This window comes from Peromyscus californicus, unplaced genomic scaffold, assembly GCF_007827085.1.
Source record: "Peromyscus californicus insignis strain IS unplaced genomic scaffold, ASM782708v3 Scaffold_5__1_contigs__length_169319896, whole genome shotgun sequence".
NCBI classification, from domain to species: Eukaryota; Metazoa; Chordata; class Mammalia; order Rodentia; family Cricetidae; genus Peromyscus; species Peromyscus californicus.
The window spans coordinates 100,311,636-100,368,042 of record NW_026294573.1 but is presented as its reverse complement, the minus strand read 5'-3'; the positions used below and the strand labels follow the sequence as shown (position 1 = coordinate 100,368,042).

At 48.4% G+C, this 56,407-nt stretch overlaps 1 protein-coding gene across 1 annotated transcript; it reads left to right on the top strand.

Annotated features, from left to right (window-relative positions):
• The first annotated feature begins 16,919 nt into the window (after positions 1-16,919).
• On the top strand, positions 16,920-46,115 carry Galnt12 (polypeptide N-acetylgalactosaminyltransferase 12). Its single transcript, XM_052717830.1, has 10 exons — positions 16,920-17,407; positions 25,377-25,546; positions 29,051-29,240; positions 32,563-32,748; positions 33,483-33,600; positions 34,793-34,969; positions 38,010-38,141; positions 39,677-39,790; positions 42,610-42,756; positions 44,747-46,115. The coding sequence occupies exons 1-10, from the start codon at positions 17,031-17,033 to the stop codon at positions 44,885-44,887; spliced, it is 1,752 nt and encodes a 583-aa protein (XP_052573790.1). The 5' UTR covers positions 16,920-17,030; the 3' UTR covers positions 44,888-46,115.
• The last annotated feature ends 10,292 nt before the right edge of the window (positions 46,116-56,407 follow it).

Here is a 56,407-nt window from a genome sequence, read left to right as displayed (position 1 = left end):
CTATAAACTGTGAGTGTTCATCTTTGATGAGTACTCATCCCTGTAACATTTTGGAGGCCCCCAACAAGATCCCCAGAGACTGGGCCCTGACAGGGGTCTCAGGACTGCCCAAGATAGGGGAAGAGTGTGCTGGCTGGAGATGGCTTCTAGGAGATGCACAACCTGAGATGTTCCAGGATTTAGGGAAAATCCTCTGTGATGAATCGCTGCCAAGTACTCTGGAGGCACCCTGACAAGCTACCCAAAAGAAAAAAAGGTAAATTGAAAGTCATCTGGTCTGAACACCTCCAGAGGCAAGTTTGATCCTGTAGGAGGCACCCTCTGGTTAGGGCACAAGAGGTGGGGTCAGACTGACTGTAGATCCTGTGTCAGGGATCTGTGAGACATCACTCTACTCTCCTGGTCTGTTCAGGTATATAAATGTGCGGTGGCCACCCCTGATTCTTTAATATGTGTCTCTGTGTGTGACTGTGTCTCCCTGTGCATCTCTCTGTGCATTTCTGTCAGATCTGCTGCTTGCAGAAACAGATCTAAAACGGAGGAGGAATGAGCCATTCCCAGACCACAGCTGCCTGCCCATACCCACCTGCCAGCTGCTGATGTTGAAATGGTGATACTGGGGGCTCCTGAGTGGTGGTAGTGGGCACTGGAGCCACCAGTCTCCCTGTAATAACCAATGGCTTTCTCTGGTGTGAGATTCACCCCTTTGCTTAAGACCTGTGGCCTCATTTTTTGGGGACCCAGATCCTTTTGACCTAACCAGGGCACCCAGAGAAACTCGAAACCTCTGCCTGTTCTCCCTGCTCTACAGCAGAGAGGAGGAAATGGTTATGCGTGTGTGCTCACACTCTCTCTCTCTGTTCCCTCCCCTGCCTCTCTAAGCAGCTAGTTAGGCCTGGAGAAGGGGAAAGTAGTTCCCTCAGTGTCACAGGACTGGATGGTGCTGATGAAAATTCAACTCCTTCCTTGTTCACGGTTTATTAGTTCACAAGTCTTCTCTACCCGTGACTTGTGTTATTGGAAGATCCCAAACCTCCCTTTTTTTTTTTTTTAATTTAAGAGAAGCCACCACCCCTTATCAGCCTGTTGGAAACTGTTTTAAGGTAAGAGGGCATTGGACGCTTTTCCCCAAAACCTTAATAGGATTAAAAGCAGTAGTCAGAAAACCTACCAACTCATCGCAGGCAGGTCAGGGTACTCAGGACCTGATGAATTTCCCACTGGGCTTCTGAAATAGCTCTGTGAGACATATCAGGTATTTACTTCACAGACCCAGATTTCTGCCCTCCCCACCCCCGTCACACAGTCAGCCCCAGACACACAGAGAAGGTTCCAGAAATTAGAGGGATTTGAAGGCACGAGTCGGCCTCAACTTTTGCTAATTGCTCAGAAAGTTTACAACACAGCCCAGATTCAGCTGAAGACAGACAGGGAAGGAAATTCTTCCAGGTAGTAATCGCTGCCCTTGGGGAAACAAACGGGAGGAAATGGGGGACAGAGACCAGGAGAAGGGCTTCAGGGACCCCCCAGCATCATTTGATGGGGACCTGGGTGCAGACCTTGTGGAGTTTAGACAAAAATATCCACAAAGCACCTTGTGTAGATGACCTCCTCATAGCTTTGACTACTGAAGAGTAATGTGAGCAGGCAACAGAAGGCCTTTTGGAGGCCCTCCAAGCCCCGAGGTACAGAGTATCATCCACAAAGGCTCAGCTATGTGTCCCTCAGGTCACATACCTAGGCTACAACTTAGAGAAAGGAAAAAAAGACGCTTTCTCATGACCATGTTTCGGCCAACCTGCAAATCCCCATTTCCAAAAGTGTAGGAACCCCCGGGGATGATTGGATATTGCCAGCTATGGTTAATGGGATTTACCAAGATAGCCAAGGACCTCTATGCCAGCAGCAGGGGTATGAAGCCTTTGGAATGGACTGAGACTGAGCAGAGAGCTTTCAAAGCCTTGAAAAGGGCCCTAGTGTCTTCCCCAGCCCCAGCCTTCCCATACATTATTAAGCCATCCCACTTGTACTTGGATGAGACCAGAGACATTGCCGCAGGGGTCCTCATGCAAACCCTGGGACCCTGGAAAAGACCAGTGGAATATCTGTCCAAAAGACTTGAGCTGGTTGCGGCCCGATGGCTAGCACATATAAGGGCTATAGCTGTCACTACTCTGCTGGTAAAAGAAGCTGACAAATGAACTTCAAGTCACACACTGTTCCTGACAGCCCCACACTTTGTTGAGGTCCCCTTGAGGGGGCACCTGAGAAATGGATGTTTCTTGTCTGGATGACCCAATACACTGTTTCTGGATCAACCTCACATTCAGTTCCTCAAGACGTCAGCCAGCAACCCTGCCAGTCCTCTGCATGACTGTCTTGAGGTGGCTGACAGGATCCAGTCCACCAGGGATGATCTGACTGACATCTCATTTATTGCAGCCCAGGAGACCCACTCCAATGAGCCTAGCAAAACTTAGGACTTTTACCTGAGGGGATTTTTTAGGAAAGGAATGAATTCACACGCATTCTGATGGTTACTTTGTTTATTCTCTCACGTTGAATCTCTTTCTTTGTTCTACATAGCTATATATACCCAACAGAAATTCTTCAGGCAATATAGATGTTACATTTAAAGACCACATTCCAGTAAATGATAAGAAACAGAACCATCCTGACAATTGACATGTAATAAATCTTAGCCTCCTAATTAGCGGGGCTGTAATTTGTAGCTGCAGCTACAAAGAAAGAACCAGTCATTTTATTATCTGAATTAAAGAGATAATCTTATAAAGGATTAAAAGAGATATAAGGCTAAACTATTGAGAAGTCTAAGAAAAATAGGGAATTCATGCATATATCCTATATTTCTAAGTGTAGTAACATACTAATGTTTTGTGGACTGGGAGTGTTTACACACAGAGAGCTGTGTCATAAAAAAAAAAAAAAAACGAAAAGAAAAGGGGAAGTGCTGTGGGATGGTCTGTATGTCAAATGTGTTGCTGATTGGTCAATAAATAAATCACTGATTGGCCAGTGGCCAGGCAGGAAGTATAGGTGGGACAAGGAGGAGAATAAAGCTGGGAAGTGGAAGGCTGAGTCAGAGGCACACTGCCAGCCGCCACGATGACAAACAGCATGAGAAGATGCCTGTAAGCCACGAGCCATGTGGCAAGGTATAGATTTATGGAAATGGATTAATTTAAGCTGTAAGAACAGTTAGCAAGAAGCCTGCCACAGCCATACAGTTTGTAACCAATATAAGTCTCTGTGTTTACTTGGTCGGGTCTGAGCTGCTGTGGGACTGGCAGGTGAGAGAGATTTGTCCTGACTGTGGGCCAGGCAGGAAAACTCTAGCTACATAAATGCTTTGGTTGGAGCTCAAGTTTACCTTAATTTTCTTGATATGAGCTCACTTCAGCATTCTCCAAGGCACAGTGACATTAAAAGCGTTTTAAATCCTAAAATATATTTTTCTGTCCTGTGTATAACTTCTAATTATCTAAAAACACCTGTAGCCTTCTTTAAGGACTCAGAGTTGAGTTATTTTGTGTACGCTAGACTAGTCAGAATATTTTCACAGATTGAGGTCATGATGGGTGCAAGGACTTAATCTTATTTGTCACCTAGCAATAATTGGACTCTTTGTATTTATGACCTAGCCAGATAGCTCAGTATGCCCTTGTGAACTAAGATAAGGAGTGTTTATCTAAAAAACCATTAGCAAGGCACCTGGCCTAATCTTAAAGTTACTTTGAAGCTTTAAATCAGCTAATGGTATACAGCTGTCTTAGAACTAGGTCAATACAACTATTTTCCTATGTCATCCCGAACTATGATATAAAACAGGTCCTAAGTATCTTATAATCCTCGTGGAACAGAAGGCCTAGTTGTGAAACATTATTCTTATTCATCAAAATTATACAGCTTAAGGAGAAATCATCTTCCTGACAATCCACAGATATAAATGCCCAATAGACAAAATGTATTTATGAGATAAACACACTATAATACAGGCAGTGGGGGGTTTCCCATAGATATATACATCATATCGGATATCAAAAGTACAGCAGAAGCAAAAGATATTCCAGAGTCTGTAATCTTGTGGCCTTGCCTAAAATGAGATTGATCTATCAGAGATTTTCCTTTTGGTGGACTGACACCTGAACTTCAGTTGTCACCTGCTGCACCTCTGATATGGCCACCAGCATCCATTGGTGGCACCAGGCAAGGAATTATTCACAGATGGGAGCAGTTTTATCTGAGATGGGATCAGGTATGTAGGGGAAGTGATAGTGACCCAAGATAAGAGTACCTGGGAACAATCTTTGAGCAGGAGAAGCTCAACTCAATGAGCTGAGCTTTTAGCTTTGACTCAAGCATTCTGCTGGGGGAAAGAGAAGGCCACCACCATATACGCTGATAGCCAATATGTTTTCCCTATATCCCATGCCCCTGGGGCTCTATACAGGGAAAGAGGATTGCTAACTTCAGCAGGAAAATAAATCAAAAATAGAGAAGAAATCTTAGCTCTATTGGAAGATGTCTGGTTATGCAAGAGAGCGGCCATTGTCCATTGCAAAGGACACCAAAAAGGTGATTTACCAGAAGCCAGAGGCAACAGAGCAGCTGACTTGGTCACCTAGGAAGTGGTCTTAGAACCAGTAGGGCCTCTGCAAGTCTTGGTAGCCCTGCCAGAGCCCAGCTTACCAGGCTGCCTGGAACACACCCCTGGTGAGGCTGACTGGGCAAAACAAGAACTGGCCACACAGCATAAACAAGCAATAGCCAGGGCAACTGTCATAGGCGCCTCAGCCTTGATTGTTGGGAACTGAAACTTTGGGGAACTCAGTTCCCAGTCAGACTTAGACCCAGGCCATTTGGGAGGACTTTGCATGGCCTTAGGAGAAACTTGCTGTTTCTACCCCAACCAACCAGTGGTCATTAGAGAAAACCCTGCCATGGTCATGGTAAACCTCAAAGACAGGAAGGAAAAGAGACAGATGAGATAATTAGTGTCAGTTTCTGTTTACCTGGTCTCCATGGCTGCCCACCTTACTGTTAGCACTAGCAAGCCACTGGTTCTTATTCTGATTGGGCTAACAGTGGGATTTTGCATCCTCAACTGCATGGTCAACTAAGCTACTGGTCCTTAGGACCAACCGTGCCTCCCTAGAACAGGATGAGTCAATGGTTTGATTCATACCCATAGAACCAGTGGTGAATGTGTCTGGGTGGCCATCCCTGCTCGGCACCCCATTACAAAAGTAATAAAAAATATTTAGAACTGGGCATGGTAGTACAAATATGTAACCCCAGCCCTGGGGGTTGTGGGGCTTATGGGCCAAACCAGCCTAGCTGATTGGTGATCTTCAGGTTCTGTGAGAGATTCTGACTCTACAACTAAGGTAGAAAGGAACTAAGAAAGAAACACAATCTCTCTCCTCTCTCTCTCTCTCTCTCTCTCTCTCTCTCATTCATCAAGGGCTTTGGGTGTGAGCCCCCATCCTTCCTTGCATCGGCTTCACTGAAATGGGTTCCTTTCCTGTTTCTCCACCACTCTTCCTTCCTTAGGATCTCTTGATGTGAGGGTCTGGACCTGGTCTGTGGGAACTCCCTTGAGATAGACCTCTGGCCCAGGAGTCTGGTGACTGAGACCTGAGAGCTGGAGTGACTGCAGAGCTAAGGGAAGGGAGGAGCCATGTCTGCAACAGCTGATTCACACGCTTGCCTGGTGCCTGCATGCCTGGGGCCTGTGTGCCTGGTGCCTGCATGCCTGGGGCCTGTGTGCCTGGGGCCTGTGTGCCTGGTGCCTGCATGCCTGGGGCCGCTGGCTGGGGTGTGGAGGCTCAGTCTTTCCAGAATGGCAGTAGCTGTGCAGTTGGATGGCTTGCCTGGTCACAAAGTAGACGCTTCCTTGCCTCTTATGACTAGCCTTGGACCGGCAGAGCTTAGCCTCTACCATGTTCTATTGACTGAAGTAGTGAGGAGTCTGCTGGCTCAAAAGGAAGTCATCGAGAATCTGAAGCTTTTGTGCTAAGACATCTGTTGGCGACAGATTTGGGGAAGGGTTGTCCATTACAGCTGTTTCAGTGACAACTTGATCTATCTGCTTGGGACAGACAACAGAGATAGACAGTGACTCAGTGGAGCTGGACATTCATTCACTGCTCCGCCACTTAACTGAGGCCTGGAGAAGACAGTCGGGACTGGCTCACCATGCTCACAGATGATTTACCTCATGATTCAAAGTAGCTGTTGGAGCTCCAGTCCTCGCAGCATCTTCCCACAGGAAGAAAGAAGCCTAAGAACACTGCAGGCCATCTCTATGAACAGCCTTGAGGAAGTATAAGTATGACTAGCTTGCCTTACCAAGAAGTTCCTCAAAGTGTGTGGGTGGCTATGTGGATCTCCCCGCCAACCCCTTCTAATGCTACCAACGGTGTGTTCAGAAAGCAATAAAGAGATTCCTGTTGAAGGGCAGGATCTTCATCATGGGCCTTCACACAGAGAAGCCTGAGAGTCACCTTTGCTGTGGATTATGCTCATTGTCAATAATAAAGCTGATTGGCTGACAGCTGGGCAGGAAGAGATTTGAGCATGAGAACTAGACTAGGAGAATTCTGGGAAGGGGAAGGGCAGAGTCAGAGAGTTGCGGCAAATGCAGAGGAGCAAGATGAGAATGTCATACTGAGAAAAGGTACCAAGCCATGTGGCCAAACATAGAAAAGAAATATGGTTAATTCAAGTGTAAGAGTTAGCTAGTAACAAGTCTGAGCTATTGGCCGAGCATTTATAATTCATATTCAGCCTCTGAGTTGGTTATTTGGGACAGGGTGATCAGGACAGGAAATATCCATTTATGTACCTCGAAGATGGATTCCTGACATCAGGAAAGCTCATCGGCTAAGGTATGAAGATAGATAGCTCAGGGTTTGATGAGCTTAGGTGGGAGAGTCTGTTTCCATTGTTGGCATTCTCATCTCCATGTGATAGAGAGGAGCCACCAGTGCTCCTTTAAGAGGCTTTCTCCCTTGCTCCACACCCCAAAGAAACCCAATGTGCAAAACCTAAACAATTTATTGGGGTTAAGGTTATGACACTTGATCTAGAATCAGCCTTGACTATATCTTGCCTATAAATGATGATAATTATATCATTATTTATAATCATATATGTAATATATTATGGTCAGAATGGCATGGGCTGCCTGGCCTCTTGGAATTTGCTATGTAGACCAGGCTGTCCTAAAACTCACAGGATTCCACCTGCCATCTGCCTCCCAAATTCTGGGGATGAAGGCATGCACCACCATGCAGGGCAAAGTTGAGATTTTTTTAAAAATGCAAAGAAAGACACTCAAGGAAAGAATAAAAGTATTCTTGGGAGCATGAGGATGGATTTATCAAAGAAAATTTGGAGTTTATTATTAATGAGAACGCATCTTCACAGTATCAGAAAGATTATTCCACAGCAGCACTCCTTTAACATCAGCACTTCGGAGGTGAGACAGAGGCAGGCAAATCTCTGAATTCAAGGCCAGCTGGGTCTACAAAGTGAGTTCCAGAACAGCCAGAGCTACACAGAGAAATCCTGTCTCAAAAAATAAACAAACAAAAAACAAACAAACAAATAAACAAAAAAAGGAAGGAAGGAAGCAAGTAAGCTAGCAAGCAAGCATTTAATTGGGGTTAGGCTTGCTTACAGTTCCAGAGAGTGAGTCTATGACCGTCATGGTAACAGCATGGCAGCAGGCAGGCATGGCACTGAAGCAGTAGCTGAGAGCCTATATCTTATCTGCAAGTTGGGGGCAGAAACAAAGAAAGTCTCAGATGGGCTTTTGAAACCTCAAAGCCCATCACTGGTGACACACCTCCTACAACAAGCTATACCTCTTAATTCTTCTCAAAACAGTTCCATCAACTAGGGACCAATAATTAAAATATATGAGCCCATGGGGCATTCTCAGTCGAAGCACCATATTCTACTCCCTGGCCCTCATAGGTTTATAGCCATATCAAAATACAAACTTCATTTAGTCCAATTTCAAAAGTTCCCATAGTCTTTTACAGACTCAAGACTGTTTAAAAGTCTGAAGTCTCTTCTGAGGCTCAAGGCAATCTCTTAACTGTAACCCCCTGTAAAATCAAAAGCAAAAAGCAAACTACATACTTACAGAACGTAATGGCACAAAATATACATTACCATTCCAAAAGGGGGACTAGGGGCCCAAGTGAGGAAATACTGTACCAAAGTAAGACCAAAACCCAGCAAGGCAAACTCCAAGTCCTCTAACTCTGTCTGGTGTCAAAGGGCATAGATGGCTCTTTGGATCTCCCATCCCTTCCAGCTTTGTTGACTGCAACATACTTCTTTCTCTTGGACTGGTTCTACTCCCTGTATTTACCTTTTCCCAGCAAACATTCCATGCCTCTGACGTCTCTAACATCTTGGGGTCTCCAGCACAATCCAGACTTCACAAAATGGCCTCTCTGAGTCTCCAGGCAGGGACTCCCCTGCGGTGCACCTCACCAGAGGGAGGCTTTTCTTAACCACAGAGGAAGATCTGACAACCCTTTTACTCCTGTATCCCTTTCATCTCTTAAACCAGAACCACAGAGTAGCCAAGCTCTGCTAGCTTGGGCTGGAACCTGGACCTCTCCTTGAATCACATTTTCATAAGCTTTGGCTTGATGCTGTCCTCTGTTAAGTAAGTTTTCCTTTACTTGAGGAGAAAAGTCCTTAGGCATTTCCTTTTCACAAGTTGAAAGATTAGCTGGGTGGGTGGGGTCTTGCTCTGAGGGTACCATTCCCTTTATTTCATTTCTAATCTCTTTGTGGTAGTTTGAATGTAACTGGTCCCCATCATCTCATAGGGAGTGACACTATTAGGAGGTGTGGCTTTGTTGAAGTTGGTATGGCCTTGTTGGAGGAAGTGTGTCACTGTGGGGGTGGGCTTTGAGGATTCCTATGCTCAGGATACTGCCCAGTGTCTCAGTCAACTTCCTGTTGCCTGCAAGATGTAGGATTCTTAGCTACTTCTCCAGCATCACGCCTGCCTGCATGCGCCATATCCCACCATGATGATAATGGACACCTCGACTAAATGTTTTTATTTATAGGAGTTGCCATGGTCATGGTGTCTCTTCACAGCAATAGAAACCCTAACAAGACAAAATAGATACCAGGGACTGGGATATTGCTGTAATAGGCCTGACCATGTTTTTACTTAGAGTAATATGGACTTTGGGAGTTTGGGTTAGGAAATCAATCAGTGGAATGCTTTAAGCACTGCTTAATGGGCCATACTAGTAGGAGCATGGAAGACAGTGGTGCTGACTGTGATTTGATTAACTGTGGGAATCAAGAGGTTTCAGAGAGAAGAATTTAGTACGTGACCTAGAGACCAGTCTTGTGATATTTTGGGGGAGAACGTGGCTGCCTTTTGCCCTTGTCTGAAGAGTCTGCCTGAGGCTACAGTAAAGAGTTTTAGATTAATTCCATTGGCAGAGAAAATCTCAAGACAGCCTAGTATAGACTCTGTTGTGTGGTTATTAGCGGTAACTCTAATGAAGATTTACAATAAAAAGGAGCAAACTGAGCTGGGTAAATTACAAAATGTAAATTTTGAGGAGAAAAAGAGCTCCAAGAAGTGGAATGGAGCTAAGTCCTGTGTTCAAGGAGATGAACAAGAAGCTGAGTAAAGGGAGTGGTGACCACAGGGCAAGATCCCACCTAGCTATGTTTACAACTTGTGCAAAGGAATTAAAGAAAAGCTTAGAGCCAGGTGCACACCTTTAATCCCAGCACTTGGAAGGCAGAGGCTGGTGTATCTCTGAGTTTGAGGCCAGCCTGGTCTATAGAGCAAGTTCTAGGACAGTAGGTAAGCTTATGCAGTAAAGGTAACAATCAAAAACAGAAAGTTGGTGAAGATGTAATTGAATGAGGTGGGGCATGTTCCAGCTCCAGCAAGCAGCAGAACTTGGCAGCTTTGGCCACCTGATTCTGACTGTAGAGTTAAAGATAAAAGAAACAGGTTATGGAATTTGCCTCCTTGCGTAAAGAAAGCCACTGAGGGCCAGCATGTGTCAGCGGAGTCCCAGAGAGGCCATTGCATGAAGTTGTGAAGTTGAAGCCTGGATTGTCAAGATGTTGGAGATGCCAGAGCTGTGGAATACCTGCTGAGGAAAGCTACTAACAGGAAGTGGAAGCAGCCCAAGAGAAACAAGTGTGTTGCAGTCAACAAAGCTGAACAGAGTTTGGAGATCTGAAGAGCGTTTTGACATCAAACATGGAAATGCAGAGTTTGGAGTTTGCCCAGCTGGTTTTTGGTCTTGCTTTGGTCCAGTATTTCCTCATTATGCTCCATTCTCTACACTTTGGAATGGTAATGTACATCCTGTACCATTATATGTTGGAAGTATGTGATCTGCTTTTTAATTTTGATCTTTACAGGTGATTACCGTTAAGAGATTGTATGAATCTTAGAAGAGACTTTGAACTTTGGACTTTTAAACATTGTTGAGACTGTGATAGACTATGGGGACTTTTGAAGATGGACTAAATGCATTTTGCATTATGATATTGTTATAAGCTTATGTGGGCCAGGAGTGCAATATGGTCATTTGAAAGTAATTGTTCTCCATAATCTCATAAGGAGTAACACTCTTGGGAGATGTAGCTTTGTTAAAGTTGGTATGGCCTTGTTGGAGGAAGTGTGTCACTGTGGGGGTGGACTATGCTCAGGATACCACCCAATGTCACAGTCAACTTCCTGTTGCCTGCAAGATGTAGGACTCTCTCTCAGCTACTTCTCCAGCACCATGTCTGCTTGCATGCCACCATGCTCCCCACCATGATGATAATGGACTAAACCTCTGAACTGTAAGTCAATATCTCAATTAAATGTTTTTATTTATAAGAGTTGCCGTGGTCATGGTGTCTCTTCACAGCAATAGAAACCCTAACTAAGATACTCTTTGAGCTCAAGACTTGACTCCAACATTACTTTCCTTGGTGCTACTTTCCTCCTCAAACTGTATATTTTGTGTTTTATTTTTCCGTGCTTGTTCTTTATCATTGTAGATCTGCATAAGAGTGATTACTAATGGCCACATGATACAGTCAATACTAGGTTGCCTTGACATCTCCTCTGCCAATGTTATTAATCCTAAACTCTTCAATTTAGCCTTGGGCAGATTTTTAGGGCAAGAGCAGAAAGCAGAGACATAAAATATTACAAGAATGGTCTCTAGCCTAGCTGCTAATATTGTTCCCTCTGACACCTGTTGAACCGGGCCTGCATCATCCACATTGCTCTCAGCACTACTGCCTTCCAAGCCCCTACTTGGATGGCTGGTTAAGCCTGCTTGCAAGAGTCCACCAACATCTTCCACATTTCTCCAACAAAGAGCATGGTCAGGCTTGCACAGCAATGCCCTAGTCCCTGATACCAACTTCTGTCTTAGTGACTGTTAAGTTGCTATGAAGAGACACCATAACAAGGCCACTTAGAAAGGAAAGCATTTAATTTGGGGCTTGCTTACATTTCCACAGGGATGGTCCATGATCATGATGGAGGGGAGCACAGCAGCAGGCAGGCAGGCATGGCACTGGAGCAGTAGCTGAGAGTTTACATCAAATCTGCAAGCTGGAGGCAGAAAGAGAGTGTGTGAGAGACTGGGCCTGGCACGGACTTTTGAAACCTCAAATCCCATCCCTAGTGATACACATCCTCCAAGGCCACACCACCCAGTCCTTCCAAAACAGTTCCACCAACTGGGGACTCAGCATTCAAATATACGAGCCTGTGGGGGCCATTCTCATTCAAATCACCACAGGGTTCCTTTACCTTTTTCATGTCCTTCTAAGTTTCCCTGTCTTTCTTTGCTGCCTTTGTTCCTCTTAGGGAGACTATGCTCTGAAAAAGGATTCAGGCAGAAGGGTTTTAATCAATGCTTTTATCTTTATATAGTAACTGACAGTCTTGATTGCTGGTGGCTAGGTCCAAAAAAAGAAAGACAGCCTTAAGGGGGAGTTGCTGGATTAACAAGTAAAAGCTTCAAGGGATTGAGAGACGCCACTTTGGAGATGCTGGAAGATAGTGAAGCTACTCACGGAAGACTCACTCACATTTAGAAGGTGAAAGATTCTCTGTGGTCAGCTTTCAACTCAAGTCAAGTAATAAGTCAATCTACATACAAAGTTCTGTGTCTGGTTAAACGAGCGAAAGGTGCTTGCTGACTTTATCTGCATTGCCCTACATTGTCTGTAATCACGAAAATGGACTCAATCCTAGCGTTTAAAAATGTTTAAAGAGAGCATTGCTGTTCCACCATTATTAGCAGGATACACCTAGCCATTTCAGTAGATTCTGGAAGCCTTGGATAGCAAGTATTTTAGTTACTGGTCTCATAGTTGTGACCCTGCAAGAGAAGCTGGAAAACCGACTCTCTAGTCTTTCCAGAGAAACAAACAATCAAACAAATTAGCAATTAAAGGTTCTGCAGGACATGAGGTCACATACCAGTAATCCTAACTGTGGAGGCTGAGGCAGGAAGGCCTCAGGACTGAGGCCAGCTTAGGTCAAAGAGTGAAACTACATCTTTTTTTTTAAGGCTCTATTGCTAAGGAAGAAGAAGAAGAGAACGGCTCTGGCCACCTATCTCACCTCACTTCATCCTCCCTCCTGCTGTACCACACGTTGGGCCTGGTGCCCTGTTGTATCACCAGTTCTCAAGGAGGGCACTGAGGTTTAACCAGGAAGCGCCAAGTATCACTGAGTAAATACCGATGTTCTGGTTTCAGAAAGCTACCCAGGTGACCTCTTTGTCATCTTCCTGCTTGGTCTTCTTGATATATATGTGTGTGTGTGTGTGTGTGTGTGTGTGTGTGTGTGTGTGTGTGTGTGTGTGTGTATGTATGTGTATATATGCACATATATAGGTATATGTGTGTATATATATGTATATGTATATATATATATGTATATTGTTTTTCCTGAGACAAGAGCTCATATGTAGCCCAGGCTTGTCTCTCAAACTCACCACACAGCTAAGAATGACCTGATTCTCTTGACTCAGCTTCCCGATTGCTGGGATTCTAGGCATGCTTCACCACCCCTGGCTGCTTGTCATGTTTTGGAAGCAGAGTCTCCCTGCACTTGCCCAGGCCTCATCCTCCTTCAGACCCCTCCCCCTGAATTAAAATCATTACCTAAGCCAAGTATGCCCTTCGGAGTCGGCCAGTAGCTAAGCACTGGTTATCTCCATCCCAGGTTCTAGCTTTTGTTGTTGTTGTTGTTGTTTGCTTTGCTTTGCTTTGACGCAGGGTCTCATGATGTACCTATGCTCCCAGGCTGGCCTGGAACTTGTGATCCTCCTGCTTCAGCCTCCTGAGTGCTGGAATCACAAGTAAGCACTAGAGTCAACCTGGAGCTCTAGAACACTCAGGGGCCCCACCCCAGTTCTTTCTGTTGTAAGGGCAGGTATGAATAAGACATAGCACCGTGTGTCAGGTGCCATAGCAAGGTGATGGTGGTAATTGCCAGATTCTCTCTCTCTCTCTCTCTCTCTCTCTCTCTCTCTCTCTCTCTCTCTCTCTCTCCATATATATATCACCTGGGTGAGCCTAAGCCAGTCTGGGATTGCCCTGGAGAAGAAGAAATTCTGCTTCTCTACCACAGATGTCTGATGCCCAGCAGTCAAGTCCATCCTTCCTGATGGCCCACCTCATGGATTTCAGATTCACCAACCAGCCTCTTCCACAGTCTGTCATTCCTTGTAGTGAAGGACTTAGTCTCTCTCTTCCTGGTTCTGTTTCTCCAGAAGAACCCTGACACAAAGGGATGATGCTGTCATGACATAACTAAATGTGGGGATCAAGAAAAAGCTTTTGAACACGCCAAGACCAAAAATCGATTCAAAATCAAATGTAAGGAATCTCAAGTGTTTCTGGCAGCCCCCGGTATATCAAGTGGCTTCACTGCTGCCTCCTTTCTGAACACACATCATGCGTGCTCTGCACTGTGAGCCGTCAGAACGGGCAATGCTGAGGACTGCTGCCTGGACCACCTCAACTCAGATTTGAGACTATTGGATGACGGGAACTGCAGTGCTGTGTTTTGTTTTTCTTTCTTTCTTTTTTAAACTGAACATACAGTTTTCACTCTCACAGAAACAAACAGAGTTTGATTATGGAAAACAGAGTATTTTACTGTCATTCCTCAGCATTGAAACGTTAAGTGGATTGGGTTGTCCTAGGGTGTTCGATTTGAAAAATAGCTGTTTGAGTTGTTGATTTAAAAAATAGCTGTTTGAGTTGTCACCTAGAAAAAAAAAATTAAACAGAGCTTGGCTTGGGGGACTGGAGAGATGGTTCAGTAGTTAACAGCACTTGCTGCTCTTGTAGAGGACTAGAGTTGGGCTCCCAACACCTACACTGTTCACAACAACCTGCACTGCAACTCCAGCTCCAGGGGATCCCATGCTCTTTTCTGGCTTCTGCTGACACTCTTGCATATATGGTATACATTCACACACACACACACACACACACACACACACACACACACACTCAAAATAAACATAGACTTAAAAAAATTGGGAGATTTTATTTTTCTATATGAGTGTGTTTTTTGTATATATATTTTATGTATATGAGTGTGTGTGTGTGTGTGTGTGTATGTTTGTGTGTGTGTGTGTGTGTGTGTGTGTGTGCATACAATGCATGAGGAGGCCAGAAGATGGTGTCAGATCCCCAGGAACTGGAGTTACAGATGGTAGCAAGCTGCGGTGTAGGTGCTGGGAATTGAACTTAGGTCCTCTGGAAGAACAGCTAGTGCTCTCCATCCCCAACATAAATCTTTAAAAACAATATTGGGGGCTGGAGAGATGGCTCAGAGGTTAAGAGCACCAACTGCTCTTCCAGAGGTCCTGAGTTCAATTCCCAGCAGCCACATGGTGGCTCACAACTGTCTGTAATGAGATCTGGCACCTTCTTTTGTATACATAATAAATAAATAAATCTTTAAAAAATATTGGTTTGGGATTGAGACAGAATTTAAAAAGTTGCTGTGGGATGGTCTGTATGTCAAATTGCTCTGATTGGTCAATAAATAAAACACTGATTGGCCAGTGGCTAGGCAGGAGGTATAGGTGGGACTAACAGAGAGGAGAAAAGAAAGAACAGGAAGGCGGAAGGAGTCACTGTCAGCTGCCACCATGACAAGCAGGATGTGAAGATGCCGGTAAGCCACGAGCCACATGGCAACGTATAGATTTATAGAAATGGGTTAATTTAAGATATAAGAACAGTTAGCAAGAAGCCTGCCACGGCCATACAGTTTGTAAGCAATGTAAGTCTCTGTGTTTACTTGGTTGGGTCTGAGCGGCTGTGGGACTGGTGGGTGACAAAGATTTGTCCTGACTGTGGGCAAGGCAGGAAAACTCTAGTTACAAAAAGTAGTCCAAAATATAGTTCTGCTATTTAGCACCACATATTTATGATGCAAAATGGCATTCTTAGCATTGGTGATTATAAAATGAAAATATCAATCAACTCTGAAAAATTATGAAGCTGATCTGTGTTCTGTAGTATCAAATGTTTAGCCACAACTTAAGCCTTTCTGTAAAAATAAGAAGCCCATCTATCTAAGCATGTAAACTGCTTTCTTCTTTAATAAATAGTGAAATTATATGTATTCAAAAATGTTTTAAAATGAGTTTCTTTATGACTCACCATGGGAAAATGTTTGATTTGTATACTGGCTTTATATACCTGTACCCCCAGGGTTACACAAAACCTTCTCCGGTGAAAAGCGGTCATTAGTGGCAAAAAGACTTAAGAAGTCCTCTGGAAAATGCCGCAGTTGCTGAAGGCTTCAGAAAGAGGGTGGAACAGGGCGTCTTGAGCACAGGGAACACCATTTGCAAAGGCAGCAGGCAGTGGCCAAGCCTGGACTCCCTCATGCCCCACAGCTAAAGGTAAAAGTTGCAGTTCATATAAATGACTGAGGACATTTTATCCCTAAAAGTTAGAAGCCAGCCTGGGATACACAGCAAGTTCAGAGTCAACCAGGACTATGGAGTGAAACCATATTTCAGAAAAATTCCGGGGTAGTGGTGGTGGCGGTTGTACTATTTAGCTAGGCTTGGTTCCAACACTCAGGAGTGGAGGCAGGAGGAAGAGGAGTTGGAGGCCAGCCTGGGTTACTTGAGAATCTGACTCCAATACATCTACAAAATATTTCTAACACCCTAACGGTGCGCTCTCTCTCTCTCTCTCTCTCTCTCTCTCTCTCTCTCTCTCTCTCTCTCTCTCTCTCTCTCTCTCTCTCTTTTCTGTCCCATTTAAAAAATTTTTTTTTTACATTTATGTATGTATGTATGGAGGGGCATGCACAGGTGCCATGTATCACCTGTGGAAGTCAGAACTTGAGGAAGTCCTCCTTCTACCGTGTGTGTTGTGGGGATGGATGAACTCTATCCTTCAAGCTTGGAAGCAGGGTCCCTGAGGCTTTATCTCCTAAAAAGAAAACCGTATTCAAGACCCAGGATACATCACAGGAAAGGATGGAATGGGGTTTGAGCCTACGCACTGTAGGTGTCTCTGAAGCGAAGACTAAAAAACAGTTGGACAAAACATGGGACGCAAACGAAAGTGTTATTCGAGGCTTCACTGAGTTCCAGACAGTTCAGCCGCAGCCTTCTCCCGCCTGGGCGAGCACATCCTGAACATGGAGTGGCTAAGGTTAGAGACCCTCCATCTGTGACCGTGCTAGGGTCACGTGAGTTCAAGGAACTGGCCCCGCAGCGCTCTAAGCGGTGCGCTCTGGATACACTCACACCCGTGGGGTCGCCACGCTTAGTGCTTGCCCACGTGGGTACCGGCAGGTGGGCGCGGGAGGCGGCAGCCAGGAAGGGGGCGGAGCGCAGGTGGGGCGGGCCAGGGGCGGGGCGAGTGCGGTTCCGGGATCCGGGTCCAGCTTCGGCCCGAGGCCGTGGGGCTCAGCGGGCGCCGCTAGCGAGTGCATGTTGGGGCGTGCGTTCCGGAGGCGCTGCCCACGGGGGCTGCGGCGCGGCCGGGAGGCGCTGCTGGCGCTGCTGGCGCTGGCTGGGCTGGGCGCGGTGCTGCGGGCTCGAATTGGATCTGGGACGGTGGAGACCCGGGCCGGGCCGGTGGACTCGGTGCCCCCGCGCTCTCTTCGCCTTGGGCGTCGGGACCCGGTGCTGCCCAGGCCACCCCTGGCCGCCGATGCGCTGGGCGCGCAGGGGGAGGCGGTGCGGCTGCAGCTGCAGGGCGAGGAGCTGCGGCTGCAAGAGGAGAGCGTGCAGCTGCACCAGATCAACATCTACCTGAGCGACCGCATCTCGCTGCACCGACGCCTGCCTGAACGCTGGAACCCTCTGTGAGTGGTTACGGAGCACGGACGCGTGGGATGATGCATCCTCCTCGGGAGGAGGCGGTACCGGAGGGTATATCCTGAGGGCGGGGAGGCGGGAAAGTTTAAAAAAAAAATCAAAACGAACCCAAGAAAGTCTCAGAAATTGAAGAGCTGATAACTGGGTAGTCTCTTGAATCTGACTCCTCAAAGTTGTCATTCTGCCCCGAGAGGGTAAGATTCGAGTTAAGTAGACTGGCGAAGAGACCCCAAGTCCGTGCCTGTGGTGCCGTTAGGACTGTGCGGGGGTGGCTGTGACTCCCGGGAGCTGACGGCGCCTAGTACAGGGCTGGCTCCATTCATCGGTGTGGGTGTGCCGCTGCCCAGGGACAGAGCAGAATCATCGAGATACCCAATGGTTGTGTCCGAGGCCCGGAACCGCCTTCCTCTCTCTGGCTGTTTAATTTCTGGCTTTGGGTGGAGGGCGGTGAGAAGGAGAGGTTGGTGGAAAGGGCGCCTTTGGCTGCAGTCCAGCCCAGCTCACTCTTGTAGGTGGTGCAGGGCCGATCCTGTTGAGTCTGAGCCTAGTTCCTGTTGGAGCTGCTGGCTTTTCAGCAGGTGAGGTACAAGGAAGCAAACAAACCTTTGACCCTGGGCCTCCCATACTCCTCAGCCCTTTAAGTTGGTTAGAGAATTTCTAGTCCCCACTTGAGCTCTGAGTACCGACTTCCCGGAAAACAGGACTCAGAAAGGGGTCCCGGTCAGAGCCAGAGGGCAGGCCTGCTGTTAGCATCAGGCATCTGCCACCTCCTCTTCCCCAGGCCATGCTGCCCCCCCCCCCCCCCGGGTTTGGAAATGGACTCAGAGGGCATAGGTAAACACTCAGCTGTAAAATGATGAAATTGGCCTTCTGGGATTGTAACCCTCCGAGCAGCTGCTGTCACCCCCTCCCCCCATCTCAGGGAAAGTCTAACAATAGACTTGACCTCACATCATACCTGGATTTGTTCATGCGTCCCGCTGTGCTTCGGCCCAAGGCCTTTCCTTTTTCACTATTAACCTTTCCGGGTAAAATTTCCTGGGATTGGCGGCAGCAATTCTCCGCTTCTACCAAATGCCTCAAGGCACGTTTACCCCCTTGAAACCCCAGAGTTGATCTACCAGATCTAGGGAGGATTTCAGGCCAGACTCAGGAGTCACACCTGAGTCCTGGGAGATACAACCCCAGGTGGTGGTCTTTTGCTCACCACCTCTGTGATCTCAGACTGTGAGTTCAGTCTTTGGTTGATTCAGCCTCAGTTTCCCCATTTGAAAACTAGGGAACTGACGAGTCTGTACACTCTACATAAGCTGGTAGAAAGAGTGCATCCTTGGACTTTATAATCGGCTCACACCTGGGAGCATACTGTGCGCTCCTTAGTTCCCTGTCCTCTGCTGCCCTGTGTATACTTGGGGACTTCTCTTCCGGCCCTCTGGGATTGGTCATAATGATTTTCTTCTCCACATCCAATTTCCTTTATTGTTAGAAGTTGTGAATATCTCTTTGAAACACTTCAGATGACCTGTGGGGCTTACGGTATCCTGTCTCCATGGTGATGCAGCTGCCTTGTGTCCTATCAGGATTTGAGAATAGATCCTGCTGTGCCATTGACCCTGGGAATTAATCCAACCCAGCAGGATGGGCCTTGCCTCTGACTCCTGTAACAGAGCCTGTCCCATTATTTTACTGTCCAGGAGAGAAAAGCTGTGTATGTCTCCACCAGGACAGGCTTTGAGGCACAACATTCATGTGGTCAGGAGTGTCAGGGCCTTGCCTGGAGTCTCACATCTGTCGAATAATAGTCTGCCCCCGCCTTATTCTCAGGGAACAGGTTCCAGATCCCAGTAGATATCTGAATTCTCATATGGTACCAAACGTTGTGGATACTAAGCACTGATACGGTGACAGTCTGTCTGATAACAGTGTAACTGCTAAGTGACTAATAGGTCGGTAGTGTGTACAGTGTGTGTGTACACTGGACAAAGGGATGGATGATTCATATCGTGGAAAAGGCAAGCTTTTGCTATACTATTTGAGAAGGTATACAATCTTAAATTTTCCATTTAATATTTTTGGAATATGGTTGAGTAGCCAAAGCTACAGAAAGTGAATCCACACATAAGAGGGGACTACTGGAGCTTCTACAACAGTGACGAGCTAACCAGGGTCTTGATATTTGGGTTGAGAATTCACAGTGTAGGGTCCTTAGGAGTCCGGTTAATAAGCGGAGGGTACTCAAGGTCCCTGAATGTTGATGAGGGACAGCCTGTAGGAGGACTTCCAGACAAACCAAAGGAAAAGCCTGGGTCCTTCTGGGAAGGGAAAGTTACTTACCTGATTGTTTTTATTATAAAACTTTTGCTTCAGAAATTTTACCATAAGAAAAGCAAAAACCCCAAACAAGTGAAAAAAGCCAACAACAGAGCATTAAGCCAGGCATGGTGGTGCATGTCTGGTCCCAACCCAGCCAGGGCTACACAGCAAGACTCTCTCAAAAAGTTAAAGGAAAAAAAATTAGCTTACAAACCCGGCAAAACTGTTATTAACATTTTGCTGTGTATCTGTCTAGACTTTTTCCAAGTATAGAAACAGACTTCGGAAAATAGACACATAGAAGTGTGGGTGAGAGCGTAGTGTGCATGTAAGCTCACGAGGTTTTGCTGTCTTTGCTTATACATGCTACAAGAGACCAAGCGTGGGTCAACCCGGGGGCATCTGCTTCGGCTCTTGCTGGCAAGAGCAAGGTCTGCACCAGGTCTCTGCCTTTGGACAAGCCCGACCAGTAAAGAGATTTGGGAAGCTGGCTTTGCATCCTTGAGATGTGCTGGGGGAGCAGGGTCCTCGGTCTGTCACCATTGCCTGTCATTGGAGGGAGGATTTTTCACCCCTACATAGCAGGCAGCTGGCTCTGCAGCCCCCGGGAGCTCTTAGAAACAGTCAGTGCCAGGGACCTTCCCCAGAACAATGAAATCAGAATTTCTGTGGCTAGGTCCCAGGCTGACTCTGATGTATGACCTGGCTGAAAGCTGCTGACCGAGTCACCGTGGATTGCTGGCTCAGGAGTCATGCAGAGGTGGAAGTTAGAGTAAGTAGTGGTTAATAGTAAGTACCGTTGAAACGAGCAAGGGTGTGTGTCACGAGCTAACGTTACCCTACAAAAGTAGGGTTCACTGACCGCAGTGATGGGATGTCTGCTGTAATGCCGTTGTCACTCACGTTCTGACCCGGTTAGCAGGAGAGGAAGTGGAGTGACGGTGTTGTGGTGTCCCCAGACCTGTCCGTGTGCATGCTGTGTGTGCAACACCATCCACTCAGCTGTGCGCTGCTAGTACAAGAGCACCATTGCTTGACCTTGTTTGCTCTTGACCTTGACTGCTGTAGCTACATGTATGTTTGAGTTCAGGGATCAGGTCTTGGCATGTCAGAGAATGTCAGCGTAATCACGTTAGCCACAGGACCAAGAGTGTCCTGCTGGAGCCAGCAGGAGGAAGCTGGTGGAATTTCTCTTTTTTGTGGAGAGATACCCAACTTAGTCTGCTCTAGCACATTACCTTTGTAAAGCATCCCATATCAAGTGGATATTACACACAGACACACCTAAGTGTTACCCAGGTGTGATGGTGTTCTGGAATTTGGGACAAGGAGAATCTCTAGTTCGAGGATATAGCAAGATCCTAACACACACACACACACACACACACACACACACACACACACACACACACCACTCTCCCCATAGTCATTGACTTTTAAGCAGATGTCTATATTCATTTATATTTATTGTGTTCATTGATACCTTTGGATTTGCTTATACCATCTTATTTTATGCTTCCTATTTGTAATGCTCTTGTTCTTGTTGTTTTGATATTTTTTGAAACAGGGCGTCTCTGTGTAGCCCTGGCTGTCCTGGTACTCGCTATGTAGACCAGGCTGACCATGAACTCAGATCCACCTGTCTCTGCCTCCTGAGTGCTGGAATTAAAGGAGTGCGCCACTTCTCTGTTATTTGGTCATTTGTTTTTGTTTAATGACATAGGGCCTCTCTCTAGCTCAGGCTGCCCTGGACCTCACCATCCTCCTCCTGTTTGGCCTTGTTTAATGACACAGGGCCTCTCTCTGTAGCTCAGGCTGCCCTGGACCTCACCATCCTCCTCCTGTTTGGCCTTGTTTAATGACACAGGGCCTCTCTCTAGCTCAGGCTGCCCTGGAACTCACCATCCTCCTCCTGTTTGGCCTTGCAAGTGCTGGGATTACACGTGCAAGTACCACACCTGGCTTGGTACAATATTTTTGTTTTGTTGTGTTTTGAGTCAGGGCCTCAATATGTAGGTCTGGAACTTCCTATGTGGCTGATGATGGCATTGAACTCCTGATCCCCATGCCTGTACCTCCCTAGTACAGGCCAACACCCACGGCTTTGTGTCTTGCTTCTTCAGTGACCTCAATCTGCAGCAGTTCTTCAGCCTTTGATTGTCTCAGGCCACAGAGTACAATGATGAGTACATTGTACTTGCTGAGTACAGTGATGTTGGTTTATGAGAGTTTCTCAGCTTGGGCTTCCTTGTGGTTTATTTTGAAGTATGGAATGCCACAAAAATGTCCGTGATTTAAATAATGATAAGCATTTATTATTTCACAGTGTTTCTGTGGTCAGGGATTTAGGAATACCATAGATGGGTGGATCTGGTTCATCGTCTCAGAAAGTCTCAGCCAACATGATGCCTGAGTCATTCATCATCTGGGCGTGAGATGGGGCTAGAGAGTCTGCCCCCAGGATGGCATACTTACCTGGCTGCTAATAGCCATGGGGCTGCTTGAGTATTCTCACAGCATGGCAGCTGGCTTTCCCCATGGAACATTCTACTGAGGAAATAACGAGGAAATATCACCCACCATGTCTTCTGCTGTTCCTGTGTGGAAGTTTGAAATACTTCCACAAGTTCTTTGACTCTGTTCCTTCCAAAGCTGGATTGAATTCTGCCCTTGAATATGGGCCAGAGCCCCTTGTGTGGCTTACTAGGTTTTCCTGATGTCGGTGCCACTGTGTCCATGAATTACAGCCCACAGCACCTGAGGCTATAGCTCCTGCCTGCCGAGGTGCTGGCAGAGAGCCTATGCTGTCAGCCAGCTGACTTTTCCTGGAGTGCCTGAGCAGGACCTCTGGATGCCGCAGGGATGAGAATGTGGAGGTGGCTGAGAAGAGCAGTCCCCTCCCCTAAACGGAGTGTCTTGATAGGCCATTTGTGGTTCTGGAGGAGTCATTTCAGTGATAGCAGAGCCAGGCCCGGGCCGTGGAGCCTCATCGCTCACTGCAGAAGCAGTCTTGGCATTTATACTGGGGACTTGGAATCTACAGGAGAACCTGGGAAGGAGAAGAGGAACGTGCTCGAGTTTGGTAGGAAGGAGGGCCATGGACGGAGAAGTGGTCCAGGGATCTTCATTTAGATTTTTTTGTTTAGGTGGTGTCCCAAGCCTCCTAGTGGATGCAAGGAATGAGCCAGGGCCTCTCAAGAAGATCCTTGGACCCAAACATCCCAGCCCAGTGGATCCAGAGCCCTGTGCTCTGTGAGCTGAGCATGTCATTTGACCTCTCTCAGCTTCATCTTTAAACAAGGGCAGTGAGGCTGACGCAGGACACATGTTGTTATTTATAATGGTGTGTGTGTGTGTGTGTGTGTGTGTGTGTGTGTGTGTGTACCTATGTGCTGGTAGACTCAGAGGAGCTGGATTCCCCCTGCAGCTGGAGTTATAGGGAGTTGTGAACCATCCGTTGTGGGTGCTGGGAACTGGACTCAAGTCATCTGCAAGAGCAGTGACCACCTTTAACCACAGAACTATCTCTCTAGCCCAGGAAGTGGTTTCAAAGGTCATGATCAAATACTGCATGTTATCTACAAGGGGCCCGTGTCCTCCCACGCTTCCAGCCCCATTTTGACATCTCTAAAATGAATATGTCCTGTAAAATTCACTCGGCAACACTTGCCTTTCTGGTTCCTGAAGCTCGGTCTCCGGTCTGCTTAGCTTTGATGGACAACAGCGGGCTGGGGCTAGGTGAGCCCCAAGGAGCCATGCCATCTTTAAGGCTTGACCAAAGCAAACAGGTTTGTTATATAGTAAGAAACAAATCTTTGTCTTTTAGAGATGCATTTATAAATAGTATGGATGCCATGATAGGCAGGATTTTCTTTAAAAACAATATGAAAAAATGGATTGAGACTGGCTGTGTGTGGACAGCTGTTGATGCTGGCCGGAATCACTGGAAACATATGAGTCTCTCTGCCTTTCATGTTTGAAAACTTTCAAAGTAAAATAAGATGGAAACAGTGCCAGAAATAAGTTAAGTTCCATGTGCCAAGTGCCCCCACTTTGCTTCGAAGGGTCTGGGTTTCTAGTTTTTGTTTTTCGTTTTTTTTTTTCCTTCTTATTTGTTTGTTTGTTTTGAGTCAGGGTCTTATGTAACCTCCATGGCCTTAAACTCACCATGTAGATGAAGATGACCTTGAACTTCTGATTCTTGAACTTCTCCTGTCTTTACATCCCAAGACGATGGGCATGCATCACCAGTCCTGGTTTATGTGGTACTTGGGTCAAACCCAGGGACTTGTACATGCTGGACAAGCGCTCTGAGCTGCATTCGCAGCCCTGAGCGTCATTGTAAATGTCACCCCTGCAGAGGGCCCGCTACCTCACTAGTCTATGGTTGCTTCCTCCTCACCCCTCCCTAGTTGTTCTTTTACTACCCTCCTTGACTTTATCTATAGCATGGGTCAATTTGGGGACGATTGATTTGCTTGTCTGATGACTGCCCCCAATGTAAGCTCCATGGATCACAGCCCTTGCCTATTTTGGCACGTGGCAGGCAATCAGGAAATACTTGGTGACTGACTAAGGGGACCACAGAACAGTACTAGCAGTTGTGAGTTGTGCTCCTCTTTCTGTGTGCCTCTGTCTGTCACTGTGTCTCCAGTCTGTCACTCACCTCTCTTTTGAGGCCTTCCCTTGACTGCCAGGAAACTGGTAGCCAGGCTGCTTTCCAATGCTTAGCTTCTCTTTGTGTAGCTAGTAGTCTGGCCCCGGTGTTTAAACTGTGGTCTTCTGGCATCCTTCCGTCTTGCCATCAGACGCTTCCTGCTAATAATTTCCAGGCACTGCCCCATGGTCAGTCCCATGGACTGAGATGGCTTTGTCACTCTTAAGGATAGAATGCTGTATTGACCAGGAAGCTGTCATTGCAAAGTGACGGCAAACTCCTGAACAAACAGGTCGATCGCTGACTCCCATGAGCCTCAATCATGGCCCCACCCCTGGGATTGGACGGTCTCAGTGCCACCCCCAGAGGCTGCCACGCGGCATTCTAGCCACACATCTAGTTTATGTGTTCAGCTTCCCACCTTTCTAAGGCATAGTGACTTCCAGGTGCTGGGGAAGGCTGGCTCAGTCCTTGGGGGGACAGGAATAGAATGATCAGCACCTGCTGAAATTGAGGATATGGGGGGGGGCCTGGAAGAGCACTCTGTGGCCACCAACTCTCCAGGACAGACATTTTCCTTCCTGGAGGAGATGGGGGAGCGGCTGAGCTGCTCTTGGGGAGCACAGGAAGCTTGCCAAGTAGAGAAGGGAGGGAGAAGCAGGAACAGCCAAGAGGAGGGAGCCGTCTGAGCAAAGCCTGGGTTAGAATGGGGTGGACAGACAGGACAGCCATGTCGGATTCTGTCTAGTTTGTGTGTTGCTCAAATCTGCACGTTGCGTTACAGTTTAAAACCAATATCCCACAAGCCAACGTTGTTATGGTTACGACTTTCCTAAGTGTCTTCTGGGGCTCTTGGTGAGAGGTCCTCTAGTGGATTATTTCCCAGGAGAAGCCTAAAGACTGTGACCAGTGCCTCCATCATCGCTCCATCCGCAGGGCTAACAGCTTCTGGCTCCTCTGTTGTTGAAGTTACATTCCATCTACAGGTGCAGAGAGGAGAAATATGATTATGAGAATTTGCCCGGGACGTCTGTTATCATAGCCTTTTATAATGAAGCCTGGTCAACACTCCTTCGGACCGTTTACAGTGTCCTCGAGACCTCTCCTGACATCCTGCTGGACGAGGTCATTCTGGTTGATGACTACAGTGACAGAGGTAAGCCCTATGGAGGGCTGGGGTGACAGGGTGAGGAATGAGGGCTTAGAGTGTGCTCAGAAATAATTGGGACATACTCTAGGGTCAACTGTTGGCCAGTGGAGAGGAGAGGGTGTACAGGGAGCTTGGCCAAGTCAAGGAGGGCCTTGGGAGTCACCATAAGATGTTGGGACTTTTAGGAGCCACCCAGAGAGCTTTAGAGGGACAAGGTCTGGTCAGTCTAAAAGTTAGTGTGTTAAGTGAGAAATGGCCAAGGACGGGGGCAGGGCTGGGCCAGGATGGAAGTGAGGAAGGGGAGGAGTGTCTCTTGCTCAAACACAGGACAGCATTGGCTTAGCTATGACTAGTATATCCATGGAGTGTCTTTAGCTAGTAGATCTTGGGTGACTGGTTAAGGTAGGGACTGCTGAGCTTAACTGAGGGGAAATGTAAAGAATTCAGCAACAGATAGATAACTGTGAGCTTCATTACTGGGGGCAGTTTCAGGCCAGATTATCATCCTGGGTCATCATGGACTCAGCAGCCTCTGCCTGTGGGCTGTGCTCTGGACTGTCTGACTGCTGGGAGTGTGCTCTGACCTGCAGGTGTGTTGGGCTGTTCTCACAAACCTTTGAATTACAGGGATTTACCTGGAGTAGAATTACTTCGAGCTTTCTCTCATGCCAGAAGTTTGTGCGATAGGTCAAGATGGTGTCCGGACTTGTCTCCTTCCAATACATGCCTTCACCTTGGGAGGGTTCTACAGCTGCGGTCTTCCTGGCCCAGGCTGGCTCCTCACCTCTTGCTCATTCTAGTCTGCCAGAAAAGTTCAAAGGGGACAAGGACTATACCCTTTTTCTGGAAGCGCCTCATCTTCTTCAATCAGGCAGAGCATGGTGGTGCAGCCACACCTTGCTGCAAAGGAGTTAGGGGCTAGTCTTCATCCTGGCGACTGTGAGCTTAGCTATACTCTCCAGGCACAGAGGAGACTAGGATACAAGCAACAGTGTCCTTGCAAGTCGGGCTGGAGTTTGGTGCTGAGTGGAGCCCAGGGCCACTGAGCTCCAGGATCAGGATCCCTGGGGCTGAGGCAAGCTCTACCATGATCTGGTCACACCATCATGGTACCTTGGGCCAGTCACTCATTTTCTCTGAGTCTCAGTTTCTTACCTGTGAATGGATTTAGCCACACCTCTGTCAGGGAGTTACAGTGAAAAATAAATGCAGTCATGTACACCCTGCTCCATGTCACTCTGGGTGGGCCAGGATTCCCACCCCTACCCCCAGGGACTCTACAGTTTTGAGTTCTGGCGTTAACCAGTTCAGCCTCTATAAATGAAGTAGTGATAATTCCTACATTGTATGACCACTGTGAGAACTAAATGAGACAAGGCCAGGGATGTGTGTTGTGTTACTGCCTGGCAAGTACTTAAGCCTTGTTAAATGCTAACTTGTGTTTGAATGAAATGCTTTCAGAGTTGTAAACTTAGCTCTTGTCTGCCACACCAACTCCAGTTAACGAACGTATGAACCAAAAAGCAAATATCAGATTGCTTTTATCATCTGTGTGGAATTAGGCAGCTCCTGAGCAGAAAGAAGTACGGGACAGTGTGTCCCCCTTCACAGTGGGGAGGGTGGGCCAGGCTTCCCCCCCTCGTCCCGTTGTGACTACTTAGAGAGTAGGGGACAAGCCATAGGACCTGGGATGCCTTTGGCAGCTCTGCTTGCCTCCTCTTTGCTTATCTGAAGTGATTGACGAGGGCGAGGGTTGGCTCCTTAGCCCAGGAGGACAGCACCGGCCACTCAAAGTCATTTCTGGCAAACCCACCTGAGTGAAGGCCGGCCACACCTGTGTCTCAGTGTGCACACACCACACAGTGGTTAACTGGCATGGCAGGCAAAATTACCTTCCTCACTTCTGCCAGCAGCTCACAGGCAGTCATTTAGAGCTTAAAATCAACCACAGAATGCTTCTAAGTGTTAAGGCTGTTTAGAGAAATGTTTCCATTCATTATGAAGCTACTGTGAACATTCTCTGATAGGTGAGAACTTTGGACCCAAACCTACACTGGTGAGGGAAATTCTCTTCTTCCTTTTCTTTGGCCCAAATAAGTTCCCACCTCCGTCCACCTGACCCTCTGAGGGTGTGACTCCTTGTCCTGGAATTAGGAGACCTGGAGGCTGGTTGTGGGTCTGTCATCTCCATGTAATAACTTCTTCTGCAGCCTAGGTGGTGCATGTCCCCCTGACAAGCTGTTGCTACTGCTACTACAGAGTGCTGCTTTTATATAAAGAAAATGTCTTCTAATATAATTGCCATCTTAATAAAAATTATGTCTTAGTCAGCTTTCTGTCTCTATAACAAAACACCTGATGCAGGCCACTTAGGAGGAAGAAGAGGTTTCTCGGGCTTATAACGTCTGGAGTTCAAGGGCTTGCTGCATTATCAGCTCGCTTCTCAGCTTCAGCATGTTATAGTGGAAGGCATTGGTGGGACGTTGTGTGAGAGCTGGAGATCATACCTGGAGCCAGGAGCAGATGGAGAGACAGGAGTCCTGTGTCCCCCTAGGAGTGCATTGTTACAGCAACCCCAGTGCCTCCCCACAGGCCCCACCTCCAGAAGGTTCCACCACTTCCCAACAGCCCCATCCTGGTGATGAAACTTTAATCACAGTGTGCCCACAGAGGCAAGGGACCATGTTCAATGGGTATATTGAATATATTCAGTATTCAGTTCACATTTAAATGTGCACAGGTCAGCCTATGAAGGGCTTTTAATAAAGGTTTATTTAAGGGCTGGAGAGAGGGCTCAGTGGTTAAGAGCAATCATTGATCTTCTCCTAGAGGACCTGGGTTTGGCTCCCAGCACCTACATGATAGCTCACAGTGATCTACAACCACAGTTCCAGGACATCTGATGCCCTCTTCTGGCCTCTTCAGGCACGACACATGCAAATGGTACATGAATATACATGTAGGCAAAACACCCATACACATAACGTTAAAAATCAGTCAATAGGGGTGTGTGTGTGTGTGTGTGTGTGTGTGTGTGTGTGTGTGTGTGTGCGCACACACACACATGAATGCCTGTGCCTGAGTATATGTATGTGCAGTGCCCCTGGAGGGCAGAAGAAGGTGCTGGGTCCTTTAGAATTGGAGTTAGGAACAGTTATGAGCAGCCTGATGTGGGTGCTGGGAACCCAACTCTGGTCCTCTAGAATGGCAGCAAGAATTTTTAACCACTGAGCCCTCTTTCCAGTTCCGTATGAAATTCTCTTAGCATCAGTTTTACTGAGTCGTATTCAGGTACCGTACCACTCCCCCATATAAAGCCTATGACTGAGTGTGTCTGCAGACAGATCTCCTCCACCTTGCCCTTGGTTCTGGGCATCCCGAGTGACAAAGAAAAAGAGGTTACTGTGGATGTCATTTAAGGGGATCAGGCAAACACTAAATGGTGGGGCCTGGGATGAGTGCCTTGACAAGGATGTAGACCAGTGACTGCCGTTCTGTTTATGTCCACAGAGCACCTGAAGGAGCGCTTGGCCAATGAGCTGTCCCATCTGCCCAAGGTGCGCCTGATCCGTGCCAGCAAGAGAGAAGGCCTAGTGCGAGCCCGGCTACTCGGAGCCTCTGTGGCCAAGGGTGAAGTGCTGACCTTCCTAGACTGTCATTGTGAATGCCATGAGGGGTGGCTGGAGCCTTTGCTGCGGAGGTGTGTGGGCCACTCATGGGGGGAGGGTGCTTGGGTGGCAGTGGGGACTGATTTGTTTTGGCTGCTGGAGGGATGTCTGTGCCTGCATCAGATACCCTTTAGCAGGACCTCTGTGGTGGCACAGTGGTAAATGACATGTGGAAGGTGCTTGGATATGTCCGTTTGTGGAGGGGGCTGCAGCTTCTTACAGTTTACGTAGAGACTGTCATCAGCCCAGGCTTACAGAGTTGTGGATAGAGCCTCATGGGGATGCATGCATTTGGATATATTTATTTCAAGCATGGCTTCACTTAGCCATGGATAGTGGACTTACTCAGTACCGATTAAGTACAAGGCTTGGGGTCCTTGAAACTCAGAGACCCTAAAAGAAGTTATGTGTGTGTGTAAATGTGCATATTTGTATATAATGCTGGAGATGGAATCAAGGGCCTTATGTATGCAAGGCATATCCCTAGAACCCACAATTTTTAAAATATACTAATTTCTTTAAAAATCAGAACTAAAAATGCAAGTATACATGAATATAAAACCCAGCCTGTATTATTTTCATCTTTATATTAGTTTAATGTAAAGTATACTTTTTAGTAGTACACACACATACACACACACACACAGATACACACACACACACACACACACACACACGTCTTCAAGGCTATTCCCCTGTCACCCCAAGCCTACTACCTAGCTGTCTATACTGTGGGTCTGGCTGTGGTTCTCTCTATCTCTCTCTCCCAGTCTCTGATGTCCATGTTTCCTCAACTGTCTACTACAGAAGGCCAGGGTTGGCTAGCAAGCCCGGAGTTCCCCCAGAGGAAGCTCTGGGTTCCCCTCTGCAGGCAGACAAAAGGTCAAAGGCCAGACAACCCTGCTACATGGCCTGTGACTCTTGGTTGCCAGTGTCTGCCTGGAAGAGCTAGGTACTTCCTGGGTGAGGCCAAGCTGCCCCCACTCTGCTGCTTCCTGTGATCTGGCTCCTTGTCCCTGTGGGTATGATTGTAGCTCCTTTCTCTGAGGAATTCACCAGTGACAGGCTTGGGCTTTCCCTAGACCTGAGCTATTGCCTTCTCTGGAATCTGGCCAGTGGGCTCCCTTGTGCCCCTCCCCTGCTGTGCACATAGATGGCTACCCTTGGGCCAGTGTGAAACCTGAGGATGCCACTCTTCCTCCTGAGCTGATGAGCTGATAGACCCTGGACTATCCGGGCAGCCCCCCCCTGGGAGCAAGGCCACTATCAGTGAGGCGCTGTCCACCCTGCAGGTCCATTAGGAATCCTGGGGGACATTTGCATCTGATTCTTAGGGTTTTGCTGGGCTTCTGGGTGTTTCCCAAGCTCACCAGGACTTTGGCATACACTGGAGTATGCCTCATAGGCCTGTAGACTGTGCCTAGGCAGTCTCAACTATATCATGGCCCCTCCCTCCAGGGGGCCCATGGAAATAGAGTTGTCTGTCTGGGTTGTCATGGCAGGTATTATTCTTGGCACATTGCAGGCTAAGGATGCTGAGTAATCCATGTTGTGCAAATGGAGGGTTCAGCTCATAATTCTGGAAACTTCTCCATGAATACCTCCTCTAGTTCCGAGACAGAGTCCTGCACCCAAGTATCAGCATGACCTTCCCCCATGTTCTTCTTTGTGTGAAGCTGGGCTGTCTGAGGTTCCTGCCAGCGGGATGGCAGGTCATGAGTTCCTGGGGGACTTGGGCCTTGCCTTGGCCAGCAGCCGAACAGGTCTGTCCTCAGCCTGCTCCACCCTCTAACAACCCCTCAGTTAGTTTGAAGGGGTAGTGTTGGTAGCTGCCTCATCTGCAGACTCGCCCTTTTGGTGAGCTCCTGGGTTTGATCCTGTGTCTGACCTGGCCTGACCTTGCTGGTCTCACCTCAGGGTGGCACCTGAGGTCTCTCTGACTTTCTTCCGTTAGTCTAGGACATGGCTGACCCCAGCCTGCTGCTCTGTTTCATCGTCTTCCATGCCGTGACTCCTAGATTGGAAGGTCTTACGTTTGAGATAGCTGCCCCCCACAACGTAACCCAAAGAAACGAGTCCTCAGGAGGGGTCCCCTTTCAGCTCATCCCTCCCCATGTGGTGTCATAGGTACTGGCATCATTGAGGGGCGTGCTGATGGACAGTTGGGTTTGGAACAGTGTTTGTGGAGAGCAAAGCCAAGATACATACAGACTGATTCCTACAAACGGAAGTTATAACATTTCTTTTTTCACCACATATTTCACAGTAACAAGAAAAGCAATGGTTCCTTCCAGGTTCTCTGCCAGGGAGCTTGCAAACCAGCCCTCGGGAATCCTCATTTTAGCCCTGTGAGGACACATCTCCATCTTGTTACCATAGAGGCAATAGATTCTGAGACGTCAGGTGACTTGGCTAAGCAAATAAGGAGCATTTAACACAGCAAATAAGGAGCATTGAGAGTCTAAATGTAACTCTAACCTGTTAGCTCAGGCCACCTCCTTCCCCCACTACCGCCCGCTCCCCCTCCCCTTTCTCCTCCTCCTTCTCCTCCTCTTCTTTCTTCTCTTTTCTCTCCTCTTCCCCCTCTCCTCTCTTCCAGCTATCCTCCTTCCCCTCCCTTTCCTCCTTTCCTTTTCCTTTTTTTTTTTTTTTTTTTTTTTTTTTTTTTTTTTTTTTTTTTTTTTTTAAGACATAGTTCCTCTAGTGGCCCTGGCTGTCCTGGAATTCACTATATAGACCAAGCTACCCTCAAAACTCTCAGAGATCCACCTCTGTCTCTGGAGTGCCAGGCATACACTACCATGCCTGGTACATCTTCTGTTCTTAAGACAATTATTTTTTTTAAAAATCGATTACAATGTATTGAGAGAGAGAGAGAGAGAGAGAGAGAGAGAGAGAGAGAGAGAGAGAGAGAGAGAGAGAGCATGTGGCAGTCAGAGGACACTTTGGAAGAGTCAGTCTTTCCTGGCTCCCCCTGGGGAGCCATCTTGCTGGCCAGAGATAAATATTTCTTGATGTTAAGGTGTTTCATTGTAATGGAACCTCTTGCACACCCAAGAAATTGAACACCTGCTTTGTTTTAAAAGTCACCTTTGATTTTCACACACCTTGACCCTCTGAAAGGGATTCGAGTTTAGCCAGTGTCCATGGACAGGATTAGAGAAGGTGGAGACTGTGGGGCTGTTCTGTTCCGGCTCCTCTCCGCCTTCTCAGCATGTCCCGTGGTGGCCCCCAACATGGCCCAGACCCCTGAGTAAGGGAGGCTGGTCTTCTCACCCTGGACTGCTGGAACTCCTGGCTGTTCCCCTGCCGTCTGGAGCTGAGACAGATACTGGCTGTGTCGGGTATTTGCAGGATCCACGAGAAGGAGTCGGCAGTGGTGTGCCCCGTGATCGATGTGATTGACTGGAACACCTTCGAGTATCTGGGCAATGCCGGGGAGCCCCAGATTGGAGGCTTTGACTGGCGGCTGGTATTCACGTGGCACGTGGTTCCCCAGCGAGAGCGGGAGTCGATGCGGTCCCCGATCGATGTTATCAGGTCTGCCTTCCTGGCTACTCATCTCAGAGCCCATCCTAAGGGAGGGATGGACGACTGCCTGTCAACTTCCATTCCCTACCTGTTGCTTCCCCAGAGCATTTATATTATTAAATATCTTTGCTGCACAAGTAGATTTTATATTGGTATGCTTCAGCTAATTGACTGAAAATTTTAATGGGGGACATATGTGTAAGTTCAAATTTTCATTTTTCCCTGGTGGTGCTGAGGGTTGAATTCTGGGCCTCACACATGCCAGGCTAGTTCTCCAGCCTCTGTCCTCTAATATTCTAAAAGCACAGGCGTCCCCCCCCCGCCCCCCCGCCCCCCACCCCCGACGCCACCATTGTTCACATCAGGGGTGGTGTTGCATCCTCTTCCTCCTCTTCAGCTCACTGCTTCCCACAGACCTTGTCTCCTCCAGGAAACTTGGTTCTACCCTCCCTGCCCCAGCCTCACAGAGCTCTGGGTGGTCGTTGTGGAAGTGTGTCATACACAGGGGACTTGCCTGTTGAGCTGTCTGTGAACTTCAAGGCAGGGACTACAGGGTGTGTCTGTGCCCTCAGGCTCGACCTGGTGCAGGGCACAGAGTGTGAGTTCGGGTGTGCTCATGAATGGATGAATGCATGGAAGGGCTCGGCTTCCAGGGACATAGACTCCAGGTGGGGAGGTAGTTTAGCCATTCATGAGGGCTTTGTGCCTCTTCCATTAAAATATGGGTACCACTTTTTTTCTAGGTCTCCAACAATGGCTGGGGGGCTGTTTGCTGTGAGTAAGAGATATTTTGAATATCTGGGGTCTTATGATACAGGAATGGAAGTCTGGGGAGGAGAAAACCTCGAGTTCTCCTTTAGGGTAAGTAATCCTGTCTTCTGTTTGGACTCATCCTGTGTTCCATATTTTTCCCCTCTCTCTCTTTCTCTACCTCCTCTCTTCCCTCCCTCCCTCCTGTGTGTTGGTGTATCCATTATTCTGTAAGACAGTGACACATACATCTTATCAGCTTGCTTGGCTTTTTATATGACTCTTTAGAAGCGTATTTTTGCATTTCCATAAGACTTGGGCTGGAAAGGACATCGCAAGTCTCTCAGTTTCTCACTCTGCAGATGGGGGGATCTGAGGCTGTGACTCAGTGCGTGGTCACTCAGAGTCAGTGGCAGAGCTTGGACTGAAATGCCAGAGCTGGAGTCCACCTGGAGCCGCTGCCTGGCCAGCTGTTTAGGAGGCAGCCTCTGTGTGTAGCACACCTGATAACTTCCGGGGAACTGTCTTAAAAACGCAGGGTCACAGGTTCCCGTGGACAGTCAGACGGGACAGACTTAGTGTGAGATCAGGAAGTAGCCTTCTGTAGCAGGCCTTGCTGCTTCCCGGAGCCCCTCCACAAAGCCTTAGCATGTCAGTGATTTCCTCGTCAGCAGAACCTTACATGTTTAAGGATCAAAACTTAGATTTCTAGCAATGTTTTGTCTGTTGTTCTGCCCTCTTGGAAGCAGTTAACTGAGAAGAATTTGACCTCCTCCCTCCCCCAGCTCTCACATCCTACGTTATAAACACCAGATGCTTGTTCAGACTGCCTTTGGGAAAACGAGGCCCTACATGACCCTGCCCGCCGAGTTTTGGGTGTAATGCTAACGGCTTTTCTGCCTCTTCCCTAGGTGTCAGGATACTCTGCCTCTTCTAGAAGCTTCCTCTCTACCTTTCCAACCTCTCTTCCTCCTTGCTGCTTTCTTCTCTGTGGCATCAGGTAATGAAGACATGTCTGACCCGCTGAGGAAGTGGGTTGCCGGCGAGGTCTTTCGGGCCCTCCCTGGTCAAGTGCATGAGCTTTACTGCCTGGTCTTTGGGGTTCTTAGCTCCTGTGGCTTGTCTGTCTCGGGCTGCTTTCTTGTTCTTTCCCTTGGGGTCAAGTGCGGGCTGGTAAGTGGCCTCTGTCCCCGTGGAGGCTGAGTGCCTTGGCGGGTGCCATCTCCTGGCTGCACTCCCTGTGGACCAGCAGCCATCCATCCCTTGCTCACCATGTGGCCTCTCCTCTCCACCTCCATTGCAGATCTGGCAGTGTGGTGGCACTCTGGAGACACACCCCTGCTCGCACGTAGGCCATGTTTTCCCTAAGCAAGCTCCCTATTCGCGCAGCAAGGCCCTGGCCAACAGTGTCCGAGCCGCTGAAGTGTGGATGGATGAATTTAAAGAACTCTACTACCACCGCAATACCCGGGCCCGCCTGGTGAGTCTCTCCCCACCTGCACACCAGCATCCTCCTGGGAACCAAGCACCATAGTCTGGCTTCCCCAGCAAAGTGGATCTGGTTCTAAGACCAGGGGCAAACTGGGCCTTTCTGATAAAGCCTGGGAAAGTCTATTCTTCATCCATGGTGATGCCCAGTTGATTCTCACTGTCCACGGAGCCATGGTTTATAGCCACTGCAAATACTGAATTAGTGATTTCCACACCATTGCTCCTAGCAGGATTAGGTTCCTGTGGGACTCAGACACAACAGTTTCGCCAGCCAGTTGGGACTATTGTTATGTATATTTCTGTTTCAGGACACTTTAATAGACATTGTTGGTCCATCAACACTGACCTCATGGCCAAGAGCACTGTAACCTATGCCTGAATAGCTCTTACCTAACAAACCTTTTCCCTGTGAGGCATATCACAACCTTCTATTTTTCTTTTACCTTTATTTATTGATGTGTGTGCGTTCATGCATGTGTATGCATGTATGCATAAATGTCCCCATGTGCGTGTGTGCGTGTGTGCGTGTGTGCGTGTGTGCGTGTGTGTGTGTGTGTGTGTGTGTGTGTGTGTGTGTGTGTGTGTTCGTGTTCAGGAATTGAACTCATGTTGTCAGACTTGGTAGCAAGTGCCCTTAACAGCGGGTCCATATTGTTGGCCCTGCATCACTTTCTTAGATTTAGGAATGCAAGAAGCCCTGACTAGGGAGTCAGTTTTGATGACTGCTAAAGTCAGCAACACATGGTGAAAAACAAGGTCTCAATGGATCATGGGAAAGACACACATTTACAGTGTGAGTGCACAACAGGATGGCCCTGTTAGATCTTCCTGGAAGCACGTGTGTTGAGTAACTTGAAGGTCTTGTTTATGAATGTCCGCGACTGAAGGCACCGTGAGTACTGATGTTGGGTCACAAACCAACCTCAGCGTGGAGGTGAATTCGCAAGTACAGAAGCAGAGACCAGCCAGGCTTGACTGTGCTGGCATAGCCAGTCTGGGGTGTGTAGTGTCATCTCTTGGCCATGGTGCAGGTGTCTTGGCTTTCCTCTTTGTAACCAGCTTGGCTGAGTCCATGTGCCTCTTCTTCCACACCTACATCACCGCCCCCATGGACTCTAGCCACACACTGAACTGAGCTGAGTTGAGTCCATGTCCCTTGGACTGACTGAGAGTGAGCCAGTGTCTCTCCTTAGGCGTATAGCTCAGGGGCTGCTTATGCCTCAGAGCCTCATTCTGCCTTTGCCTTTGGCACCTGTGAATCTGCCTTGTACTCCCCACAAGGCTTTGGGCCCATAGGCCCTATACCACCAAGCTCTACAGGTCAGGTACCAGCTTTGCACACCAGAGGACCACTTGGCAGTGCAAGGAGGTCTCCTCCGAGGCGTCTTCCCTGGCCCTTGATGGAAATTTCTCCTGAGGCCTCCAAGCAGCCCTGCAGGGTAGCTACCAACTCCTCATTTGATAGATGAGAAGTCTGAAGTGCAGCGGGTGGGGGAGAAGGAGGAAGAAGAGGGAGGGGAGGCTGAGAAACTGAAGGAAACTGCCCAAGGCCTGCCAGCTTACAGGATGTGGCAGCAAGCCTGGGGCCTGCACACTCCAGGGGGTCTCTCTCTCAGCTCTGTTGAACCCAAGAGCCAGCAGCCCGACCTCCTGCATGGTCCTGTGCGTCAGGGACGCCACGGTCGTTTGCCTCAGCTTCCTGTGTCCTGTCTAGTGCAGCAGACTAAAACACCTGCCCCTCACTGCCACCCCGCCTGGAACTCTAGGTCACTGTTCTCAGAGTGCACCCTGCTTCTCGGAACATGTGAGAAGGGTGTTGGATGCACCTGTAGTCTCGATGCCTGTTGGGCTGTGTTTGAAGATGGGCTTTGGTCAACGCTAGGGCACAGTGACTCATTAAAGGAAGGACATCTGGGGCCAGTGAGTGGATAAAGGGGCTTGCCACTAAGTCAGAAGACCTGAGTTCAATCCCTGGGATCTCCCTGGTAGAAGGAGAGAAGTGACTATCACAAGTTGTTCTCTGGTCTCCGTGTGTGCACCGTGGCATGTGTACACACACTCACACAACATAAATCAAACACTATTTAAAAAAGAACTGGGGACTAGAAATTAGAAGCGTGACACCCAGACACTGCCGCCCTTCCTTGGTGTCGCATGTCAGTCTTCCACAGGATAACACATGAGAGCAAGGACATTCGGATCTCAGCCCTCACCATTGTTCTTGGGTAAACAGTTGCTGTGCCGCATGGTGGCAGGCGACATGTAGTTACAGGGGCTTTGCCTGTGAAGTCAAACTTCCAGAAGTTTGCTTACCCCCAGTGTTGGTCTCACACTAATAAGTTGAGTGTCCAGCACACATTTGTACTTGACTACATTGAGCGTGCAGATCACTCACGATAATATCTAGGACCCAAGTCTGTGTTTGAGAGTGAATACTCAGGTATCAGTAGGAAGAAGGGCACAGCCTGAGTCATGGCATTCCTCTGGTTGGGCATGGAGGGTGGCCTGTGGTCAGAGCCCACATTGCACGGGTCTGAGATGCCGATGCAGGCTTCGAGTCTGGCTGCCAAGCTCTGTCTGCAGGTGCCTTGTCTCCTGATACCATTCTCTTTGCTAGAGTCCCCTATAGCCCTGCCAGGGTGACAGTCTTTTCTGTTGCCTCTGATGTGACTGGCCCTGCTCTAATGGGTTACTCTGTTGAAGACTGACACTTGATCCCCCACAAAGGGCAATAAGTAAGTGTCTGGGGTACCTCACACTTCTGTTCCCCAGTTCTTTCTCTTGAAAGTAAACTCCATGAAATTTGTTTTATGTGAGTGTGTGTGAGCATGCCGGGGTGCACATATGGAGGTCGGAGGACAATTGGTGGTATTCAGTTTTCTCCTCACAAGCCAAACACTATGGCTGCTTGAACGTTCTGTGCCCAGCACCCAGCTCAGTGAAAGCCCATGGGTTGATTATACGTTAGTTAGTGCCTTCAGCAAGGATGGCTTCAGGGCCCAGAGGATTCAACCATTTCGTTTTCTCAGGAACCCTTCGGGGACGTGACGGAGAGGAAGAAGCTTCGGGCCAAGCTCCAGTGTAAAGACTTCCGGTGGTTCCTGGAGACAGTGTACCCAGAACTGCACGTGCCAGAGGACAGGCCTGGCTTCTTCGGGATGGTAAGCGGTGGGTCGTGACAGATTGGATCTTGGGTCTGAACAGTGATCCTGGGGGAAGAAAATTCGCATTTGTGGGTTCCACAGACCTCCCCCCCCCTCCTGTGTGATGGGCACTGTTTTCCTTTCCCTTTGAGCATCTGACTCTGGGTGCGGAATGCCAGGACTGGAAGGCACTGGAAATTGGCCAGGATGAGCTACGGTTTGTTGTTGCTGGTTCATAAGTGGGGTGTGGGGTGTCATGGTATATGTGGGGATCAGAGAACAACTTTCAGGGGTGGTGTCTCTTCTGTCATTTTGTGGGATCCGGGGATCAAACTCGGGTTGTTGGACCTGTGTGGACCTGTGTGTTGGACCTGTGCTTGTGCCCACTGAGGGTCTCTCCAGTTAATTAATTGCTGTTCTGGGGATGGGGAGTGAGGCTTGCGTGGTGTTTCCATGTCTTAATTTTTGCTACTGTTTTCAGATTCCTTTTAGTCGTAATGTCCTCAACCAGTTAGTCATCCCCAACCCTTAGGAACCATAAACTCGATAGTGGAGGCAGGAGACTCACTTCCAGTACTTCGGAAAACCTCAAAGAAACATTTATGGACCAAGGCCAACTAAGACAAGAGTCCTGCTTTTGCTAGGAGCTAGGCCATCTCATGTGGCCTTCTCCACGGTTGCTTGTCTGAAGTGCTGGCGTTCCATTTTCGATAACTGCAAAGCCAGGATTTAGTGTTACTTTGTGTTTTCCATGTTCCAATGTACCAAAACACAGGAATACTGAGTCTTGTCTCTGTGATTGTAGAATAGTCAAGACTCTGTTCCTCTTGCTTCCTCCCCCTCGTCCCACCCTTGGTGGGTTTTTGTTTACTGGGGCAAACCCCAGGGGTCATGTCATTCGCTCCTACGCTCTTGAGGGTGCAGCCCTGTAAGTGCGGCATTGTCTCAGGGGTCAGACCGCTACCGTGGCCCACCACGTGACCACTCAGCCTTGCTGCCGCTCACTCTGCTGTTGTAAGGCGCACTCCTCTGGTTCCTCGGGTTGCTCTTTGGGGGATTGCAGATTCTAGCGGGGATCCCCACACTGTGTTGGACTGTCACATCTTGCTTCAGAAGACTCCGTTAGCCTGAGTCACACCTCCACATTTTCTCATTAATGACACTTTTACCAGGCTTGGTTGTCTGTGGAATGTCTCACTCGTGGTGCTGTCTGTAAGTTGCACCTTTCTCCTCCATATTTCTTTACCATGGAAGTGAGGCCGTGACCCAGAGACGTTTGGGCCAGGGCAGCAATAAGGCTGTGGCTGAGAGAGAGATGCCGGCTTTCAGGCCAGGCTTGTCATCTTAAAGTGGGGCCAAGTTCCCACCTATTGTCAACACGGGAAAGCGTTTATGACTAGAAAGAGCTAGACGGAGGGGCAGGGCTCCCCTCCCTGGGGTGGCCGCGGGGGCCTCTCTCCTCATCGTGTTCTCCCCACTGGATGTCAAGATTGTGTGACATCTCTTGGTGTGTAGAAGTCTAGACCCAGGTGCCACCTTTGTGTCTCCTTTAGCTCCAGAACAAAGGACTCAGAGGGTACTGCTTTGACTATAACCCTCCTAATGAAAACCAGATCGACGGCTACCAGGTCCTTTTGTACCTCTGCCACGGGATGGGGCAGAACCAGGTAGGTGTGGGCCTCAGTGGGGAAGGGGCAAGCTTTGTCACTCTAATTTAAAAAAAAAAAACTTCGTATTGTATTTATTTACTTATTTATTTGTGTACGTGTGTGTACGTGTGCCTGTGGTGTGTGTGTTGAAGACAGCAGGCAAATGCTGGAATTTGATCTCCTTCTACTGTGTGGGTCCCAGGGATAGAACTCAGGCCACCAGAGCCTTTAATGAACCAGCTCACCCACCTCACCAGCCCTCTGCGTGGTCTTTAGAAAATGAAATATCTGGGTTTTGTTTGCTTTTCCTGTCGGAGTACGACTCAGTGGCAGAGCACTAGCCTGGCGGGTAGGACTCACTGGTGTCTGTTACTTTGGAGTCACCGTTACAGGAAGAACCCAAGGGAGGAAGGTCATTTGGGCTCAGGACTTCAGAGCGTTCAGCCCATGGTGGCTTGGCCCTGTGTGCCTGGGCAGAGCATCATGGGAGCAGGAATGTGAGGTGGAGCAGTTCCCATCATGGGGTCAAGGTAGAGAAAAGGGATACCGTAGAGGGCCAGGGCAAGATCCAGTCCCAAGGACATACCCCCTGGATGTGCTTCCTCCAGGGAAGCCCCCTTTCTTGCTCACCACCACTTGCCAATCCATCGGAGGATTATAATATAAACAGTGGAAAGGGGTAAGTGGCGAGACTCAGAAGGACAGCGAAATGGACCGTACGTGTTCTCCCTCCCGTGTTGGCGTGAAAGGGCTAGAGTACGTGCTGGGAGTGGTTACAGCGCTGCTTCCACACTGCTTTAACTTAGTCACGTGTGTGTTGCCGGGGGTCCTTTGAAGGTGTCACTCCCTGTGGCCTCTTTGTAATTTGACTTGATGCTTTCATTATTGTCTAGTTAACTGGTTGTCCGCCTCTCCGTTTTTGTCATTGAAAGTAACTCTGTCACTAACTTGGATCAGAAAGAAGAAAGTAATAGATCTATATTTTATAGGGTTCCTTTGAATTAGTTCCTTTAAAGTATTTTTAAAGGTCACGTGTGTGTGTGTGTGTGTGTGTGTGTGTGTGTGTGTGTGTGTGTGTGTGTGTGTGTGAGTGTGTGTGTGTGTGTGTGTGTGTGTGTGTGTGTGTGTACGTGAGCATATGTGAGCCATGGCATGAGTGTAAAGGTCAGAGAACAGCTTGGGAGAGTTGGTTTTCGCCTACTTTGTGGGTTCTGGGGATTGAACTCAGGTCATCAGGCTCGGTGGCAAGCACTTTTAACTGCGAGCCAGCCCTAGAATGAATTCTTAAATAAAATAAGTTTTTTTTTTTTTTTGGTTTTTCGAGACAGGGTTTCTCTGTGTAGCTTTGCGCCTTTCCTGGAGCTCGCTCTGTAGACCAGGCTGGCCTCGAACTCACAGAGATCCGCCTGGCTCTGCCTCCCAAGTGCTGGGATTAAAGGCGTGCGCCACCACCGCCCAGCATAAAATAAGTTTTGACGCATGGTATCAAAACAGTGTTGGGGAAATTGCCTCAGGTGGGGCCCAGGCAGATCTTTCTGGTTTAAGTGCTGTGGGTCAGGCTGGGCAGAGAGGCTCACCTTTAGGTTTTCTGAGGACTAGAGCCCGAGACAGCCTAGGAAAGAGGTTGATGTGCCTGAGGGGGTCACCACCAGGGATGCAGACATTGGGGATGGATTGGTTTGGGACCTACAGAGCTTCACTGCTCTGAGGAGCCCCAGACACCCAGAGATGGAGAGAAGGAGATACAGCATTTTTCTCCCACTCCTGCTCACCATTTGAGCGTAAGCCTCCTTCTAGCCTGAACTTCCAGATTGCCATCATTCCAACCCCCCCCCCCCACGCCTTAGATTATTTGGGCTCTTCAATACTTCTTAGTGTCCTGCTCCTCCAAGCTGAGGATATCCATTGGAACCCTCCGAGTTCAGGCCCATCTCACCCCGAATCCTAGCCTCCTGTTTGATGAGCCCTTTAGAGATGGATTAGAGAAGCATTGCACCGTGTATTAGAGGCAGGAGAAGGTGCCTTGTCAAAAGTGCTAAGAAGTATAGCTTCTTGGGCCCTTCTGAGAAAGAACCCTTATTCCCACTCTGCAGTGGGACCAGGGACCAGGATCATCCCCAAGTATTGTAGAGATGCCAAGCACACCAGAGTAGGAAACACGTTGCCTGGGATGAGAGAAGTCTTTCTTTTTGGGGGTGGGGTGGGGTAGGGTGTTAAGCCTCTAATGCAGTGCGAGGCCAATGTGGTGGCCCACACTAAGCAGATGCTCTACCACTGAGCGTACCCCATGCCCCAAATCTTCCAGGCCTTTTTTGTAGCCGTTTACTTGGAAGAGGGAGAGACTGAGGCAGAGGAGAAGTGGTTGCCAAGGTTGCAGACAGCCCCTAAGACAGGTCCGTTTTCTTTCCCACCCAGCCCCAGCCCACCCTCCCTGTCTAGTAAGTGGGCTGGACAAGAGAGGAACGCTCTACCACACTGGCTATGTACTGCATTAGAGGCCAGCTCAGGGCCCCAAGACACCTGGAGCCCTAACAGGGTCATGGCAGAGGTGGGGTGGGGTGCTGGTGGCCCAGTCCACCCCATTATTCCCCCTAGATCAGTGGTTCTCAACCTTCCTAACGCTGCAGCCCTTTAACACAGTTCTTCATGGTGTGGTGACCCCCAGCCATACAGTTATTTTTATTGCTACTTCATAACTGCTGTATTGCTCCTGTTGTGAATCGTGGTGGAAACACCTGATATGCAGGTTGAGAACTGCTGCCCTGGATGATCTTGTTCAGGGCATCTTCTTCCACATCACAAGGTAAACTGACACGTGTTGGTCACCCTGTTGTTAGTTTTTCGAGTATACGTCCCAGAAAGAAATACGCTACAACACCCGCCAGCCTGAGGCCTGCATAGCTGTGGAGGAAGGGAAGGATGTCCTTATCATGCATCTCTGCAGCGACACCGTCCCGGAGAATCAGGAGTTCATCCTACATGAGGTCAGCGATGTGCAGTTCTCCGCCATCTATCCGGGTCTGTAAGACAGCGTGGAAGCCAGGTGTCCTCTCTAGCCTGGTCCCAGGGGGGTCTCCGACACTGACACTGGGAAGTGACTGCAGAGTCTGTGGCTTCTGGTGACAGTGGGGCTTTCTTCTCTTTGAGTATTTTCTCTTACACTATGAGCGACAGCAGGTTGTCATAGGAAGTAGAGTTGTCACAAATGGATGGGAGTGAGATGGAGTTGTTAATTCAAGTGTCATAGTGGTCTAAGCGCTCGAACATGAGCTTAGACCCAAGCATGAGTCGCCCTGCTTCTCTGAGCCTCATTTCCCCCTTGCTCTGCAATGGGCTTGTTAACAGCCACCCTGCCCTGCCCCAGGAAGGACTCAGTGGGTTCCCAGGACTTCCTGTGGAAGCTGAGGCCCTATAGAGACTTGTGGATGTAACCGAGCAGACAGTCTGGGATGGAGCTGGCTTTCCAGATACTGTTGATTGAGAGTTTGGTGTCATCACACACCTAGAAGGCACAGGCCCCTAGCCCTCTGGCAGCAGGCTTTACAAAGAGCTGGAGGAGGTAAGTCAAATAAAAAGGAGTTTTCTTCCAGTATCTGCTCCTGACTAGCCCCAGGGATGCACTGCTCATGAATGGGTTAATCTGAAATCCCGTTCAAAGTTGAAATACATAATAATAAGCAGTGGATTTTTGCAGGCTCCCTGGAAGAGCTGAACCCTGTAATGTTGCACTCCTATAATCCCAGCACTTGGGAGGCTGAGGCAGGGGGATTGTGAACTTCAGGCCAGCAAGACCCTGTCTTAAACTAAAACCGACTAGGCAGAGTAATCTACACACCCTGCAATCTGTTCTCCTCTTCCCTTGGCATTTATCTTTTGTTTGTAAGCTGTGCCGAACCCCAGAGAGCGATAGGACGATGTGGAAACAAGGTTGGCCTCACACTGTGTTAAGAATTTCACTGTAGGGCTGGAGAGATGGCTCAGTGGATACAGCACTCGCCGTATAAGCGAGAAGATAGGCGTTCAGATTTCCAGTACCCACCTAAAAAGACAAAACTGGGGAAGCAGCCACCTGGGAGGCAGCCCTTGGGAGTCGGGGAGCCTCAGAGCAAGCTGGCCGGCTAAACCGGTGAGCATGAGATTCAGGAGAGACCCTGTCTCAAGTAAAGAAGGTGGAGGTGACGGCATGTCTTCCTCTGGTCTCTGCATGCACACACACACACACACACACACACACACACACACAATTTTACCTTAAAATTTAGTGCTCACTTAAGAAGTAAGTTTGTGTAGAAGGCAGGGCAGAGAGGTGCTATAGTGAGTCACTTACTTTTAGCCTCCTCGGGAGGTAACTTGGGGGGCCCTGGAAGAGTTGGGGTCAGCAGCATCTAGCTGCTTACAAGGCCTCTCCCTCAGAACTGGGAGATTATGCATTCTGACTGGCCCTTTGTTAAATTCCTTACGGGGATACAGCTTATACCACAGAGAGAGGGAGGCACAAGAGACACAGCAAAGACAGCCTCCCCATGCCCTGGGCCAGGGTGGGGAGAGAGAAGCAGGGCCGTTAAAGATCCCACGCCCTGTGAGACCCACTGCCTCTTACCCAGGCTGGGAACAGATAGCCAGGGCGCTCGGGTCCCTCACCCGGCTGCAGCCAAGTTAGGAGTATGGCCAGGTCTCCTGACTCTGTTAAAATGCTCAGGAGAAGGAAGTTATCAGGGATGGAGTTAGGTAGTGAAGAGACCCAAGGGAGGTAAATAAAGGATCTTGCTTGTGATTTCCGGGGAGACAAGCTAGAGGTGCTGACCCATCCTCTTGAGTAGCCAGCAGGTGGCGCTGTTTTGCGTGGCTGGCACATTTCTGAAATGCTAAAAATCCCTCCCTGGGGTCTTCAGAATCTGCCTTACAGGAAATGAGGCTTTTCTGAGGAGTCACTAAAAATCATCTTGAATGTGCAACGTCTGTTATCATTTGTAGGACGGCACTTTAGTTCACAAACAGACCGGGAAATGCGTCGAAGCCACAAAGAAGGACGTTGGCCACGGCTTTGTACCACTCTTGCGGGACTGCACCAACTCAGATAAACAGAAATGGGTCTTCAAGGAACATGTGTCATAGTGCATCGCCTTGTCAAGGAAGAAGCCCATCATGGCCATGAACTCTGTACCCAGTGAGATGGAGGAAGTGCATGGTTGCCATTTGTGAATGTGTTGGATTTCACAAGAATGTGAATAAGTTTTGTACAGATTTTGAAAACTTTAAAAATGTCTCCCAGTACCCTGTTTTCTAAGGGCAATCCTAAGATGTTACCTTTGGTATTTGAAAAGGCTGATAGGATTTTTTTTTCCCTATCAAGATGTGCATTTTATAATGGTGCCTTTTATTCTCACTAGCAAGAAGGTAAATATTTTATTTTGGTACTTACAAGGATCCCTGGGTATGTGTACTTTGCACAAACTGATAATACCTCAAATGTCAAGTTAGAGTTTTCTCAGTGGGGTGAGATGGACACTAGAAACATCGTGTTGATTTCTTCAGGTGTGAGTTAGATGAGATGGTCTAGATTTGTATAATAAAGAATGCTTTTTTGCTTACTTATGTGTTGCTGCCACAGTCAAAACTCTCCCATAATGTTCATATGGACCAAAACAGACTGACCAAACCTGAAATTTCAAAGAAACACTATGGATTACCAAGAGCATCCAAACTTGAGAGTGTATTTCTAGCAATGCCTACCGGGAGGGTGGTGGGTGGCGTTTAGTAGTGCTTAGCCACTGTGACTTTAAGACATGTTTGTATAACTTTTAATTTTTATCACCAGGTAGTACCAGGGAGAAATGACATATTCTGCATGAAACTCAATTTTCAAGTTGGTTCTTAAATAGTATTTGATTATTTAAATCAGTGTGAGGGTTTGTGATAGAGCAGCTGCTGTGGATACTGCTCAGTAATGCAGGTGTCTGGATGACCCTAGATCCATTCCCAGAGCTCGCCGACTTGTTAAAGTGAATAGGAACGGTTAAAAATACCGTCAGTGAACTCGGGGTGTAGGTCAGTTGGTAGAGTGCCTGTGTAGCATGTACGAGGCCCTGGGTTCAATCCCCAGCACCTCATTTTTTTAATAGGCTTGGTGGCACACCCCTAATCCCAGAACTTAGTAGGTGGAGGTAGGGGAATCAGAAGTTGAGGGTTATCACTGGCTACACAGAGAGTTTGGGGTCAGCCTGGGCTTCAGGAGACCCTGTCTCAAGAAAACATCAGTGAGAAGGTAGACTGTGGATCTTGTTTTTGTCCCAGTCAATTGTGAAAACACATATGTGATTCATTAAAAAGTGTCTCCTCGTGTCTCTCGCTCTTCTCTCAAGCATTCTACCCTGAGGAAATCTTTCTAGAATGATGCTAACAGCTCCTCAGAAACAGATCTGCTTTGCCTGGATCCACCTGATGCACCGTAACTGCTCTGTACTTCCGGTTCGTGTGAGTGAGATGGAGTTCATGAAACAGAGTTCCGGGGCAGGAGCAGGTGAGGGCTTAGCCTGGTTTGGGGCATGGGGAAGGGGCTCTGAGTCCTTCCTTGCCTTTTTTTTTTTTGCATGTGTATGTAATGTGTATATATATGCATGTCCATATATCTGAGGCACGTGTGTAGAGGTCAGTTTGACTTAAGGTGTCTCCCTTGATCATTCCCTGCAGAGCTCCATGTTGGCCAGGCTTTTCTGTGGATACTGGGGATCCATCCTCTGCTCCTCATTCGTTCAAGTCAAGCACCCTGTCCACGGAGCCAGCCTACCCCTTTAGATTCTCACGAATATCCTGTATAAAATGCAAAGTGCAATGCATGTCAGCGGGTTTATTGAGGAGCAAATACCAAACAATGCAGTTGTTTTCTCTTTACGGATTAGGCAGCTCTTGAGCAGGCAGGAGTGTGGGGTAGGGCAGCGCCTGCATGGCTCTGCTCTCAGGCTGAGGGCAGGATGGGCCTGGCCATCCCCTGCTCCTGCTGTGGAGACTTGTAGGTCAGGGGAGGGACCACTGCTCCGCTTCCCCCTGCCTTCTGTAGTGTAGGGTCAGGTGGCCTGATGGAGGAGGAGCCCCTCCCCAAACCCAGGAAAACAGCCTGGGTGGGCCAGACGCGAAGCCGGCGTCCACAAATGCGCCCAGAGCGTGGGCGGCTGCACCTGTGTCTGTGTGCGCCCTCAGCACGGCCGCCAGCTGGCTTGGCTGGAGGAGTCAGCTCACTCCTTCCACCAGGAGCAGTCAGCTTTAGTGTCTGAGAAGATCGCGAAAATAATCTCCTCTTATTTTTGGAAACATTACAATATTTGAGGAGGCTTTCCCTGCAGGGCTGGGTGGAGGGTCTAAAAAAGGCCCCATGGATGTGAGGAGGCGCCCCTGCTGTCTTGCCTGTGGCTCCCCATCTCCACCTGACCACGGGAAGGTGTGGATGCAGTGCTAATGTGCGGAGTTGCTGAGGCAGATTGCCTTGGGTCCTAGGATTCCATTTTAATTTCCTCCGAGGAGCTCTCAGGGGAATGTCACCCCTAGCCTGGCCTCCTGGGGATCTGGGTGTTTGATGGTGGATGTTTAGGGTATGTTTTGCATGGATGACTTCTGTATCCTAGAGGACAGCCTGATGCCCAAGTGAGCAAGTGTCCCTTTCACAGAATTCGTTTCTATTAGCAGACGGCTGTGGTTCTTCTCTCTCTCTCGGGTCTAATATAACTAGCAAGATTGCCGTTTGCTGGGAGAGCCCTGACCTGGAAAGAACCAAGTTAGTGTTAGGGGTGTCAGCCAGCATGCCATAGGGAGGAAAGGAATATCACGTGAAACAGCAATGTATCACAGATCTGGAGCAGTGGGACAGGGCTTGTGCTAGTCAGGGCTTGTGCTGACAGGATGAGTCTGTATAGACAGAGAAAGGGGGTCGGTCTGTTAGAGTGACTCACAGGCTGTGGTCCCGCTAACCCAACAATGGCTGTCTACCAGTGGAAGGTCCAGGAACCCAGGAGCTGCTCAGTGCTCGAGGCTGGATGTCTCAGCTCGTCTTCAGTAGACACCAGGATCCCAAAGAAGTAGGCTGTAATGCTAGTGAAGGAATGGACTTGCCAGCAAGTGTGAGAGCAGACAGGCAAAGAGAGCTAGCTGCTTCTTCCATGTCCTTTATACAGGCAGCTCTTCACACCTCAAAAGATTGGGTTAAAGGTGGGTCTTAACACTTCAAGTGATTTAATTATGAAAAAAAAAAAAAAAAACAAAAACAACAAAACCCTGTCAGGTCTGCCCAGCCACTTGAGTTTTAGTAAAGTTTAGATGGGTCAAGGTAACAATGGGGCCAGCAGGAAGAGGGAGCTGTCAGGGACATGCACAGTCAGCCAGGGAGTGGAAAGGAAGTGTGCTGTGACCAAAGCCTCTGCTGAGGTTCAGGGTGTTGTCTTAGCCCTTTTCCCCACAGGGTTCAACAGGTGTGTCAGAGTTGAGGCACTGTGCAAAGTCACACCGGGACAGGCGGTCCTCATGGGTGTGCAATTCAGACTAAGGAACTAGGGATGGAGGAAAGAGCTGGAAGTAATGCTCAGGGTGACTGCCCCTGTCTCTGGTATGAGCAAGTTATCCCTATACTCACTGGAGGCTGAGACAATGTGCATAAAATATCACCTAACTTAGATAATGGTTCTTATAGAATGAGAATCCAATATAGATTTATTGCCTATCTGTGTGATGGTGGCATAAGTGTGTCTTGTGATCTCTCTCTTTCTCTTCCTCCCTCCCTCCCTCCCTCCCTCCCTCCCTCCCTCCCTCCCTCTCTCCCCTTCTCCCTCTCTTTCTCTCTCTTCCTCCCTTTCTCCTCCTCTCCCTCTCCCTCTTTCTCTCCCCCCCCCCCTCTCTCTCTCACACACACACACACACACACAGAGTGTTGATCAAGCCCCACTGCCTTGTGCATGCAAGGCAAGCGCTCTACCACCAAGCCTCAGCCCTCTTAGCTATATTCTTTAGTTACTTGTTGAGCACATGTCTTAGAAATTACAATATGCTTCTTAAATTTCTCACAGTCTTCAGCTTATTGTTGAATTAATTCTAGTAAAACTTAGCTGGATCAATCCGTTTCTCCCCTCTTTTCTGTCGTGGACATGGTATGGCTTATAAACCCAGCAGCAGAATGGCACAGCTGCTGCTTTGACAGTAAGAGAAGAGTGTGTATGCACAGTCCTTTAGTTCCCTGGCATATGTACCAGTTGCTCTCTGAAGCTCCACGTATTGTTTGCTTGCATTGTAAGGATGTTAGTGCTTCTCCCAGGGGTGGTTAGATCCGTCTGTAGCAGACTCTCTCTGCTTATTTGGGAATGTTTTTATCCTGCCTTCCATGTTTGAGAGATGGGTCGTTTAGCTGGGTATAGGACCATCCTTGGAAGGTTCTTGTTTATTCTAGGACTGGGTCCATAAAACTACATGAGTCAGATTGCAGAACTTTCTGCTGTGACAAGGATGCCCATCCTCCGGTTACCCCTACAGAGCCCTCACGTCCCTCTGTACTCCAGCAGCTCCAACAGCCAGTCTTTACTAAAGGTCTATTTAAGGAGCCACACACTTTCTCTGTCAGGCTTCTCATAATCTGCCCCACCCCGCCATGCTGTAGGTCTCTGTTACAGTAGTGTCTCCCTTCCAGATGTCGGTTAGTATTTCCTATTGCAGCCGAGAACTTAGCAGGTGAAATTGGCACTCACCTGCTTTCTCACAGCCCCATGTGGGTGGGTCATAGGGCAGGCTGTGCTCAGCGTTCCTTGTTTCTCAGCTCCGGGTCTCTGAGTGAAATCAAGATGTGGCCTGCTGCTGTCTCCTCTAAGACATGGGTTCTGCTTCCCAGCTCACTCATAGTGGAAATCAGTCCCTGTGGTTGTGGGACGGAAGCTCGCTGAGGTCACTGCTGAGAACATGCTGCTGGCAGTGAAGAGTAAGCTGCCATGTTGTGTGGCATGACTAGGGTTCAGGACGGCCTCCAGGAGCCAAGCTCAGGCTGAAGGTCTGGGAACATGGACACTATATGTACAGTGGGATTGGGGTCCCAGGGATGATTGCCTCTGGGCATGCCTACTGACCATTCTAGAAGATTCCGTTGTGTAGACTGATTAAAAATTCCTAAGGAGTAAAATTTTCTCACCTGACAAAACACCTTGTTGATCAAGAAGGGGCTTGTTTTTCTTAGAAATTTGACTATTGTGTTAATATTTTTATATATAACTATATATTATTTACATATAAATACAAAAATATAAATTATATTTATTTGTAATATAGTGCTTTTTATGGACTGAAGTGTCCTGTCCCAGCAGGTTCCCTTTCCCTTCCTGTCAGGACAGCTCCTCACACACTCCTGTGCACGGAGGAAATCACCACCACTTGGAGAACAGGCCCACTGGGCGGTTCTAGGGCAGGCCGGAGGGTCTTCATGCCATTGCTTCTGGGCTGTAGGTTTCCCGCGTTCTTCCTTCTATTCCTTTTCTTCATCCCGCCCCCTTTCCTCCATAGCTTTCCTTTCTTCTCGCAACTAGCAACCCCTCTGTCTGTCTGTCTGTCTGCCTGCCTGCCTCTCTGTCTCTCTGTCTCTCCCCCCCCCTTCTCTTTCTCTCTCTTTCCTGGATATCATGATGTACCCCGGACTGGCCTTGAATCCTCCATGTAGCCCAGGCTGCCTCAGTCTCCCAAGTGCTGAGTTTACAGGTATGTGTCCCTGCCTGCTGTTTGGGCTGCATTTTCAGCAGCAAAGACCTTCAGTGTGACTAAGAAGGAGGCGGGGCTGTGGTGAGAAAGGCAAAGGGAGGCTGGGGCCAGCCCACGGGCCTGCCTTCCTTGTGTGACTCACTAGGGGGTGGTGTCAGCTTGGAAATGGGACAGTGCTTTTGTGGGAGACGAATCAGTTGGTTTTTAAAATCCTGCAAGTCTGAGATCCACGAGATGGATGAACACCTGAGAGACACCCAGAGGCCACCCAGGGCCAAATCTAGTTAATGGGGGAGACGGAGGCTGTTGAGGGAAGGGTGTGTTTGCAGACAGAGCCAACTAGAGCTGACTTCTCCGCATCAGGATTTCACGTTTTCTTAATAACTGTCGTCTGAATTCGGCTTTGTTGAAGTTCTGGAAGCGTCCACGGGGCCTCTTTTAAAACTGCCCCTGCACAAACCGGTTTGCTAGATGGTATTAAGTTCCAATCTTGAGAAAAGGTTCTGAGGCCTTTGACATCTGGTCTGGCACATCACAGCTGCAATATTCACTTGATAAGTGTGGCTGGAAATGCTAGCCTGTTTCCTAGTGGCCTGGAGAGATGGCTCAGTGGTTAAGAGAACTGACTCTTCTTCCAGAGGACTTGAATTCAGTTCCCAGAACCTACATGGCAGCTCCCAACCATCTGTAACTCGAGTTCCTGGAGATCCATCTCCCTTTTCTGTACCCTCAAAATCCAGGCGTGGAGGTGGTAGATATAGACAGGCATGCAGACAAAACACTCATATACACAGAATAAAATTAAAATCAAAATAAACTGTATCCTCAGTTTCTTTCTTTCTTTTTTGGTTTTTCGAGACAAGGTTTTTCTGTGTAGCTTTGCGCCTTTCCTGGACTCACTCTATAGCCCTGTAGCCCAGGCTGGCCTCGAACTCACAGAGATCCACCTGGCTTTGCCTCCCGAGTGCTGGGATTAATGGCATGTGCCACCACCGCCCGGCTCAATTTCTTTCTTTAAGGGTAGTTTCAGAGGCTTGCTTTCTACTGGGATTAGATTGTCTGATCTTGTCAGGTTGGTTGTGGGGAAGGACTGTGGCCTCCCATGTGTAGCTTTTACTGATGATGATGATGATGATAATTACCACAATCAAGGCACTGTTCTAAGAATACCCTACCAGTAAGCTCACTAGATTCTTAAAATACCTGCCAAGATGCCAGTCCATACAAACCCTGGCCCTGATTTAGTTAAAAATACTGGGGAGGGCAGAGAACTGGTCTGAGGTCACATAGCACCCAGGACTTACTCCAGAGCTCAGTGGTTGCTGCTCTTAGAGTGGGGAGAGGTGACTCACAGGTCCCTGAGGGTCCCACAGCTCCCACACCCTGGAGTAGGTCCATCCCCTCACTCTTAGCCCACTTACATAACACTGTTAGCTCCAGCCTGAATGAATGAGTTTGCCCCACTTGGAGCGCACAGGAGATTTTGTGACTGATTTACATCTCTGTGCAAGCACATTTCTGTGGAAAGTGCCAAGTCAAGAGAAGAGCCGGGGACCATGACCCACACGCAGAGCCACATGGGGGCCAGACTGCCCCTCCGTGTGAGTGCACTTAGGTAGAATTTCATCTGTGACCTCACCCCCCCTCCACCCTCTCTCTCTTTAAAATGGCAGGGACTGGGTGAGGTATTTCTTCAGTTTTTGCCTTGTAAGATCCTCGCTGCCCTGCCAGAGAGGCCCCAGTCAGAGCCCAAATCAGCTGTGATTGCTCCATCTGCCCCTTAACCATCTTCAAGGATTCAGTCCCTATGGAATGGAAGCTTCTGTCCCAACTGCTGAATCATAAAACTTCTGTGAATCATCCTGAACTTTTTACAAGGCAAGGGTCAGTGAGAGAGAGTGTTCCTGAGAACGTTAAGGGAGATTTCAGCACCCCACAAAGGAATCACCAGATGCATATGCCCATTGGTACTGCTCCGGTGCAAAGTCAGGAAGGATTGCAAAGCACCACCTGATTCTCCTTGGCAGCTGTGAGCGAAGAAAGCAAGTAACTGTAGAAGATTCTACAGGGACTTCCAGAAGTCAAATGCTCACCTCCCCATCATTACAAGAACCCCTCATACGTGTCTCCAGCCATGTGGTCAACCAGCCTTAGCCCGTCTCCTGCCAGTGAGCAGCAGTCTTCACATGACACCCACTTCCTGGTAATGCTGGGATGGCTCTCCCTGGGGCTACATTCTTGCTCTGGAACTCCTCGGAGACCACCCAGTGTGTTTGCGCTTAGCATCTGGGTAGTCCTTTAGAGTGGAGATGTCCCGGAGTCTCCTCTGCTCCAGCACAGCCAGCCAGCCTTGCTTCCTCCACCATCCTGGTGGGGTGTGGTTTTCATGGGTTTCCAGGGAGAGAAGCCAGTGGCAGCATTCAATCTTCTGCATTTAACTGGAAGTCTGGATGTGGTACTGCTCCACTGCCCAACAGTCCAGGCTGGACTCTGACACCTCAGGGCTGATGAAAGGGGCATCACTAGGCTGGGGGGTGCATGTATATGACACAAGAAAGAAAGAGACCTGCTGGGCATGGTGATAACCTACCTGGAATCCCAACACCTGGGAGGTAGAGGCAGGAGGATGTGGAGTTTAAGATCATCCTTGGCCACACAGTCAGAGGCTAGCCTGGGCTACATAAGAACTGGCCAAGCCTCAACTCTTTCCATGTGGAGATTGAGGCAGAAGGATTGCCATAGTTTGAGGCCAGGTTTGTCTACAGAGTAAGTTCAAGGCCAGCCTGGGATACATAGCAAGATCCTTTCTCAAAAGAAATAAAAACAACAAAAATTACCTTTAAGAATACCTCTAAATGGAGTCTGATTCCAAACCTTATTACTACAGAAACAACTGAAGACCGAGGTTGGACTTTGCTCAGCAGGAGAGATGACGTCAGAAGTTACGTTAGGGACTGGTGCTATACTCAGCTTGACTGCTTGCACTCTGGGCAAGCCACCTCACTGCTGAGCCACCCTCTGCCCCATGTATAAGAACAGGGTCTGGGGCTGGAGAGATGGCTCAGCGGTTAAGAGCACTGGCTGTTCTTCCAGAGGTCCTGAGTTCAATTCCCAGCAACCACATGGTGGCTCACAACCATCTGTAATGAGATCTGGTGCCCTCTTCTGGCCTGCAGGCGTACACGCAGGCAGAACATTGTATACATAATTAATAAATAAATCTTTAAAAAAAAAAAAAAAAAGAACAGGGTCTGGGCTGGGAGGGGGCACTGAGCATTATATGAGTTAGTATGGAACCAGCACTCCCTTCACCCCGTGCCTATTTGGTGGTGCTCAGGGAGCACTCACTGAGGGAGGGAATGCAGATGTTTTGCAGACAGATTCCAGCGTCTTAGACCTAGAGAGTTGGGGACTGAACAGTATCAGGAGCAGCAAAGAGAATACATTGCTGAACCAAAGAGCATGGGCTTTCCTCCCTCCACAGGGATATTAATTTTCAACTCCTGTCCTCCATAATTACTTCAGCTCTCTGGGGGAAAATAAGAATCTGAGAGCCATAGGAATTCTGGTTGGGTCATTTCTGCCTAGTCTACTTACTGTGGAGTTGGTGTGCCACTCCCACCCCTCAAAGGGAACCAGAAGGGGCCAGTTGGTTCATGCTTCCTGCCTGAAGACACGTGGCCCCTCTAAAATCCTCCAGGCTGGAATTTGGAGGAGCTGGGAGCTTGTCCCGATATGGATGGAGTTCATTTCACAGCTTTTGGAATCAGAAACTGGAGGGAAATAAAAACTGCCTTTTCTAGGTCAGGTTCTGGATGATTCCGGGAACTTGTCCACAGAACCAATTGATTTATGGGGACCCAGCTGTGAGGAACTGCACACAACAGGGCTCAGAGGAGATCCACTCCAGATGTGGCCTCATTAAAGGCAGGGCTAGAACAATAGAGCCCAAAGGCATCCATGCTCAGTCTATTGGGCCACGAAGACAGGGTGGCCAAGGCTCTGTGGTGTCAGCTGCTGTCTCCAAGCTGGGAAGTCGCTGAGAACTCATTCTGTCCAACTCCAGCAACTACAGATGGATGAGCAGAGGCCCAGAGAGGGAAGACACCAGCCCAGTGTCACACAGTATCAGAACTCTCAGTTTCTGCCGCTGGCCCAGGGTCTGTCCCAGCTCAAGACTGTCTTTGATGAGAAGCGGAGCAGGCTTGGCTCTGCCATCTTCTGGTGTCTTCGGTTCTTTTCCTGTTGCTGTTGTAAAAACACTGACAAAAACAACTGAAGAGAAAAAGGATTTGTTTTAGCTCACAGTCCAAGGCACAGTCCATTGTGGTGGGGAAGTCAAGGCGGAAGAACCTGAAGTAGCACATGGTCGAGAAGCAGAGAGGGGTGCATGCGCATTAGTCCTCAGCGGGCTTCCTCCATTTCATACAGTTCAGAGTGCCCTGCCCAGGGACTGGCCCCGCCCACAATCAAGATGGATGCCTACATCAACGAACTTACGACAATCCCCCACAGGCATGGCTCTCTCGAGCCTTAGCTCCTGGGTGATTCTGTGAACACTCACCATTGCAGATGGCAAGGCTGGCCCTATGGTAGAGCCATGCTGCTGTTGACTAGAACGGAAGCCTTGCTGACTCTAGAGCTTTGTGAAAACAAGCCCCTCTCTACCATGCCACTCAAGCTCCTAGGCTCCCAGTGACACCATCTTTGGCCCTCATACCCTGGAACTGTCTTCATGGGTTCTTGTTTAGGGTGTGTGGTTTCTCTTCCAAGGATAAGGGGAGTGGGTCTGATACAGGGGTCAGGATACATGCTTGCTGGTGTGTCTCTGTTGGGAGTAGATTTTGGCTTGGTGGCTTGGGAACTAAATCTACACCTGTAGTTGGTATTTTTTTTCTATTTGACTCTTGCTCTTTGGGAGCCCACCACCCAGCTCCCAGATAAATCACATGGAAGCTTATTCTTTTTTATGAATGCCAGGCCTTAGCTTGACTTGTTTCTAGCCACTTTTCTTAACTTAAATCATTCCACTTATCTTTTGCCTCTGGACTTTTATCTTTCTCTATTCTATATCCCTTTCTTTATTACTCCGTTGCTGGTTGTGTAGCTGAGTGGCTGCCCCTGATGTCCTTCTCTCCTCCTGCTACTCAATCTTCTCCTCCCAGATTTCTCCTCCTGTTTATCCTCTCTGCCTGCCAGTCCCACCTATCCTTTCTCCTGCCTTGCTGTTGGCTGTTCAGCTCTCTATGAGACCAATCAGGTGTTTTAGACAGGCACAGTAACACAGCTTCACAGAGTTAAACAAATGCAACATAGAAGAATGCAACACATGTTTGCATCATTGAAAATTCCACAGCATAAACAAATGTAACATCTTAAAATAATATTCTACAGCACACACCAGACCGAGACCCAGATCGGGCTGGTTCCTGAGATGTGAACGGGCATCTTTGACACTTTATTTTTACCAGATCATTACAAAATATGAGCCAATTCTAACAATACACAATTTCATTAAGTTGTGTAATCTTTGAATCTAGTTAATTGTAGTATATGATGTTTTTATTTCCAAGTTTTTTAATAATTAAAAAAGTAAAAATTCGGAGAGATGGCTCAGTGGTTAAGAGCACTGACTGCTCTTCCAGAGGACCTGGGTTCAATTCCCAGCACCCACATGGCAGCTCAAGACTATCTGTAGTTCCAGTTCCAGGGGATCTGACACCCTTACACAGGCATGGAGGCAGGCAAAACACCAATGCACATAAAATAAAAATAAATAAATCATTTAAAAAAGTAAAAATTCAAGCTCACTGCTGAAAATTTGGAAACTACAAAAACATTAAGAAACCACTTGAATTTTCTGTGTCCAGCCCCAACAGACTGAAGCATGTCCCTCTAGTCTTCTGTTTAGATTTTCTG

What these genes read in the sequence shown, in the direction of transcription:
- Galnt12 (XM_052717830.1), top strand. Translation starts at nt 17,031, where the DNA reads ATGTTGGGGCGTGCGTTCCGGAGGCGCTGCCCACGGGGGCTGCGGCGC. An exon ending in CCTGAACGCTGGAACCCTCT is followed by an intron (nt 17,408 to 25,376) that starts GTGAGTGGTTAC and finishes TTCCATCTACAG; the next exon opens with GTGCAGAGAGGAGAAATATG. An exon ending in AGGAGTTCATCCTACATGAG is followed by an intron (nt 42,757 to 44,746) that starts GTCAGCGATGTG and finishes TATCATTTGTAG; the next exon opens with GACGGCACTTTAGTTCACAA.